Source organism: Lampris incognitus, chromosome 8 (assembly GCF_029633865.1).
Source record: "Lampris incognitus isolate fLamInc1 chromosome 8, fLamInc1.hap2, whole genome shotgun sequence".
Classification (NCBI taxonomy): Eukaryota; Metazoa; Chordata; class Actinopteri; order Lampriformes; family Lampridae; genus Lampris; species Lampris incognitus.
In genome coordinates, this window is record NC_079218.1 from 44,176,593 (window position 1) to 44,248,681 (window position 72,089).

The 72,089-nt window shown below is 46.3% G+C and overlaps 1 protein-coding gene across 2 annotated transcripts; it reads right to left on the bottom strand.

Annotated features, from left to right (window-relative positions):
- Positions 1–1,729: 1,729 nt before the first annotated feature.
- On the bottom strand, positions 1,730–41,386 carry smg6 (SMG6 nonsense mediated mRNA decay factor). 2 transcript variants are annotated; one of them, XM_056284476.1, is made up of 19 exons: positions 41,291–41,386; positions 36,801–39,255; positions 36,281–36,473; positions 34,298–34,408; positions 29,769–29,875; positions 26,424–26,502; positions 26,012–26,122; positions 21,255–21,470; positions 19,038–19,099; positions 18,719–18,864; positions 18,411–18,524; positions 17,317–17,491; positions 16,810–17,029; positions 15,438–15,617; positions 15,063–15,233; positions 5,154–5,298; positions 3,813–4,078; positions 3,617–3,698; positions 1,730–3,459 (listed from the first exon to the last, which is right to left on the bottom strand). In XM_056284476.1, exons 1-19 carry the CDS (start codon positions 41,379–41,381, stop codon positions 3,329–3,331), a joined length of 5,055 nt encoding a protein of 1,684 aa, XP_056140451.1. In that variant the 5' UTR covers positions 41,382–41,386; the 3' UTR covers positions 1,730–3,328. The 2 variants fall into 2 exon arrangements, with proteins under 2 accessions (XP_056140451.1, XP_056140450.1); XM_056284475.1 differs by having other exon boundaries at positions 41,240–41,381.
- Positions 41,387–72,089: the final 30,703 nt, after the last annotated feature.

The following is a 72,089-nucleotide window of genomic DNA, read 5'->3' on the forward strand; positions in this document are numbered from 1 at the left end:
CATAGTATCTTGAAATTTCCTGCACTGATGCTCACTGCGCTCCACCCTCCCACCATTTGAAAACTTGCTAGAGCTTTGTGCTTGGCTCCATCAGCCACCCCTCATGTCCTTCTGGTTGGTCAGTATATCACCACAGGATGGCGCTGTAAGTATCAGTTTTAGTCTTGGAGTGTCTGTGTTCCCATGGATTTTAAAGGTTTTAATCCCAAAATAGTTGGGATTTATAGGTCTGAGTGGATATTTATGTGGCTACAATATAAACATTTTTAAGATATGGGTACAAGCTATTGGTTCGTAAAGGGATCTCAAAACCTGCTGCCTTTTAGAACCAAGTAATGTCCTTTAACCAATTAGTGTTTTATCTTTTTCAAGCTTCCCTGTTTGTTCCTTCTCAATAAATTGGATCCATTCATCCATATATCATGAATAATCTAATTTTTGATATTCACTTCTGTGAAAGGCTAATTGACGCCAAGCATCTCAAAGAAACTTGATATAAATTAATTTTGCTGGATATTACGTATATATAGTCCAGAGTACGTTCAATTTTGTGACCGAATAGCATGATTATATCTGTAGGAAATGCAAAAGATATTTCGGTATATGAAGAACCGTAGGCATGCAATGAGCTCTGCAGACATTTGGACAATAATAAAGAATGTCATCATTTCGAGTCAAATGCTAAGTGTATTTATGTATGTACACATCTATCAATAACTGGGCTATACATTAATTTTCAGGCAAGATTAACTCACATTTCCCATTTAGGAAACGTGAAGTGTGATCATCTGCACCCTTCGTTTTTATAACACAAGCATACAGCATCATTTTCAGACTTTGTCTCTTGATTAGTTAATTAGGATTGGGAGATGTCATTCATATGCTGAAAAAAAGACAACGTTTTCAAACAATTGCTTTTAATTATCTTTTTAGAGAGACATTTAAAACTCAAAAAATGATAAGTTGTTTGAGGCTGTTGTACTCATATGAATGTCTTATACCACACTAAAGATGCCTTCCACATCGTTAGAGCAGTTACCACCAAATAAAGTTACCCACACTAATCAGGAAAGTAACATAAGAACTGGGAGGCTTAAAATAAGTACAATGGGTGGGCATGTTAAAAAAAAAATCCAGACCTTAATGGTTCACATAAAAAGATTTACTTAAAAAGATTTACTTAACAGTTTTGTAAAACAACCTTGAAATAAACTAGGAAACCACAGTAGGAGCATGCAAATCACTTGGGGAAAAGCATTAAGTACAAGCAGGACAGCCAGTTTGAGATTTACTTTGATAAAAGCATGCAGTCTAATTATATTGTGTTGTGTTGTAGCATGGAAGATGATGGTAGTCCATGCCACAGGTGGCATGTATAAAAGCACCCAGAAGCGCATAGACACACACACCTAACATGCAGTCCCTGGCAAGCAGCGTCAAAACACATATGGACGCATTCTAGCACCTGTTCTGTGCATACACACAGACTCACTCGCAGCATCAAACAACAAGAACATACCCTCGTGTCTTGATGCATGCTCAATAATCCAGGTGAGACAATCAAAGAAGGTTGAATCAGTTCATCTGCACACAGCGTTTGCTGACAGATACGTTTCATCACTCATCTAAGTGACCTCTCCAGTCAGACTGAAGAGGTCACTTAGATGAGTGATGAAACGCTTCTCTCAATAAACGCTGTGTCCAGATGAACTGATTCAACCTTCTTTGATTTTCTTACCTGGATTATTGAGCATCATGCATAAAGCCACTCCTTTTAGTTAAATTAGTTCAACTAAATTAGCTAGTGAAAAAAAATATCCAAAAAATAATGACAATAAAATATATTTGAACACCTAAGATGTTGCCTCTAGCAGAGCTAACTGGTGCTAAAAATACAAACAGAATGGAAAATCCCTTTGGGTTAGCCATTTGAAAAGATAAAGGATGTAGATGCCAGAAGAAAAATTGCACTCAAGTTATTATCAAATGTTGCGTGAACCTATCTTCAAAGTCACAAGGTGCAACCAAACTTACTCCCAACAATAATGCAATTAAAATTAGTCCTGGGTCAAACGGTGGTTGATAATTTGCAAAATCATGTTTTGGTTTATCCCTATAATTGGACGGGTGGGGTTTTCCACATAGGAGATGACCAAAACTCTGACAATCACTGGTAATTAGATAATGTTAGGTCATTGGCATGCTTTTATATCATATCTTACTTGACACCATCAGTTGTCCTGTTGAATCAAGCCCCACCCATGTGCTACGATGCACACCTTAAAATAACACAAGGCTTTACATGAATATACTTTGTGGCCCATATCAGCTTCAAATTTTACAAGCTTTGTGAGATAATGAGTTGCTTCTCACACAAAGTTAGCCAGGACGCCCTTGCAGATGCTCAGAATTATATCAGTCTATAAAATAGAAATTGAGAAATGAGCTCTTCCTCAGGAAAGAAAGAATATTGTACATCTTTGAACTCAAATGTGACAAACCAACAGAAATAAACCAAAAAATAAATCCTGATGTTTTTTTTTCTTCTTGTAATTATTGGTTACAATACTCAGAACGGGAAATTATTCTAAAGTCAACGTCAAACTGGAGGGACAACTCGCATTAGCGACTAGGTGTCAAGCTCTTCCTGGCTCAACAGGACGTGACATCACTTTAGGGGATACTTGAGGGGAAAACATGGCATCTGGGATTTTGCTTCTCCCCTCACTACACATAGCCCCTCTTTCCTGTTTCTCTCCACCTTCCTTTTTCTCTGCTGTGCTCCAGAGGCCAGAGCAGTCTTAAAAGTGTGACACATGGGAAGCCAACTAAGGCCTTCCATCTTATTTGTGTCATTCAACACCTTATACACTGCCCCCCCCCCATCTCTAGATGAGTCTATCTTAGCCGTAAATTGTAAACTTGTTCTCGTTACAAACACACTAAGTGGCTGCAGAGGTGATTGGCTGGATCAGACAACTTGCAAATAAAAACACTTCTTGTCTTATCACCTCTCTCACCTGGTCCAGCCCTCCCTAGACATATCAAGTCTCCCTTCTCCTTCAAGAGGTGGCTTCCTGATCTGAACACATACACACAAACACACTCAGAAAGCTCATCGCAAGAGGGCAAAAAAAGCTCACTGCAACCACTCTGTTCTCAGTTCTGCTTGTGTTTTGACCTGAAGTGTTTATCCCATCTTTCTATTTCCCTCCATCTCCTCTCACCCCTACTTCCTCCTCTGCTTTAGTATGTCTTCTCTACTCCTGGGTTGAGCAGCGAGCAGATTACAGCTGTTGGGTGCACTAGGGTTCAAGCCTAGCCCAGTTCAGCCCACTTTGGCCCAGCTGAGGAAGGCAGGGATGTCCCGGACTGGGACGTTGCGCGTCAGAGCTTTAACCCGCAGGTTTCGATCGTCAGTGAGCAGGACCACCTCTCTCCGCAGCCGCACTGGCCCATCTGTGGGGGGGGGGGGGGGGGTGATCCAGGAGGAATTGAGAGATGACTCATTCTTTAATTTCACCAAAACTGTTTCAAAAGTAAGCCTAACGATGATTTTTTTCATCTTATCATGCTCTATGTGCATATGTGCATGGTGAGGAATAATGAAACATACTTCTCTGATCAGGCATGAAGTCCTTTGCTTTATCATTGCAGTAGTGAAGACAACAGGACAGAATCACATCATCATTGTTGCCCTTGATGAAGAGAAGGAAAGAGGAAGGTTGAACATCTTATTCCAGATATAGGTCTCTGCATAAAGTTCTCTCTGCTGTGCTCATACAATTTCTGTTTGCCTCAGTTTGTCTCACCTGCTGCCCAGAGGTGTCTTCGCTGCGGAAGGCAATGGACTCTAGCTGGTTGCCTCTGCTGGTCAGGGCTCTAAGGCGCGGCTCTCTGGCTTCGAACCCTCTCTCCAGAAATGCCACCGCCAGCCGGGCCTTCTCCTGCACGGCTCGAGCGTGAGCCCCACTGGTGCTGCTGTTGCTGCGGCTGCCACGCCCACCCGTTCCCATCCCACCACCCCCTCCGCCAAAGCTGTCCTGGCCCTTGGCCAAGCCGTCCAACTCTGTGATCACTGGCAAAGAACAAAACATGTCTCTTACAGTGTTTCTGGAATGCTATTTTTCTACAACTTTTTTCACATTAAAATTTAAAAGCCGGATAGAAATGCTAAAATATTGCAAAGAAAGTCTTTATACTTGCTTGAGGTGGAAAAAGCTGAGACATAGTGTGACAGAAATCGAACAGGTATTTTTGTCAACCTTCCTGTTTTTTATTTCGAATTTTTTTGATGATTCACTCATGTCATGTCCTGGACACTGAGTTTGTTTTTTTTTTTTGGTGAATAAACAAACAACATTCACTTAAAATGTGTTAAGCAAATTTTGGATGGAAAGTGCTTTAAATATGTTAAGACCTCCTGTTTTCCCTCGGGGCAAGACATGCTTGTACTTATCCTTCTGCTCATAATCTTTGAGCTGCGGGCTGACAAGACCAAACGTTTGCCGATTTAAATTTCCAAGCTGGCTGGGCAAAAGATGGCAAACTCAACTACTGTTGAGGTGCCCAACACTAACAATCAACGTATCTGGTCAAGTTGTGCCATGGCCTACAGTGGAGCACCAGTAAGCTCCTGGTGTGGATGAGTATACCAGTGCGTACATACTCTTGCTTAGATAAGATCCATAGGTTTTTCTAATGAAAAATTCTTCCTACTCCCTATATGACCTTTGACCAATACATCCCCTTAACCAGTGGTCGATTTGCAAACAAAACAAAACAAAATAGAAAGGGAATGGTGGGGTTTGGTGAGTGGTGGCTTCAAAAAAAAAAATCCACATTCCCCTCAAACCGTAGCCATAAGCCTACATGTTCTCAAGCATGTTTTTTTCTTACACCTATTGTATTTGAAAACTATTTGAGAGCCATTGTACAAGTCTTTAATATGAATAGAATTAAACATAGATTTCTTTATACATAGTAAGGTTCATTGGCATATCACTATAAACTCAAACAAGAAGGAAAGGAGGTAGTTCTACAAAGGGTTGTTTTTTTTTGTCAATTTGTTTAATGGGGGGATGGCAATCCTTTTGCATTCCCCCTTCAAATTGACCCCTGCTCTTAACATCCCAGCTGTCACTTGGTCTTACCTATAAGTGGCACCACCAGTATGTATGATCCAGTCTGGAGGAGTTTCTTCAGCCCGTCCAGGTGATCGATGAATCCGTTGGTGTCTGGCACCAAGAAAAGAGGACGGACCTCCAGCTCCAACTGACTGCCAGTCTGCAATACTGCCTAGAATGTGCACGTGCACACACAGGGACATTAGTGGTCAATCAGACAGAGAAAGAGATTTTACAAAACCCTTTATTAAGTACTACAATTGGTAGACAGACAAATGGACATCAACTAAAATAGTGCAAATGAAAAAGAAAAAACAATCCAACAATACAGCAAGGACTTTCCCTCGTTACACCAATTAGAAAGAGAAGACCAGGTCTGCATCATCTCCCACTGAACGCAATACTTCCCCATTGCCCATTTAAGGCTAAAAGCCCCTATTGTCTACCATTTTGTAGTAGGCATGCTCCACCCTGAACCGAGCCTCCAGCAGTCCTGTAAGAATCTGCACAGGTTCCACACAGGCCACCGCCCGGGCTCAGTTCTTACAGCTCAGCCAGATGGCTAATTTGGCAGTAGCTGATATTACGTTTATAAGTGTGTATGCACCCTTCTCCTTGGCTGGGTATTTGGGACCATAGACAAACAACTGAAAAGAAAAAGCCTCTCCCAAGCCCAAAAACCAACCCCTTAACAAATTCAACACACCCACCAACCTAGGACAGTGGATAAAAAAGACATGCCTCTATGTAATCAGGATCCAGGTGCGCTCTGTATATGTTCATGGCTATTGCTACATGCACAATCCACCACTGGAGGTTAGCTGACCGTTTTTCTACCAGTAGCTTCTACAGGGACCGCCAGCAGCCTTTTGGGGGAAGAGCCTGGGCCAAAAAACTCAGTCCATCTCGAAGCTTTCATGTTCTGCAGAGACTGAAAGTAGCTCACCTTCACACAGAAGATGTGAGTTGCCTTCTTTCCCCAGGTCCTCAGTTATCCAGCCGCGGGGTTGTGAAAGTAAGGAGTTGGCCCCTCCCCTTGATGCTACTCCCCCACATTAGGAAAGACAGTCAACTGTGGAAAGCTATATTCCATATCCCCCTCCCACTGGCCAGCTAGCTCATGGTTCTCCATCATAAGATGCATCTGCGGCATCATCAAGATGGTGCCGCAGATAGTAGCCTCGGTTCTGCACTCTCTTATACTTTTTCTGTTTTATTTGTTTAGTTTCCGGCGCCCACTCACTGATCACATACAGCAGGGAAGAACTTTTAAGCCTCCAAGTGTCCACTGAACAGACTTTTCTATTGACTTTAATTAAACATTTTAATGAAAAGGCTTGCCAAGGTCTTGATTGGTACAGCCCCGTGCGGACTACAGCGAAGATGCCGAAGGGGTAAGCGAGCCAGAGCGCTCGTTAAACTGTTACTTCAGGGATTTAGAACCATGCTCCCATTAATCCACTTGGCAAATGTTCACCCTCTGGCCAACAAGATGGATGAACTCCTACTCATAAACGGAAAAAACTCTGACTTTTCCAGACCTGCTGCCTTGTGTCTCACTGAAACCTGGCTTAGTGAGCATATAACGGACAGTACACTTCATCTGCCACAGTTCCAACTCCTCCGGGTGGATCGCGAAACAGGGCTATCGGGGGGGAAAAAACAGGGTGGCGCATATGTTTCTACATAAACAAAGGTTGGTGTACAGATGTCGGAGTATTGAAGAAATCAAGCAGCCCTCACTTAGAGACCTTTTTCATTGACTGTAAACCATTCTATTCACTGCGGGAGTTTTCATAATTTATTCTGGTCAGTGTCTATATCCCACCCCAGGCCTGTGTTAAAGAGGCATTAAAACACCTGGCTGATCAAATTACAAACATGGAGCGCAAATATCCAGACTCCCTACTCGTACTTGGCAATTTTAACAGAGCGAACTTCAGCCATGGACTGCCAAAATACAGACAGCATGTTAAATGTCCCACCAGGGACAAAAACACTCTGGATCATTGCTACACAATATTAAAGGATGCCTGTCCTCTGCCTCTGTCCCCCCGTGCAGCCCTGGGCCTCTCTGAGCACTGTCTGATAGCTCTTTCAAATCTTAAAAGTTTTACAAATGTTTGATATTTGTTTTCTTTTATTTATATGATTTTTATTTTTTCTATAACTCATTTGATTTTACTCTTATTTTTGCCTCGCCTGGTTTTATTTCTTTGTAAAGAACTTTGTAACGTTGATGAAAGTGCTATATAAATAAAGTTATTATTATTATTATCATCTTATCCCAACCTACAGGCAGAAACTAAACTCGGCAAAGCCTGTGGTTAAAACTGTGAAGAAATGGACCAATGAGTCAGAAATAGAGCTCCAGGCCTGCCTCAACTGCACTGATTGGAGTGTTTTTGAGGCTGCATCTACAGACCTGGACAAACTTACCGACACTGTGACATCTTACATCAGCTTTTGTGAGGACATCAGTGTGCCCACCAAAACTTTCTGTACCTTCAACAACAATAAGCCCTGGTTCACAGCAAAATTCAGGCAGCTTCGTCAGGCCAAAGAGGAAGCCCACAGGAGTGGAGATACAATTCGGTACAACAAAGCCAGAAACACATTCATAAACGAGATCAGAGTGGCAAAAAGGTGCTATTCTGAAAAGTTGAAAAAGAGGTCTTCTGTCAACAACCCAGCATCAGTCTGGAGTGGTTTGAAAGACATTACCAACTGCAGGAGACCCCCCCCAAACACACACACACACACACACACACACACTGCAGGGAACCATCAACTGGCTGACGATCTACATGGGTTTTACTGCAGGTTTGAAAAGCAAACGTTGACAACCTTCACTCTCTCCAACCACAACACACAACTAACTGCACTCCCTGCCAGCCACTCTCCCCTCCCCACTGAACCCCCACCTGCACTCAGTACCTGTGTTGAGGACATGCGCCAGCTCTTCAAGAGACAGAAGACCAGAAAGGCACCAGGTACGGATGGTTTGTCACCCTCCTGTCTGAAAGTCTGGGCTGACCAGCTGGCTCTCTTTTTCACACTGATCTTCAACAGATCACTGGAGCTGTGTGAGGTTCCCTCCTGCTTCAAGAGCTTCACTATCATCCCGCTCCCCAAGAAATCACGTATCACAGGATTAAATGACTACAAGCCCATTGCCCTAACGTCTGTGGTCATGAAATCCTTCGAGAGACTGGTGTTGGTCCACCTGAAGGAAATCACAAGCCCCTTGCTTGACCCCTTGCAGTTTGCCTACTGAGCAAACAGTTCAGTGGAGGATGCAGTCAACATGGGATTGCACTACATCTTCCAACACCTCGACTCCCCGTGGACATACGCAAAAGGCCCTGTTTGTGGACTTCAGCTCAGCGTTCCAACACCATTATCCCAGATATCCTCCACTCCAAACTCACCTGGCTCACTGTACCAACTCCCATCTGCCAGTGGATTAAAAATTTCCTGACAGACACAAGGCAGCTGGTGAGGCTGGGGAAAATCATATCCAGCACCTGGACAATCAGCAGTGGTGCCCCCCAGGGATGTGTGCTCTCCCCTCTACTCTTCTCCCTCTACACAAACGACTGCACCTCAGGTGACCTGTCTGTTAAACTCCTGAAGTTTGAGGAAAACACAACCATCATTGGCCTTATCTGGGATGGTGATGAGTCTGCATATAGACAGGAGGTTGATCAGCTGGCCCTCTGGTGCGGCCATAACAATCTGGAGTGGAACATGCTCAAAACAGTGGATATGACAGCGAACTTCAGGAGGAGCCCCCACAGCACGGTGTCTACGGTAAAACCTACAAATTTCTGGGTTCCATGATCTCCCAGGACCTAAGGTAGGCATCCAACAGAGACACAATCATCAAAAAGGCCCAGCAGAGGATGTACTTTCTCTGCCAGCTCAAGAAATTCAACCTGCGGACATCTGGGTAGCGCAGCAGTCTATTCTGTTGCCTACCAACACCGGGATCGCCGGTTCGAATCCCAGTGTTATTTTCAGCTTGGTCAGGCGTCCCAACAGACACAATTGGCCGTGTCTGCATGTGGGAAGCTGGAGGTGGGTTATGTGTCCTGGTTGCTGCACTAGCGCCTCCTCTGGTCAATTGGAGCGCCTGTTCAGGGGGGAAGGGGAACTGGGAATAGCGTGAACCTCCCACATGCTACATCCTCCTGGCAAAACTCCTCACTGTCAGGTGAAAAGAAATGGCCGGTGACTCCAATGTATCGGAGGAGGCATGTGGTAGTCTGCAGCCCTCCCAAGATCGGCAGAGGTGGTGGAGCAGCAACTGGGACAGCTCAGAAGAGTGGGGTAATTGGACGGGTACAATTGGAGAGAAAAGGGGGGGGGGATCCAAAGAGAAATTCAACCTGACTCAGGAACTGTTGATTCAGTTCTATACTGCAATAATCCAATCTGTCCTCTGCACACCCATCACTGTCTAGTTTGGTTCGGCCACCAAACAGGACAGAGACAGACTACAACAGACAGTTAGGTCTGCAGAGAAAACCATTGGTGCCAACCTGCCATCTATTCAGGACGTATACACCTCCAGACTCAGGAAACGAGCATACAACAACACTGCAGACCCATCACACCCTGGTCACAACCTGTTCCAACTCTTAAATAAAATAAATGAAAATAAATATATCTAAAGATTGTTGTGTTGTGTTGTAGTGTTTTTATTCTATGTTAAGTACTCAGACAGCCATGAAACCGGAGTCAAATTCCATGTATGTGCAAACCTACATGACCAATAAACATGATTCTGATAAATGTCCTCAGGTACTCTGGAAGTGACGCACACACCTCCTCAATAACATGATTTAGTAACTTTGGTTTGATGTTGGTGCGCTGTTGCAGGGTCCCAGCGGGCATCAGCAGATATCTCAGCTTCACACATCCGGCCTCTTTCAGAGAAGATCTTATGCTGGCTGAGGACCGGGTCCGGGCCTGAATGAAGCTGTTGCAAAACAGTGGCTCCTCATACAGCCATAGACCAGCCATAGCAGCAGGCTCCCTGGAGGCCTTCAGGATCTTCCATGCATCCAGGACAGAGGCGTAGAAAGGCAACAGGCCTGTCAGATCTGCCTCATCCAGCCTCAGCAGAAACAGTTGCTTACTGTATCCCAGATGACCAGCTGTCTGCTGGATGAGCTTGGCTATTTCTAGCCACCGCACACCACAGTGGTAAAGCAGTCTCTGTGCGATCTTCAGCCTAAAGGCAATCACCCAAGAGGTAATGTCCACAAGACCCTGTCCTCCTTCCACTGGAAAATATAAGGCAGGGGCTTGGATCCAGTGCTGCCCTGACCAGAAAAAGTCCACTATAGCCCACGGAACATCTTCAATCAGGCCTCTTGGTGGAGGTAGAACAATCAGTCTGTGCCATAGCGTTGAGGCAACCAAGTTATTGGCAACCAAAACTCGACCCCTATACGACAGCTGGGGTAGCAACTATTTCCATTTAGACAACTTGGCACACACTTTCTCCATCACACCCTCCCAATTCTGCCTCTGATAATCCTCGGTGCCTAAAAATACCCCCAACATCTTCATCCCCCTTATTCCCCACTGCAGACAGAGTGGGTGCTGTCCTCTCTTCCACTGTCCTACCTGTAAGGCCTCACTCTTTTCCCAGTTTACTTTTGCTGATGATGCCTTCTGATACAGGCCCAGACTGTCCTGTAGTGCCTCCACGTCCCCCTGATCCCTGACAAACACATTTAAATCATCCGTGTAGGCAGAAACTATCAAAGGTAGGCTGTGTTGTGTGCCCGACAGTGAAAGCCAGCTGAAACAGCTTTTCAGCCTGCACAGCAGAGGTTCAATAACCAGTCTGTAAAGCTGCCTTGAGATGGGACAACCCTTCCTTATCCCCCTCTGCACAGGGATTAGCTGGCTCAACCCTCCCTCAACCTTCACCAAACGCTCAGAACCACTATACAATAACCCTCCCATGATAAATGATAAATGATGAAATGGTCACCAAAACCAAAAGCCCTAAGTACTGAAAACAAATAGCCATGGGTCCCCCCTGTCAAATTCTTTTTTCTTGATCTAAGGAGAGAATACCAATGTCAAGATCATCAAGTTTACATAGGTCAATCACATCTCAAAAAAAGAAAAAGACTGTCATTAATTTTTCTGCCCTGCACACAGTATGTTTGGTCAGTATGAAAAAGTATATCCAGATAGTCTCTTAGTCTGTTTGACAGTGCTCTGGAAAGCACTTTATAGTCAGAGCATAAAAGGGCTACTGGCCTCCTGTTTTTCAGCAAAGAAAGCTACATCTCCCTTTTTAGGGAGCAGGGTGAGAACTGCCCTCTTACAAGAGACAGGCATCATCCCTGCATGGAAGCACTCCATCAGTTGTCACCCTGCCACCAGGGAGCTTTAGGGATGTCATCAGCTTGCTCCTGGCAAGAGTCTTCTCCAAACTGAAGAAGAAAGAGCTCGGAGCATCCGTGTCTTTGATGTTGAGGAAACGAGACCCAACAAGGGCTCCTTTCACTCTCTCCTGCATGAAAGTCCTGAACTTTAGTCTTTTTCTTGCTGCAGGCCATCAGTAGCAAGTCTGGATTACTGTTCATAGCACACTCAATGTTCTTAATACTGTCCTCCAGCTCCTGAACTGCTGCTTTAATCCTAGCAGTGGAGTGAGATGTATACTGCTGAAAGAGGACGCGAATCTGTGCCTTGCCCACTTTCCACCACTGCCTCAGCAAATCAAAATTAGCTTTTTTTACTTTGCCAGCAGACCAAAACCTGTGCAAAGCATTGACAGAAAACAGTACCCTGCAGCATCTTGTTGTTGAAATGCCAATATGACCTAACTTTTTGCCCAGGCGAAATTATCAAATCTAAAGTGATGAGATGGTGATCAGTGAAACCAACTGGAATAAAAGTGCTACCAACTAGATTGGAAGCAAGCGACTTTGAAATGTAGAACCTATCTAGTCTGGCTGCACTCACCCTGTTCTTGCTCACCATGACCCACATGCACTGCCTAGCAGTGGGATGTTTCAACCTCCATGCAACTAGCAAATCCAATGGAGTAACTATTCTGCCTAAGCTACCAGATGACTGAATGTCTGGTTCCTCACTTGTCCTGTCCATGGTGAAATCAATGGTGCAGTTCCAATCCCCACCTATGATCAGCTGCTCCTGACGATACTTCTGCAGCTCATCCCTCAAAGCATTGAGAAAGGCTAATCTGTCATCCCCCTGAATCGGGGCATATACATTGACCAAACAGAAAAGGCACCCTTCAATTTCTACAATCAGACACCTCCCCTTAACCAATTCCACACATGATAAAATCCTTGGATTGGTTCTTTTAGTTAGCATCACTGCTACCCCCCCACTGAAGTTGTTGCCATGGCTGAGTGTATATGACCCGTCTCACCACCACCTCCAGCCTATCTCATTAATTTGGTCACCATGAGTTTCCTGCAGAAAAAACACATCTACCTTCTTCTGCTTCACAACCTCAGCCACTAAAGCCCTCTTACATCTGTACCTCCCACCATTAATGTTAAGAGATCCAACCCTGAGCCCAGGGTCCGAAATTAACTTTTTGGCTTACCGGCCAAGGGGACTGGTAGATGAAAGAATAGAGTAGGCTAGTACCGAGTTTGACGGGTGCTGCTGTTGTTGTTCTTCTCGAGTGTGTGTGTGTAATGTTACCCGCCAGTAGCGTCTAGCAACATTCTGATGCACTTTGATTGGTTAATTTCTGTTATTGTTGTTGCTATGTTATTGCTGTTGCTAAGGAGAGAGACAGAGAGCGAGAGAGATGGGGGGATTAAGTGGTTGAATTTCACTTTTTTTGTTACTCGCCATGTGGCGGGTAGGCTTCTCAGATTGACTCACCAATCAGAAAATCTACTCGCATTTGGCGGGTGGCAAGTGTTAATTTCGGACCCTGCCTGAGCCCCTGCATAAGATGGGTAGAACAGAGAAAAAGATAAGAGACAGAAACAGACTGGCATGAACTAGAAAAAATAAAGCACCCTGTGATGCATGTTCATATTTTATTTCACAACTTTTGTCCTTCTTACAGTTTTCCCCTTTGCTGCCTTTCTCAAGGCTATGATGTGTTTAAGGCGAATTTTTTTTATTGTCTCCCTGCCTGATCCGCGACCCTGACAGCAGGATAAGCGGTTTGGATAATGGATGCATAAATGGACGTTTATTCTCATCAAGCAGTTCAAACCCAACCGGCTTCTGCAGATGAGCAACTGACCTGATGAATTTCTCTGTATTATTGAAATAATCTTACTTTTACTGACTTCCCAAAAGTTTCATCTGAAAAACCATTTATGTCCTCCAGAGAACACAGATCTGTGCTGCGGTATGATGTCTCACCAACTGACACACTATCAGACTCCGAACTGTAATCCATATCCTCGGCCCCACCTGTTACCTGGCTACTGGGAATCTCTTCTACACTCTTAGTATTCCCTTCAGTAGGCCTACCTCCACCCTTCGCACTCTGTCTCTCACCACTGAACACATCCTCAGTCCCTGCCGAGCTGCTGGATGCAGTCACCTGTTCAACTGCGAGTGTTTCTGCAAGCTCTGCCCCCGGCTCCAAGGCCAAAGGCTGAGAGCCTATTTCCTTATCTACAACCGGTGGAACAGGCTGTTCCTCCAACTGGCTCTGTTCTCTTCTCCCCGCCTTGAAGACATTATCAGGGGTCAGACTGTTAGCATCTGCGGTGTTTGCCTCCACTTGCTTTCTATGTGGACATGCGAACCCGCTTATGCCCGACATCGCCATTCAAAACATTTTAACTGCCCTGAACTAGCATACACCATGTACGAGCCTTTACCATGTTTTAACTTTGAGGAAACTTCCAAACTATGTGTTGGAAAGTCCAAAAAATAAACACCCGTCTACTGAGTGACTGAACATGTTTCAGCTTCAGATCTTTACATCCAAGACTGACAGTTTTGAAGGGACTGGCGAATTTACCAAACCTCTGCAGCTCATTTTCCAACAGCTCGTTGGAAATAAACGGTGGTACACCCGACATTGTGATTCTGGTAGAGGGAACCAACAACAGGGAAACAGCACTATAGCTATCCCTGATAACTACACCAATCTCTATTGTCTCATGAACATGACACTCCTTCAAAAATACCACCATAGCCTTGTTCATCCTGGAAGCAAACAGCAGACAGCCACATCCAACTTGCTCTCCTATGGCCAACAAAACTTCCTCCACTGTCACACTGGGCTCTGGCGGGATTATCCGCATCCCATGATGGATGGACAGAGGATGCCTTTCCTCCTGAAAACCACCTGACAAAACCTCTGAACACTCGGTAAAAAGTATTAAGAAAGCTTACCTGATCATGCACATACAGGACAGATTAAGAATACAGGGGAAAATCCGAAAAAAAGACAACAATTCAAACTCTGCGCCAATTTCACATCTACCACCCTTACTCACACACCCAAACCTCCCAGCATGCAGTGCTCACACACAGAGCGACAGAGAGAGCGAGAGAGAGAGAGAGAGAGAGAGAGAGAGAGAGAGAGAGAGAGAGAGAGAGAGAGAGAGAATAAAATTGTTTGGGCAAGGAATCTTAATACTGCAAGAACAAAATGCAGTGAATTTTTAGACCCATCACATATCTAATCATGTTTGAACCTTTGTGTGAAATAGGTATTAGGTACACACATTTGAGAAGTACACTCTTTCCCCCACTCGTAGACTGGAAATACAGTTTTGTCGAAAATAAACGTTCACCATTTTTTTACAAGCCTGCTTTCGTGATAGCTATATTAAAACTGACAGGTTTTGATGTCCACACTGTACAACACAGATTTAACAGCAGTAAAACCAACAGGAATAAAGTCAGATCGACAAATTGGGTACTTGGTAGCGAACATGCGTCTGTTACCTGTATCTTATCCCTGCGCCGCTGCTGCTGGGCCAGTTTGTTGGTTAAAGCGTGGCGTCGAGCTCTTAATTCTTTAATGTCATTCTCACTGTCCCCTTCATCCTCGACATCCACGTCCCCCTCAGACACGGACAGAGAATCTGACTCTGCTTCTACTATAACATCGTCACCCTTCCAAACAGGAAACCATATGGGGACAGACAGACACGACTGTAAATTTCCCTTTATTATGTTACCCACAGCTATCATCAATATTTGACTTGATCTGCATAAAGGACTTCATCTGCATAAAGGACTTCATATTTTCGTTTGCATTTAGTGTTGATAAAGGCTAAGAGAAGTACGGTTTAAGTTGGAGGGAGAAAGAGTTCTCACCTCTTTTTCTGTGTGAGAGTCCTTCCTGTTCCTTCCATCTGGCAAGTGGTTAGGTAGAGGAGACGTTGCCATAGAGACATATTTACCTCCTTTGAACGCCAGCAAAGGCTCTTCCTGTCCACACAAAGCTTCCAGGAAGTACTTCAACACTGTCACTCTCTTACAGTCTGCTGCTATAGCCTGAAGAGGAGAACAGGAAGGGGCATGAGAGAGAGAAAGCGTATGTAAGACAGAAAGGTATGTGTGTGGACTCTTGTTTGTGTACGGCAGGTGGTTGATGGATGAACATATGTAAAAACAGTTGACAGTTGTAGGGATGTAGGTCCTTTTCACCTTCTTATCTTACAATTGCATTGCCCAGTGATTCCTTAAGCAGCTTGCTCATACAGATTTCCAACTATTCATTTTCACTGAAACGCGTTAACTTGAAATCTGAAGCCGGCACGTTACAAATTAGGTTCCTACCCTATAACATACTTTACTGTTCACAGGTGTAAGACAAGACCATTTATCATAGCTCAGCAGAGAAGGTGATCGGCTGCTGCCTCCCATCTCTCCAAGACCTGCATGCCTCCGGGACCTTGAGGTGGGCAGGGAGGACCGTGGCCGACCCCCCACCTGGGCACCACCTTTTTGAGAATCTGCCCTCTGGCAAGAGGCTGAGGTCCATCAGAACCACAACCTCACGCCTGTTGCAGTTGGATTAATCAACAGGCCCCCTGCCCCCCATTGACAGCCACTCTCCCACACACACACACACAAATATTGCGACCTGTATATAAAATTGTACTTTTACTTCACTTTTCGCTGTTAATATTTTTTTTAGATTCATTTATATATATATGGCATGGCAATAAAATATTTTCTGATTTCTGATAAGCTCTGAACCATACAACCCTGCACAATAAATTTGGATTTTGTCTTTTTTTACATGAAGGAAATTCGTGTACATGTCATTGACTCAAGTAACCCCAGACTTGAAGTTGCACTCTCTGGATCTTTTCCACTTTGACTCTTCTTACTGACTGCCTGAGCGGCAGCACCATAATATTTCTGTCTTCCTACAGCAGCTCCTCTTTAGAACCAGAACAACTAATGCAGAGGTTTTCATTGCGGTCCCTGGGTACTCACAGTACTGTTGGTTTTTCTATTCTACCATCTAATTAATTTCATTCACCTCCTTTGTCAGGTCTAAAAAAAATCCCTGATTAGATTGCTAAAATACCGGACACAAGTAAACAAAATTATGTACCGGGTAGAATAAAAAAACCAGCAGCACAGGTAGTCCCAGAGGACTGAGTTGAAAACCACGCAAAACGGCCCCTGAATTTCAATAAACCGATCTCCACCTTCACTCTCGCCACCCCCTCACCATGTCAGTGTGCTTGTCTATGTAGCAGGGCTCCTGTGGGGCAGCCAGCAGGGGTACAAAGCCGGCTAGGAGCCTGTCCTCTTCTAAGAGCAGGAGACTCAGCTCCTCATCCCCGTCTCCCTCCTCTGTGTCGGCTTTGTACAGCGGCACCTCCGCATGGTCCACACGTGCCAGCACATTGCATAAGTCAGCCAGGCACTGCCAGACATCAGGGCTGCAGCTGGACGCAGGTAACAGCAGTGAGTGACAGTGTGTGTGTGTGTGTGTGTGTGTGTGTGTGTGTGTGTATGAAAGAGTAGGTGTATGCAGCGTGTACATGTCTGTTATCTGGGTTGTCACCAGCAAAATTGTTAAAAGTGGTGAAAGATAATCAATCAGGTAATTTACCAAATGTTAATACCAAATAGGAATACCAAAAGTAAGGTGTTCTGTACTGCGTTTAAAGATATCTAAATGTCTGCTTTAGTATCCTATGTTGTAAGAGTATGTATAGGTAGCTGCTCTCACTCAATACTGCAAGGCGGGGGATTCCACTCATCAGGGTGTCCCAACATCCAATCGGACCACACCTTGATGCTGGGGAGAAGCTCTCTGAGGTCCAACAAGAAGGCAGAGACTCTTACCATGCCCTCTAACTCCTCCCCTTTGCCCACATCCTCTCCGTCCTCAATTGCAATGGGCTCTGAAGAGGGAATCAAAAATAGAGGATGACCAGAACAACAAGCCTACAGTGAATAGATTGCCCCATGCAAATGAGTCCAGGCTAGGGAAAATCATTAACAATTCAAGCTTACATCACTTACTAGAAACAAAAATAAAAACAATATGTTATAATTGTCTATCTAAAAAAAATCAGGCCAAACATTTGTTGGAGATTGTGTATGCGTGATCTGACCCAAAAACACAAACTGAGAGGACACTCAGTGTTTTTTGCCTGTCATATATTTGCATTTACATTGATTTTCAGCAAAACTCCACTTTTACCTTCTTGGTAAGGATCGGTATCAACACCCGGTATTAAACAGGCGCCGCTGCTAAATTATTAAAGATCGTAGTATTGATAAGCGCCGACATGAATGGTTCTGCTTTTGGTATAGGAGAAATTAAGAAAATAAATTAATAAATTTTAAAATATTATAATAATAATAAATACATTTATTTCAGTTACATAAATTTTGTCTAGCACGTTTTATCTCACCATCTCAGTTTCTAACTTGCAATAAGATTAAGAAATTCGTCTATGATGCATTTTTGCTATTCCCCATCCAGAAGAACATGGGTTAATGACTAAAACTCTGCCCAGACACGAGAAAATAAAGCAATGTTAATTCTGTTCATTTGTTTTTGTTTTTTCTTTTCTCTTAAAAAAATATCAAAAAGGAACCGATAAGAGTACCGTTTAAGTACTGGATCGGCAGTATCGGTTAGAGTAGTAGTGCCGTTAAAATCTTAATGATACCCAACCTTACTTCTTGGATAACCCCCCCCACCCCTTCAATTTGACTTGAAAATTGCAGTACCAGTGTTAGACACAAGTGCAGAAGTAAAATATCAAAATAATGCTGCTGTTTATCCAGGTCCAGAGTTTACCGTCTTCTCACCTGTGGGCATTTCCCTGAGCAGGTCTGTGCAGCGCTGTACCAACAATGCGAACACGGCCAAGCCCAGTGCTGTGGTCTGCTCCTGCAGAGCCGAGCGCACCTCCCCGTCTCCTTCTGACAAACAGAGGCAAGGACTGGGAAGGTTGATTTTTCAATACATGCAGAGGGGGATCGTGAAATTATGAATATGTACAAGCGTAACATTAAGATTTAAGCCTTACGGATTGTTGGGTTCATGTTTGTAATCTCTTCCTGTATTTGAAGTGTGTATGTGTGTCCAAACTATTTTTTTCCCCCATGAGGTTTACCTCTGCTGTGGGCATTGTGTATGGTGAACATGTTGATGGTGATGATTTGAAGCAGACGCGTACTGCCCAAAGGGCACGGGCTGTGCTGGAGCAGTGCCCTCAACTCCTGCAAGACACGGCGAGCTACTCCAGGAAAGGACTCCATGCTGTTTTAATCACACACACACACACACACACACACACACACACACACACACACACACACACACACACACACACACACACACACACTTTTTTGCTATCTGCTATAACAGTTGCTGCTCAAGTGTTATTCATTGCAAGAATTAAAAGCTGAGCACGCAGCAGACAAACCACTCACCCAACTTTAGTGTAGAGCTTCCCGTGGGAATGCAGGAAACTCAGAATAAACCTCTTATTGAGCTGGACAGGAACAAAAGAAGACCGGGCAGAAAAAGAAAAATGGGCATGACTTATCCTTTGGTTAATTTTTCAGCTACAGCTTCATGAGAAGTGCGCATACGTATGTATGTACACACACACACACACACACATATGGACACAACAACATAGGTTCATCACGCAGCAAAAGAAAAGGAGGGACTTGGGCCTGATGACTACATTTGGGGGGCACCTGGGAAATTTGTATGGCGGGACAGTAGTGATCGGAGGAAACAGAGGGCCTATTGAGGCTGGTAAAGAGAAAACACCTGCACACAATCACCAAACAGCCACTTACATCAGGATGCAATGAGAACTGATGAAGACAGCGAGAGAGAGAGAGAGAGAGAGAGAGAGAGAGAGAGAGAGAGAGAGAGAGAGAGAGAGAGAGCGAGAGAGAAAATGAATTGCAAAGAGAAAATAGGTAGATTGGTTACAAAAAAAAAAAGAAAGATAGATAAGTACCCCAAAATAACTATCTACATTTCAGTGAGAAAAACAACATGTGAAATGTTATCTATGATGTTAGTATATGTGCAAACAGCTTTAAGAGGTTAATGGGGTTGGACTGCGAATAATAGGTGAATGTGAACACAGTACTTGGAGAACACAGGGAAAGACTTATCTCCTACTAGAAGCACAAGAAAAAACTTATCTGCTAACCCAAACTACCTAAAACACTAAAGCAAAAAAAAAAAAAAAAAATCACACCCATAACAAACAACGGAGGTCAACACTAAGTGTTTTAGTGAACACAAAGTTATTTTTCTGAGCAACAGACAGCAAAGACTCGGCCAACACCCAAACTGCAACCTGAGTGAACACAGAGAAATCCATCCATCCATTATCCAATCCGCTTATCCTGCTCTCAGGGTGGCGGGGGATGCTGGAGCCTATCCCAGCAGTCATTGGGCGGCAGGCGGGGAGACATCCTGGACAGGCCACCAGGCCATCACAGGGCCGACACACACGCACACACACCTAGGGACAATTTAGTATGGCCAATTCCCCTGACCAACATGTCTTTGGACTGTGGGAGGAAACCGGAGCACCCGGAGGAAACCCACGCAGACCTGCAAACTCCACACAGAGGACAACCCGGGACGACCCCCAAGGATGGACTACCCCGGGGCTCGAACCCAGGACCTTCTTGCTATGAGGCGACCGCGCTAACCACTGTGCCACCATGCCGCCTACACAGAGAAATAGCCAACTAATAAACAGCAGGACAGTGACTCTCCCTCACACACTGTGCAGATTTAGAGGAGAGTGAATCCATGAAGAGATGGTGTGATGGCTAAACCGAGACCAAGTATGACCTACAATGTCCTGCTTGTTCTGGAGGGTCAGTCACCACACGGTCACTCTCAACAGAGGAGCGGGAGGTCACGTTCACAGAACATTTTAGTGTATCAAAGCAGTTTGATTAAAAGGGGGCAACAAAGTGCTGTTTCACCAACTCGGCAATAAACTCAGCTTCAAGCTTCTCTTGGGTTACATCAAGTCACTTACGGTTTACTTGACTAAGAGCTGTTGAATCTCTTGGGGTTTTTCACTTTTGTTCCGCTTTATATTATCCCCTAACAACGGAGGCTTACTTTTAGAGTCTGTACTGAAGAAAATTTCAAATAATCTCAAAGACTGGCCTAAACAGTGCATTTTGAGAAATATAAATCGTAAATCTTTAGAGGCCAAAAACAACAAAGTGGATCAGCAGCAGAAGATGAAAAAAGAGGAGGAAAAAAACAAAACCTTGAAAGAAAAAGCTGAAATGAAAGCAGCGGACATAATGAATGAGTGGGGGAGTAAAAAAAAAAACGCCTTTGAGCTGTGCATATAACTGTGTAGGAGAAGTCTGTGGGAGATGTCTGTGGTGCAAGGTCATGTGAGTGTGTCTGTATATGTTCTTGAAGAAAAAAATGTTTTTTGTGCCGCTATCAAGCACGCCTGCAGTGGCACGTGATGAAACATACGAGAAAAAACATGCGCATACAACCACGCATGTGCATACAACCACGCATGCAGACCAGAGTGGGCGAGCGCATACATTAATGACACTTAAAGATAAAATTTCAAAAGATGAAATTTAAAAACCACACTGTGTGTAATTGCGAGAGTGTGCGTGAGGTCATCTTACATCGCTGGCACTGAGACTGCACAGCTCTCCGTCCTGTTCAGAGTCCCTGCTGGACTCGCTGCCTCCTCTATGTGAAGATGGGTTTACCACATGTCCGCTGGGGCGAATCCAAATCTCCACACGTGCTCCCTCCTCCCCTCTTCCTCTTCCTCGCACCGCCGGGCCCCTGGAGCCTCCCTCGGTTTCCTGCCTCTTTCTTCTCTCCAGCTGGTCTGCCTGCGGGAATAGCATTTTATTTCTAATATTACAGGTCTAAGCAAGTATAACACAATGGACACACAGGCTTCTGGTTACTGACACCAATTATAATGTTAGTGATCAGCTGCTGATGGCACCGGTTGATGCTTCCTTCATTCAGATCACTGTGGCTTGTGTACCTGCTGAAGCCAACTGGCAAACTGACCCAAAGAACTTAAGTGTTCTGAATGGCTGGCTTTACATCTGTTGGACAGCGTATGTCTTTGTGTATCTTGACTTCTGATTTCATGACAATTAACTTCCTTACACATGACAAGCGTCAGTGCACCACTGAATTCTCCAAGTGATAGAACAGATGCATCATCGCGGAAGCACAAATGGAAGTAGACAGCGGAAACAAAAACAGAAAGTAAATTTGCTGGCCAGTATAGAACAACAGCTACGCTATGTACTTGTGTACTGAGGCAACTACACTTCGGGAAATAACTGTTTATTAGGGATTTATTGATGCACCGTGGCACGATATTCCACGATTCAAAAATATGACGATACGTATCGTGAAGCTGAAAAATTGATCGCAATATCAAGTCAATTAGATTGTCATCCCCCAGAGGATGTCGATTCATTCATTCATTCATCATCAGCCGCTTCTCCGGGGTCGGGTCGCAGTGGCAGCAAGCTAAGTAGGGCACTCCAGACATCCCTCTCCCCAGCAACGCCCTCCAGCTCCTCCTGGGGGATCCCAAGGCGTTCCCAGGCCAGATTGGACATGTAGTCCCTCCAGTGAGTTCTGGGTCTACCCTGGGGTCTCCTCCTAGTTGGCCGTGCCCAGTAAACCTCCAAAGGAAGGCGCCCAGGAGGCATCTTAATCAGATGGTGCAATATGCAAAATCTCAGTTTTGCTTGACCAACCTGTTGTTGCGCCTGATGTTCGCTTGCCATAGAGACTAAATGTTGGAAAGAAAATGGAGGAGGTGGAAATAGAGGATGCTCTGTCAAGCTTTTAGTCAGTCGTATGGCATAATTTTGGTTTTCCAGCATGGAGGCAAGAAAATAGTGACGAGATTTGGACCGAACAAAGACTATTTGCAAGCTCTGTCAATTCACTATGGCTTACACAACGGCTAACACCCACTAACATGCTCCACCATCTACAACGGCATCATAAGGACAAGCTAAAGTCGCTGCCTGATAAATCAGCAAAAGGCCAAACAACTCTTTAAGAAGTCATTTGCTTCAGCGCTTTTGGCATCAAGTCAGCGGGCAAGAGAAATAACAGAAAGCATCAGTACTTTTACTGCTAAAGACGCGAGACCATTTTCAGTAGTTGAGGATGAAGAATTTCAAAAACTTGTCAACACGCTGGAGCCCAAACATCCCATTCCGTCCCACGTAACATTTCAACAAATCTGTAGTTCCTGCCATGTATGAGGATGTGAAGGTAAAGGTTAAAGAAGCCCTCCAGAAGGCCGCGTCACGATAACCACAGACGGCTGGACCTTTCATGCCACCCAAAGCTACACAGCCCACATCATCAACTACTGGAAATGGTTGAGTTTTGTTCCCTAAATGCACGCGATGTTGTATCGAACTGTGAGCCCTGATTCGTCTGTTGAACTGAATCGTGAGTTGACTGTATCATTACGCCCCTACGACAAACCTATCTAAATACTGACATTTAGATCCCCATAAGATCCATGGCAAACTTCCCCCTTGGACTCACCACTACACTTTCACATTCTAACGGTCCAACTTCAGACTTGCACGAATAATCCAGCCATTAAATTTTACTTTCAGCTCCAAAACAACAACTCCCCTCCAACAGTTAGTTACCGCTCTACTTCCGAGACACAACACCAGACAGGAACGCATCACCAGATCAACCTCACATGCACTTATTCCAGTCTCAGCTTGCATAAACAACTATGGTCAGAGATCATTTTTTCACACATACACTGAAATCTGGAATGAGGTCCTGTATTACATTAGAGCAATAAGCTCCATTACGCACTTCAAACAGGCATACAGACATTACTCATGGAAGGACACACTTGCGACCACTGATTCAACTCATATACAATCTAACTCACTCCACTCAAGTCCTCTCCTTTGTAGTGTCTGTGTAGCGGTTTGTTTTGCCGTTGTTTTGTTTCTATAACTTTTTCTGTTTTTATTTTGTATTGTAATGTGACTCTGTCTTTTATGTGCTGCAGAACAGAAACGTGCCGCAAACCAGTTTTAACTGAGTCAGACCAGTTTAAATGTAACACATTTAACATCTGTAATGTTACTTTTAAATCTTTTCCTGTATAATAATAAAATGAAAATTAAGGGGCGTCTGGGTAGTGTAGCGGTCTAATCCACTGCCTACCAACACAGGAGATCTCAGTTCGAATCCCCGTGTTGCCTCTGGCTAGGTTGGGTGTCCCTACAGACACAACTGGCTGTGTCTGTGGGTGGGAAGCTGGATGCGGGTATGTGTCCTGGTTGCTGCACTAGCGCCTCCTCTGATCGGTCGGGGGGCCTGTCCAGGGGGCAGGGGGAACTGGGGGGAATAGCTCCCACACGCTACATCCCCCTGGTGAAACTCCTCACTGTCAGGTGAAAAGAAGTGGCTGGCGACTCCACATGTATTGGAGGAGGCAAGTGGCAGTCTGCAGCCCTCCCCAGATCAGCAGAGCCGGGGTGGAGCAGCTACCGGGAAGTTTCAGAAGAGGTGGGGTAATTGGCCAGATACGATTGGGGAGAAAAGGGGGGGATTTTTTTTTTTTTTAAACTGCACCAAGCATTATTTTTCATTATGAAGTCATGATAAGATCTTAATGCGGTGTTATCAGGGAACTCGAACAGGCAGAAAATGAGTTCTTCCATTTTGATCAAATCTCACACCACCTGTATCATGTTATGTCACGCTGTAAAATAATAGGTTGCACTTTGAAAGGTCAGCAGCAAACGGTCAAAGTTCAAATTAGTTTAACTTTGTGTGGAATGTTACTATGCATAATTTAAGTGCTGTGCATTGCTGGAGGGTGCAGTTGCAGTGAAACACCCTCGCCATGGGAAAACAATGTCTCTGCTAGTGCCAAGGGATTTTGCTGCTAATCACATGTAAGCACTTTTAGGCTTTCACCATATTCCCCAACATCTCTGTCCTGCTCAACACTGAACTGTATTTTTATTTGGGCCTGCTGTTGTCACATGCTGTCATCTGAAGCAATAGTGTAAGACTGAGCAGCCTTGAGAGAGTCGCCAGGATTCATATTCTTAACAGCATTTAAACACTTGTCGGTGAAGGTTTTCATTTGACCTGCACCGCATCCAGCCGTGATCAGCATCTTCACATTCATGGACACTGCACATGCTCCTTATTCCCCCACGACGACGTGTATGCACACTTCTGTCAAACTTCGACTTTCACGGTAATAACTCCAGATATATCGTCTGTGACAACGACGCGTCTCATATGGGTTCACTTTCAAGGACACCCAGGTGCTGAGGATGAACCAGACTCAGATAACCGTCTAACTCAGCTGTAGTTAAATTATAGTAGAGCAAGCTAGAGTTACAGATTGAGTTGGGTACAATATTCATGATAATTCAAACAAGTTTTTAGTTAGCTTTAGGTGTATAATCTTTGTGCGTACCTTGTCAAGTCAAAAATTTTTTTTAAATTTATTTCTGATTTTTCCCTTTTTTCTCCCAATTTAGTGGCCAATTGATCCCTATTTTAATTCAAACACCCACCCTCGTATTGCATGCGTTCGCCAACTGCATCTCTCCGGCCGGCAGTCTCGAAGGAAAGCGCCTCCCCACTTTCGTGACAAGGCGAATCCAAGCCGAACCACTGTTTTTCCGACACACACAGAGACGCATTCACATGACGAACACAAGCGGACTCCGCCCCCCTCCCGAAGACAGCGTTGCCAATGATTGCTGCTTCATCGAGTCCGGCCATAGTCGGATCTGACGAGACCGGGGCGCGAACCCCAGTCCCCAGTGGGCAACTGCATCGACACCAAGCCGATGCTTAGACCGCTACGCCACCGCGGACCCTTGTCAAGTCAATTTTACTTGTATAGCCCAATATCACAACTTTGCCTCAGGGGGCTTTACAGCAATACACCATCCTGTCCTTATACCCTGCCATCAGATAAGGAACAACGCCCTAAAAAAAAAAAACCTTTAACGGGGAGAAAAAAAATAGGAAGAAACCTCAAAAGAGGGATCCCTCCCCCAAGACAGACAGATGTGTAATGGAAATGTACGTCTGTCTTGTATGTGTGTATATGGGTGAGACTGGTTCATGCTTGTGCCAGAACAGGTCAAGTAGTTCGTAAGACACTATTTAGTGCCAGCTGTTATTTGCAGAAGTGCGCTGATGAGGTGCTCCTCATTTCAATCCCTGAACTGTGCCTGCGCCCACAAACTGAGGCCATATGAACCTAGAGAGGCTGATCTTGTCTACCATCATCTATCTACCTTTATCTTTACTGAGTTCCTCTCTAGATTTCTTTTGCCGATGTGGACAGCCGTAATGGACTCAAATAGTTGTGTCTCACCTTGCGCTTAGCTTCTTCGAACAGACTCATCAAACTCTCCTTAGCAGTGAGGATAGGGTTGGAAGCTGCCAAGCTGCGCATGTAATAATAAACAGCATCCAACTTCCGCTTCTGGGAAAAAAAGAGAATAAGAAAATGGAGTCACTGGAAGGGTATAACTACAAGAGGGTCCACTGATAGTAAATTACAAGAAAAAAGGACTTTGAAATGCATCTCGATTTTTTTTCTCACTGGTACATGGCTGGAAAAACATAATCGTAGAACATCTATGAGTAAGGACCACAAGACGTTTCATAACGCCCCCCCCTCCCCCAACTACTTAGTGCCTGGCTAGCTAAAACGCTAGCTAAAACTCCACTAGCTTTACATTTCATCTTGCCCTTTCATTTCTCGCTTCCCCCAAAACACTTACTGTGTAGACTGCCAGCAGGGCCAACTGGTTGTAAGGTCGTCCATTTTTAGGGGCAATCTGCTGGGCTTTCAGGTACCAACTTTAAAAAAAGAAAAAGAAAAAAAAGAGTATCAACCATTGGAACGTCTTTATGCATGCTCAATAATCCAGGTAAGAAAATCACAGAAAGTTGAATCGGTTCATCTGGACACAATGTTTATTGAGAGAGAAACGGTTCATCACTCATCTCAGTGACCTCTTCAGTCTCAACTGACTGCAGGTACCCCCACTTATAAACAATACAGTAGCATAACGACTGAAAACAACGATCAGTTTTATATGCAAATTGCTGTGACTTTTCAATGGCAATGTGTACTAGTCACAGTGGAATCTAAAAAGAAATCCTCTGAAAGCCATCCTCTGAAAGGAACAGAGAAGTGGCATTCTCAGGTATGGTGCCACATTTTATGCTTCTACAGGGGTCACCAACCCTGCTCCTGGAGAGCTACCATCCTGCCGGTTTTCCCTCCAACCCTAATTTAACACACCTAACCAAGGTCTCGTTAAGCTCTCCAGCAGCAGGGTTGGTGACCACTGTACCATTTCACAGAAAACAGCGTAAACTGGGAAATCTCAGAAAGAAATATAGATGTAAGCTGCAAATCCTGGTTTCAAGCCTCTGAGCAGTATACAGCAGTGAAGTGGAGTTGTACAAAATTTAGGCCTGGGCGATAAAACGATAGCAATATGTACTGGCGACAGACACTTCATAGATAGCAATAAGAAAATTGTTCAATCGTTTCCTTTAAATGCATTAAATGCAAACTGCCATGAAAGCACATAATGAATACGCATCCTCCCTCCCTGGCTCTTAAACCGCCTATCATACCCCTTGATAATGGAGTTTGCTATGAGTGACACACAAACAGCCAATCATTTAACAGACAAATCCCCAAGTGTGCCCCCTGCCTGGCTCACAAACAGCCTATCATCCATCCAACCATTATCCAAACTGCTTATCCTGCTCTCAGGGTCGCAGGGATACTGGAGCCTATCCCAGCAGTCATTGGGCGGCAGGCGGGGAGACACGCTGGACAGGCCGCCAGGCCATCACAGGGCAACAGCCTATCATATCCCTTGATACTGGAGAGTGCTATGTGTGACACGCAAACAGCCAATAATTTAACAGGTGTGTTGTCGGTTGCACCATTAACATGAGACAAAACAACAGAAACAGCGTGGAGTGAGAAAATGAGTGCAGTTGGTGACCAAATTGTTGATGAAAAAGGACAGGTCAGCTCGCCAGTATGGCAGTTTTTGTTTTCTTTCTAAGTCTGACTAATATCAGAACATTTCTTCTTCTTTTTTTGGATTATTCCGTTTCTCAGGGGTCGCCACAGCGGATTTTATACTTCCCATTGGTACCCTGTGAGGGCACAGCACCAATGGCGGCTGTTATTGACCCGGGCCTCGACCCATCCCGTATGGAGCCTCAACCAATATGGTATGGTCTTGTCAATCAGCATACTGATTTGGCAAAATTTTACGTTGGATGCCCTTCCTGACACAACCACTAACCCTATGGACCAATATCACAACACTGAGGTGGTTAAATTCAAAATAAAGCGGTTAAATTCAACCTTTTTTCTCCTGGTCTTTATTGAAAATTGGTAATTAAAAATGATCAATACCGACTGAAATGAAACATTTTATTGGGATACATTTTTCAGCTATATCGCCCAAACCTAATGGAATTTTTTCAGTTAAGGTTTGGCACTCACCAAGTTTCACAGTGATGAAGACATCTGTCTTACAAGGTAAGATACACCGACCAGCCAAAACATTAATACCACCTGCCTAACACTGTGCAGGCCCCCCCCCCCCATGCTGCCAAAACAGCTCTGACCTGTTGAGGTATGGACTTCACAAGACCTCTGAAGGTGTCCTGTGGTATCTGGCACCAAAACATTAGCAGCAAACCTTTTGAGTCCTCTAAGTTGCGAGGTAGGGTCTCCATGGATCACACTTGTTTTTCCAGCACATCCAACAGATGCTCCATTGGACTGACATCTGGGGAATTTGGAGGCCAAGGCAACACCTTGAACTCTTTATCGTGTTCCTCAAACCACTCCTGAACATTTTTTGCTTATGGAAGGGCACATTATCCTACCAAAAGAGGCCACTGCCATCAGGGAATACGGATATCATTAAGGGGTGTACTTGGTCTACAACAATGTTTAGGTAGGTGGTACGTGTCAAAATAATATCCACATGAATGCTAGGGCCCAAAGCTTCCCAGCAGAACATCGCCCAGAGCATCACACTCCTCCAGCTTGCCTTCTTCCCATAGTGCATTCTTGTGCCATCTCTTCCCCCAGGTAAACAACGCACACGCACCTGGCTGTTCAATGATGTAAAAGAAAATGCATTTCATCTGACCAGTCCACCTTCTCCCATTGCTCCACGGTCCAGTTCTGACACTCACGTGGCAATTGTAAGCACTTTCTGCAGTGGACAGGGGTCATCATGGGCACTTGGACCGGTCTGCAGTTACACAGCCCTGTACGCAGCAAGCTGTGATGCACTGTGTGTTCTGACACCTGTCTAACATAGCCAGCATTAGCCTTTTCAGCAATTTGAGCTACGGTAGCTCTTCTGTGGGATCGGACCAGATGGGCCAGCCTTCACCCTCATGTGCATCAATGAGCTTTAGGTGCCCATGATCCTGTTGCCAGTTCACCGGTTGTCCTTCCTTGGACCACTTTTGGTAGGTACTGACGACTGCATGCTAGGAACACCCCACAAGACCTGCCATTTTGGAGATGCTCTGACCCAGTCGTCTAGTCATCACAATTTGGCCCTTGTCAAAGTCGCTCAGATCCTTATGCTTGCCCATTTTTCCTGCTTCCAACACATCAAGTTTAACAACTGACTGTTCACTTCCTGCTTAATATATCCCACCCCTTGACAGGTGCCACTGTGACGAGATAATCAATGTTATTCACTTACCTGTCAGTGGTTTTAATGTTCTGGCTGATCAGTGTAAAAGCAATCATTACTACATTCATGCCAGCTTTTGAACTCACGGTGAGTTTAGAAGTGTGGGACCAACTATGTCCATATAAACCAATCACAACCAAATTTCTTGACACTCCATCCTAGATGTGCATATGTATGAGATTTACTGATATTTGGTCAACAACATTCACATTCATTGCATTTTCTATCCTTCTGAATTAGTCCAGTTCAAAAAGACAACTAACACATTATTATGCTGCACCTTTGCAGATGTGTGCAACAAGTTTCACATAAACTGAAATTTACCATCTACAGCTGGCATCAGAAAATATTTTGTTTATTGCTTACCTGCGGGCCTTGCCATAGTTGGCAGAATTGCTGGCCTGTTCCCGGTAGCGGGCTATGTCTCCCTGACAAATCATACAGCGCTGCGCACTGATGAGAGCATACTTCACCTGGGAAACACATTGACAAAAACCAAAATAATTTAAACTGATACTGATATTAAAATTATTACATGTACAATTCTAAAAACAACTTTAGATATCACGCCTCAATTTGTCTATGACAATGTTTCTAACAACATACTAATCACATCATTTCGTGGCTCAACCACCAAGTTGTAGTACTTGATTGTTCTTAACCTCTTTGATTCCATAAGAGTTCAATGGTTTTGCGAAATATTTTATTTCCCTGTTGGTTTAATATATGTATGTTTTATTTTGAATGTTTTTTTCTATAGAATATAACATTAAGGCCCAATCCCAATCTCTCCCCCGACCCTAACCCTTCCTTTTGGGCATGGCCACGTAGGGTAGGGTGTCATGTTTCTTTTGGGGATCAAGGGGTAGTGGTCATCTAGCCCACCGAATGGAGCGTTTTCAGATGCAAACTCCAAATGGAGAGGTAGAAGAAAATTCCCAGAATGCTTTGCGAACTGAGGCAGTGGAACATGGAACACGGCTACCGGTGTGGGTTAAGAAGCCCATAAATGTGTTATTTATGGGCTTCTTAACCCACATATCTTCACAAATAATCATGCAAACATTTTAAAAATGCATTGGAATATCTTAGTTTAATGTAGATGCAAAGGAATATGTAATTGGAGAACAAGCATTTCAGAAAAACTGCTATTCATGATGTCAATAGAACTTTGTGTAAACGACAATTTGTGAGTAACAGAAGTTATTTCCTTGTCTCGTGTATGAAGCTTGAAAATGATCCAACAGCAAATTTTCTGCACTTCCCCGCTCATGTGATACCAGCGCTGGGCAGAAATTTCTATGGGCAGAACTACACTGAAATAGCCGATGTGTAGACATGCTTACTGGCTATTGTCAATAGATTAATCGGTCTTGTTCTGTCCTGCACATGTGGACAGATTTGTCACTACAATAGTTGATAATGGTAGTAAGCAACAGGCTTTAATTATAAAATGTACTATAGCACTTTAATGTGATAACCATGGTTCTAGGGACTCCTGAGCAAACCAGGCAACTAATAACATTCCAAGCAGCAGACGCATTGATGATGGTGATGAAACAACAAGTGGTGTCCCATTTCCTATAGGTAAAGGTTTCAAACCCTACCCCTTGTAACTCCATTCTGAATGGCCACCTCCAAGTAGAAGGCAGTCCAAAACAAGGGGTAGGGCAGGGCCTAAATGATATCCAAGTTTAATGTTGCCCAACCTGGTATCTGGAATTAGTAATCACCATAAACCAGAGTTGTGACCAAGTCACTGTTATGCAAGTCATAAGTAAGTCTCAAGTCTTAACCTTCGAGTCTCAAGTCAAGTCCCAAGTCGTGAAGGGCAAGTCTCAAGTCAAGTCCCAAGTCACCGAGCTCAGGTCAAGTCAAGTCACAAGTCCCTAATTTCAGGTGTCAAGTCATCAAGTCTCAAATGCAGGGTGTTATAAACCAATTTAACACATTTTTTTAAATTCAGGTAATATTAAATTGTTTCATTACAATAGTACATAAATAAACCACAGATAATGTTAGAAATAATTGTTATTTTATTGTATTCAAATTTGGACCACAGTTGGATTTTGTTTTACATTTAAGAAATAATAAAAGGCACACTCTAAATCACAAATGAGCGCACAACTCTTAATAACAATACAAAACATATTGATCATTCCAATACACAATAAACAAACACTCTCTCTGCTTGTCTAGTTCGACCTACAATTTATTGCACTTGCAAAATATCAAGTTGGCTAGGACTTTATCGCCTCCCTCCAAAGCCACTCCTCCAAAACACGCAAACACGCACTGCCTGACTAGCCTACTGCTGGAGGTAGATAGGTTGACAGGCAGGTAGGCCATCCAATCATTTTAACCGGACACCTTAAAATGATTGGATGGGTTTATAACGGTCCTGCGACTTCCACAGATTACTCTTTTTATTTTTTTAATTTAGTGTCAGAGCATTTTATTTATTGATTGCTGTCGGGATGTAAAGAGAATTGCAAAAAATATAACAAAAAGTGCTTCTGAAAAAAAATCGCCTTCCCTACCTTTAATTATTTGACTCCCTAGACTGGTGGAATCAGGGGTGCTGTTGGTGTAATTCAATAAATACATGGGCTGTGTGTGATGAAAGGCGCACCCTACTTATGTACGCTTATTAAGTACCGACATACGTGACGATGTGTACTTAATACGCATACATTAAAATATATAGGGGTGCATTTTTGGTCACAGCCGTAGAGGTATGAGAACCACTGGACTAGACACAAGGGAGTATTTCACAAAGCTGGCTAACTGAGTATGCCTGACATCTGCGCAAAGTAAACCCTGGACACCTTTCAGATCTGGAACATGGATTGAAGTAAAAAGAGCTGTTCCGGGGTTCACTCTGCACAGAAGTGAGGCTTACTTAGTTAGCCAGCTCTGTGAAATAACCTACTACCCCATGGCTCTAATCTAAGCCAATGCTTAGTAGGCTATGTTTCATATTGGGTGCGGTGCACTGTGTCATGCTCTGGGCATTAAGTCAATTGCCATCTTGCCATACAAAAAGTGCTATAATATAGGATATTATAGGTATTAATTTTGGTTTCATGAAACAAGTAAATGTATTTATAAATGTTTATAATTCAATGGAGAAAAATCTTTCCAAAGACATTATATAACTAGATTAATTTGAATCATGGAGATACTTTAATATTTTTTATTTATTTGTTTATTTGACAAGGACAATGCACAATAAATATATTGCACCAGAATTAGCTATAAGCCAATTTGCATCTGTAGTCCCTTGGCAGGAGTCGTCGGTAGCACATACTTCGGAGCATCGAGTCTAAATGCTCAATTTAAAACAGTGTAAACATAATCACGATTGAATACCACTAGTTCAGTGCCCGTTCGGAATGGGCTGATTTTCTCGAGAACCGAATTATATTACGCATATTTAAAACTATATCATATTATATTATAGTATGATACGTGAAACCATACACTGAAACAGTGTTTGATAGGCTAATTATCAGGGGGCAACAGGGGGTATGATAATTCATTCCGGTGACTGCTACATCGCCCAGACATGGTTTGTCCACTGGGCCAACATAATTGAATATTCGCTGTTAGGTGTTCTGAAACAGAACAGTACGTTCAATTGTATTGTTGAGATGAAATTGGGACGATGTTGGGGCGATATAGCCTGGCGTATTCCGAACGGGCAGATTGGGTCTGTGTGTGTGTCTGACCACTCACATGCTACTGTACCTGTAGGCTAGCAAACAAACTTACTTCTCTTTGTGGCTTTTCAGATGACGCAGAAAGTTTGACGTTGTTGAAATCCCATCTGATAATTTCGCTGCACGTGTTTTACAAACGGCAGTCCTTTTCTTCCCAACAACTTCGAAGTTCTTATAGCTGTAAATCATTATTTTTGGAATCGTTCCAGCAGCAGCCGCACTTGCCATGATTGCAAACTCTCCGCGCTCATGTTGAGTAGAGCTGACGTTAGTTTTTGAGTAGCATGATGGTACCTCCAATTAGATTTGAGTATTTTGTTTTCCCGCCCATCTAAACGTTTGATTGGCCCTACGCGATGCCTGTGCGTAGGTAATTGTGTGCGCGCTGGAAATGAAGAATGATTACAAAATAAAATACGAGAGAGGTGCCTCCCGCATAAACATTGAGAAAACACTCAAACAATTCTCTCGAGTCATCCAGCTCAAGTCCAAGTCCAAGTCATAGATGTCAAGTCTCAAGTCAAGTTTCAAGTAATTTTCATTTTGGCAAGTCAAGTCCCAAGTCATCAAATTTGTGACTCGAGTCGCACTCGAGTCCAAGTCATGTGACTCAAGTCCACAACTCTGCCATAAACATTGCTTCGTGACAGCAGACCTTGCAAAATGAGCTCCGTTCATTAAGTTCTCAGAAATCATGACAAATAGGGATGCACCCATACTGACACTGATAAGGATATTGGGCTGATACTTGGCTAAAATGTATTATCGGTATCAGAAAGTTTTCACAAGACAATGACCCGATACCAAAATCCATAAATAAAAGCAAAATATCTTGATTTACAGCATTTTTTGGCAGATGGAAGCCTGTATTTTGTTTTTTTTTAAATGGTAGGGAAAAAAAGGCGGACTCTATTTCAATGAATTTGCCCACTGTCCCCAAACTAATGGTCTAAGTTTGCACTATTCTGCAAACGTAATGGATCGAACCGATATCCCGTATCAGCCAATACTTAACGATTCGCACTTGGAATTGGTATCAGCAGGGAAAAGTGGTATCGGCGCATCCCTAATCAAAACATTTGAAATATTCAACTGCTTAAAATGTTTCATCGTGTTTCTAGTATGTACACATTCACAAACGTGTGCTACAAAAAAAAAAGTGTTTTGTTCTACCGTTTTGCGCAACGGCCGAACTCTGATAGCCATGCCATCCATGTAGTCCTCCAGCTTAAACTGGAACACTGTCTGCAGCTTCTGAAGCAGCTTCTCAAAGAATACTGCTCCCTGCAAAAAAGACAGAATAAATAATGAAAATCAATAAAAGATAAGTCAAATTGTTTAAAATAAAATCAGGGTCTTATTTTTGTAGTTTCTGCCATTGTGCATATCAGGTATGATATAATTTTACACACCGGCTTCACATTTTGGAGATTTTGAATGTGGAACTGCCGCTGGACACAGCATTACAATGATGTCTTATGGGGTAATGGAACATGAGTGTCAGACATGTTCCAAGAAGTCAAATTCAACCCAATTATGTAAACCATATTTGGAAGTGAAAACGGAAGTGCAAGTTAAAAGTTATTCCCTGAAATATCCAACATCATCAATGGTCAATCGCATTGCTGAGCTACTTCCTGGTTCAATTAGCAGGAATGAGTAGCCTATACTTACTGTAGGTAGTATTAACTATTGATAAATTACCCGGCCAGTGTAATGGCGAAGTCATAAATAATGGGAAATCATGTACACAGTCTAACTGAGGCACTAAGTTTTTTTTTCTTCTTTTTTTTTCTTATTATTGTTGAAAGGACAGATTTAAGGCTTGTGTTCAGTTGCCCTATAAGACACTGTAGTAAGGCTGTGTGAGTTAAATAATATTAATTAAATGCACAATGCCAAAAGTATAAAAAAAAGATCCACGTTGTAAGAAATATGAATCATCTTTTATGAGTAGCCCAGGATCAATTAATTCACAGACTGTTGTACAGAACACCATGAGAGCAGACGTCATCTTTGTGTGTGTGTGTGTGTGTGTGTGTGTGTGTGTGTGTGTGTGTGTGTGTGTGTGTGTAAAGTTATACCAGTATTACAGCATAACATAACTGGGAGTCCATACACACATCATTTAAATTTTGCCCTCATGTTTTGCATATATTGGCTTCGATGTCTATACCAACATTATGGAAAAAGTTTGGAGCACTGATGAAACTAGGATATGCAGGTATTTGGATCAATGTGAATATAAACAACCATTTCACACTATTCTGTTTCAGTGGTTGAGCGATTTCCTGGGAATGACTTTCCTTTTTACTCCAGATGTAGTCGATTATTGTCACTCAATCCATATTTTCTTTTTGGGCTCACCTTAATCTCTAGTGAGGTCGAGAGCAAATAAACAAATTTCCAGGACCATAATGCCCCAACATTACATAGGTGTTTCATGGCTTTCACATCTGTGATGAATTTGATAGTAGCCAAGTTATTTGTCAAATTTGCAAAATAAAATTCAAAGTGCCAAGATGCCCCTTTCTTGACAGTTGCATCAATCAAGACTTGTGCATTTTTGGTATGCACAATGGCACTGAAAATAACACTGGTACTACATTCTCCAAATTCAGCAAAACAGCACAAGGTTTGAGTGCAACTATCTGGGAATGACACTGTATCTGTATATAACATTCAATCACTGTGGCAGAGCAGTCCAATATCGATGAATGACGCTCAAAAAGTGACTTATGTGAATGTGGAAACTTTTTGTAATCTTCTGGCACCAAAAAGGAAAGTTGTTCCCTCATTTGGTGGCCAAAGTAGTTACTGAAAATGGTCAGTAAACCATACATGACTCCATTTGTGGAATTTGGCCTTTTTAATGACTGGGCTGTGCTAATATGTACAGACACACACTTCTTGCCCACTTCAAGTGACAAGTGCCTGTGCCCCTGACTAAAGGTAATGAATGGAAAGAAGAACTGGAGCCGCTGCAGCCAGTGCTGCAGCTGCCCACTGCTCCTATACAATGGGATGAGTTAAATGCAGAGGAAAAATGTCATTGTAACCAAAACTGCACAATGACAAAAATAAAGTGGCTTTCTTTCTTTCCCTGTTTTTCTTTTGAAATTCGGCCACCCCTATAGTCTACCGGGTCTGCTTTACCTCATCCAGCAGTGTGAGCAGCATGTTCCTGATGCGAGGGGTGTTTTCCATGCCTGGGTCTTTCAGCAGCTGGCGGAACCGCTCTATCACCTGATAGAAGACGTTCTTCCACAGCGCCTGGTCCAAGTTCTGGGAATCGGAGAACTCGATGTCGGTTAAGATAACCTGCTCGTAAAGTGTCAATAGGTCTGCCCTGGAACAAACAAAAGGTATTAAAGAACAGTGGATTTCATTAAAACAGTAACTGCTGTTGAGTAAGATGGGAAAAAACAAAAAACAAAACAGAAGTTGAAATGCTCTTTAAACTAGCTTTAGTCACAAACTATTCATCTCTTCGTTTCCATCTTTACTGTTTGATAGTTTATGTATTTCTGAAAGTTTGAATAAAAAGCTGATATTTTGCTTTAGTACATAATTTTCCTAGTATTTTGCCTTCTTAGGAATACTTTGCCTTTCTCCACACTCTCTCTCCTCATCTTCCCACTCACCCTCTCCTGTCTCTTCCCCTCTTGTTCCTCACCTGAGCTGGGCCATGCGATCAAGTCCATCAGCACTCAGTTTGTCTCTGGACAGCAGGTTACTGAGCTGGAGCTCCTGTGTGTCAGCTGCCCTAAGCAGCCTCCCCAGCTCCCCCCTGGCCTGTTGCTCCATCTCTTCAGGGGTCATACCACCCCCTGCTCCTGGCTGTGGGTAACCAGATCCCCTGTAACCCGCACAGAACTGCTGGCCCATGCCAGAGCTTGGGTACATGCTGTTAGTTGGGGCCATTTGGTAGGGCCCCACATGGTAAGGGTATGGATAGCGCTGGTTGGTGTTGGCATTGGAATTATGGGGATTGCTGGTGGCCATGGGGTAGCTGTAAGGGTTGTCAGAGTTTTGGAACTTGTAGTAGGCTATAGCAGCAGCATGCTGCTGCGTCGAAAAATACTCCCCTTGGTGGACAGGAGGACTGCCCACCACTTCATCATCTGTATCCAGAAAGTGAAGCTGTCCGGACCCACCCCCGACCTGCAAGTACATTGGCTGTTGGAGAGATGAATGCTGGGAGGGCTGGCTCCGAGTAAGAGCAGGTTTCTGGTCAGGGTTGTTTGGATCCCAGAGTCGCCTCACCCCTCCTCCTCTACCTCCTCTTCCTCTGCCAGCTCCCCCACCTCTATTTCCACCAAACAGGAGCCTTGGTCCAGACTCTGGTGAGTTTGAGAGGTCAGTGTGGGCAGGAAGCACTAAAATACCCCTCCCTCTGCCACGAGGATCTGAACTGTGCTTGTGATGCTTGGCATACTCGTCAAGTGCTGAGGTGGAGTGAGATGTGCAAGGCTGTTTGTCCAGAGACACCCGTAGGATTCCCCGGGCTCCTCCTTTATGTCCCTTCTGTCTGTTCTTTTCCTCAGTTTGTGTCTCCACAGCTAGGTCCTCCTCGTCATCTCTCCTTCTCCTTCTGTCCTCCAACGTGTCACTCATCTCACTCCCTTCCAGAGATTCTGTGGACGACTCTCCATTTGTGGTCCAGCTCTGGAGCCCCCCCACTACTCCTCCAGAGGTCCTCCCCCTCGCCATGTCCCTGCACCCAGGACTCTGCCACTGGTCTTTATCCAGCCGTGGCATGGGATTGTCTAAGCTGGTCGCACTACTGGCAGAGCTGCTGCTGTAGGTGCGGTTCCGGTTCCGTGAGCGTCGAATATCAGATTTGGAATAGCGTTTTGACGACAGGGTCTGGATATCTGGTTGGTTGCTCTCACAGCCCTCTGCAGCCCAAACTCCATTTCTGTTTGGCTCCATGCTTCTGCCTCCATTTTGGGGCCGGTGGTTGTTGTTGCCATTGCGTCTTTGGCTCTCTCTCTCTCGCTCCTTCTCTTTGCTCTTGCCTTCCCTCCTTTCTCCAGTCTTGTCTGGATCCTTCTGTCTGTTTGACTCTGACACACTCTTGTTCTTTGGAGTGACCCTGTGCTCACTCCTCCCTTCTGCCACTCCATCTCTGTCTGCCTCTGCTCTTCCCTTCCTGGAATCCTGATTCCCTTCCCTTTCCCGTTCCGTTCCCTTTTTTCTGCGTTTTCCCCTTTCCCTCTTCTCTCCCACCTCATTTGCCCCCACACCTCCTGCTTGGCCTCGTTTTCCCTCACCAGTGGCCCTTCGTCTCCTGCCACCAACCTCTTCTCCCGCTTGGTCTCCATCTCCCACTGGTACTTCCTCTTTCACACTCAGTTTTCCTATTTTGCTGGTGAGGTTTTCTGCTCCGGCATCTGAGGACAACACTTTCTTTTCCGCATCTCTTCTCCCCGACTTCCGGTTTGTCTCGCCAGTTCTCTCCCCTTTTACTTTCTCCTTCCTGTTTTTCACACCCTCCTTCAGAGCGGTTACGTTTTTATTTCCCTCCTGTGTCGGTGCCCCATTCTGGGATTCCAGCTCCATCTTTGGTTCGTTCATCTTAGGGGTTGTTCTACCTTGTTCTCTGCCAGTTCTGGACTCCTTCCCCTGAACGTTCCTCCTGCCCCCAGGTTGGTAAAACTCTCGATCTGGCTTACGGGCCCTTCGAGTCTGCTTAGGAGCCCCAGCAGGCTCCTGGTGGTCTCTGTCATTTTCCTCACAATCCCTTCCATACCCTCCTTCCACTTTGTCTTGCGAATTGTTGCGGGCATTCACAGAGCCTTTTCGGCAGTTTAAGCCATTATCGCCATCACCGCTGAATCTGTCTTCTTCCCCTCTGTCTGTGCCTATCCCCCCATCTGTGCTGCCATGTCTCTCTGACACTCTGTCAGAGACTGCCTTATTCTCAAACTGCACCAATTGAACACATTCATGTGAATCAGGGGTCAGAGCAGCAGGATCCTCACAGTGAGTAAGTGGTGGGCTCTGTCCCTCCTCACTCTCATGATGACAATGCCCGTGTCCAGCCATCGGTTGGTAACGCTGTAAATCAGGACGCTTCACCTCATGCCTCCTCTGTTGCCATTGTTCACGATGCTGCTGTTGCTCCTCTGCAAAAGGGGAAACGTACAGGGACATGAGAAAAAATTGTCTGCAGAGAAGGCAGTGACATGGACCAAGAAAACAAAGTACTGAATACATCACCATTACCCACAAACTGCAGTATACACCGATCAGCCAAAACCTTAAAACAACCTGAAGCCACTGCCATCAGGGAATACTGTTATCATTAAGGGGTGTACTTGGTCTGCAACAATGTTGACGTAGGTGGTACATGTCAAAGTAATATCCACATGAATGCCAGGACCCAAGGTTTCCCAGCAGAATATTGCCCAGAGTATCACAGTGCCTCCGCCGACTTGCCTTCTTCCCATAGTGTACCCTGGTGCCACCTCTTCCCCCCGGTAAATGACGCACACGCGCCTGGCTGTTAAATGATGTAAAAGAAAACATGTTCATCAGACCAGGCCACCTTCTTCCATTGCTCCACGGTCCAGTTCTGACACTCACATGCCCATTGTAGCTGCTTTCGGTGGTGGACATGGGTCATCATGGTCACTCTGACCGGTCTGCGGCTGCGCAGCCCTATACACAGCAAGCTGTGATGCACTGAGTGTTCTGACACCTGTCTATCATAGCAAGTATTAGCTTTTTCAGCAATTTGAGCTACAGTAGCTCTTCTGTGGAATCGGACCAGATGGGCTATCCTTTATTCCTAATGCGAATCAATAAGCCTTGGGCGCCCATAACCCTGTCGCCGGTTCACCAGTTGTCCTTCCCTGGACCTTTTTTGGTAGGTACTGGCACTGCATACCTGGAACACCCCACAAGACCTGCCGTTTTGGAGATGGTCTGACCCAGTCATCTAGTCATCACAATTTGCCCTTGTCAAAGTCACTCAGATCCTTACGCGTCCCCATTTTCCTGCTTCCAACACATCAACTTCAAGAACTCACTGTTCACTTGCTGCCTAATATATCCCACCCCTTGACAGGTGCTATCGTAATTAGATAATCAATGTTATTCACTTGCCTGTCAGTGGTTTTAATGTTTTAGCTGATCGGTGTATAATCACATGCACAGTTCTATATTTACATGTCCTACCAGAGCCTATGGACATGCACTGCATAAGCATTTATACGCATATACACATGAACACACACATTCAAAGAGTCATGCACATGATTGTCCACACACACACACACATACAAACACATTTTTCCTACATGCATTATTTTGTCTTCTTTCAGATAGCAGACCGATTTATCATTCTGTTTAGAGGACAAAAACGGTCTAGCATGGCCCACCATTCTCCTCGTAACCTTCGTTCAATAATTCCCAGTCTTGAGCTCCTGACTGCACAACTTTGACTGATGTTGTTTATGAAATGTCTATTATTGCCACACGAACGACCAATCCAAACACAAAGGTAGGAACAAATCAGCAAAATAAAAAAGGTTTGCGAGCGCAAAACCGGGTTTGTGGAGAATGACAGGGGTCCTCCGCAGCTGCAAGCACCACAATGCGTAAGATACACAAAGGCGCAATTACGAGTGTCGTATCCCCCAAGCGACTGCACCCCGTCACCTGGAAAGGATGACTTGCAAGTTCGGTTCTTAACTGTCTTCAACTTGTGCGTCTCCAACGTAGTGCAACAGCTTAAATAATGACAGTACTCTTTTCACGTATAGATTAAGGCAGCTGATCTCGTCAAAGGTGGAGCGATACTAACCCGAACTCACTTGTGCTAGTAAGCCAGCAGTCAACAGCGTGAAAATAAATAGGTTTTAAAAAAAAAAAAAAAACACAGTAAAGTGTCCGTCCCCGCCAGAGATCAACCCTGTTAAGCGGGCGAAAGGAGTCGGTGTTGTTCTAGTTCCGGGGGGTGGGGGGTTTAAAACCGAACGGCGCGACAACGCACCAAACAGCCCGTTAGTCCGTTACCAAGCTAGCTGGCTAACATTAGCCGGCTACGAACTTAGCAACGCCGAAGGAGTTTCTGTAACTCTTAATTACTTGTTTGACTTTACGTACGCAGGTTTCCGGTGAATTCAGTCCTCTTCCCCCGAAGCCGCGCAACCTCACCTTCACGCTGGTCGCCGGTATCGATTAAGTTCGACGCCTCTGCTCGAAGTTCCGCGGCTGAGACTCGCACTCTGTCCAGTTCCTCCGCCATCTTGGGCTTCAACATAACAAACACAGCAAAAGTACGGGAGCCGAGTGGGCTCAGAAATGTGCGACACGCATGGCTGTCAAAGGCGAACGCCTGCGGGACGATCCCATAGAGGAAAGCTTTTACATATGATGATACATATGATCAAAAGCATAAATACATAAAATATAAATAGATTTACTATAACTGACTTTTTCTTATCCTTCGGGTTTTTTTTAATTCATTTGTTTAACTTGTCATTAACCTGGATTAGTACCCCCAGGGGCCCATGGGCGCACACCACGCCCACCTCACGCAGCCATTAAAGCCCATCTTAACTGGTTTGAGCTTCCAAGTCAAGCTGGCATGTCAAGTCCACCAGACCATAATCACACCAGTCCATGACCCATGCGCCATTCGATCATTTCATATCCGATTTAGAATCCAAAATCAGGAAACCAGCAGTGACCTGTGATTTCATTGCTCGTTTAAAAATCCGAAAAATATAATTTATTTGCTTTGATTTTTGTTGTGAAGTTAAAATGAGAAAATGGGAAACTTGTTAAGGTATGCACACAGTTCAATAGATCGGGTACTGCCATTTCACTCAAATCACAAGAGAAGGAAACGATGGATTAAATCACGGACGGGCAACATGATCCGGAAAGGGCCGGTGCGGGTGCAGGTCTTTGTTCCGACCAAGCAGTTACACACCTGATTCTATTAGTCAGCCAATAGTCTTTGCTAAGGACCTTGATTTGTAGACTCGGGTGTGTAACTCGTGGTTGGAACAAAGACCTGCACCCACAGCGGTCCTTTCTGGATCACGTTGCCCATCCCTGCATGGCAAGCAGACAGCACACCGGTTACTGCTGATACATAATAATGTGACTCACTAGGAATAGGCTTAAAACAACGCCATTAAAGGGGCCAATAAAAATGCCAATAAAGTGTATTCTAATTCCGACGCCATCCCAAGGTAATCACACAGCACAGCTGAATGCAGGTTTTAAAATAAGTGTAAACTACTAATAAGGCACGTTAGCCCCTGGCCAACGGATCTGACCCTTTAGCCGAGCGGTTAGTGATGTCGCCTTGTGGTGCAGTACACGCCGTATCGAATCCCCCACCGGGCAGAAAATAACTGGTTACATTGGTGGCAGCGGTGGGATCCGGAAGTGTGCAGATCCTCAGAAGTCTCTTCGGAGCGCGGAATGACAATAACCGGTTACACTAATGCAACCAGTTATTTTCTTGCCCGGTGCGGGATTCGATACGGGGTGTACTGCACCACAAGGCGACATCACTAACCGCTCGGCTAAAAGGTCAGACCCGTTAGCTAGGGGCTAACGTGTCTTATTAGTAGTTTACATAAGGCTCACTAAGTGAGCTTGGCAACGTCACACAGAGTGCAAAAACCAACATAATGAACTTGACAAAGCGACTCCAACACAACATGGCAGCATCACACCACAGTGATGCAATACACTTGTTATGCAAACAGCACCTCATATAAACTCATCCACAAAATAACATGCCCATCGCGTAGCTTACCTCCTGTTAGACACACTAGGTTAGGAGCCGTTGCCACCTTCTGTCTTTAGGTTTGGTGCTTTTCAGCACCGTCAAGGGTGGGTTAATTTTGTTAGTAGTTTATTGTTTTGGCAACCGTTCGGTTCCCTTGTCCTGTCATGGTGTCAGTAAATATGTATATTATATTTAACCGTTTATGTCTCACTGTGTCGCACCCTCACCTCACTGTTACTCAGTACACTAATTGTTGGGCCCTCTCCGGACCGAGGGTCGTAACATACAGCACCAAGCAATAACGACAGATAATGCTGCTCAATGCACAGACAGCATAATCAAATGGTTCTTACCTTTAGAAGTTCTTCTTTCTTGGCTTTTTCTTTGCAAACTCTGTGATCAAGTCCTCAAAATCCAGCTGTGCACGCTTCCAGGCTATCGTTGCTGCTAGCTAGCTTGACATCCTCTTCTTCATTTTGTTTAGCTTTTTTTTTTTTTGGAAAAATCTACTTACTGATGGGACTGTTATGTCTGCACACATCGACAGTGCTGCATTTGATTTGGTGCTGTTCTATTGTGCTGGGATCGATTGGTGATGCCTGCGGGCTCTGGGTTGTTTGATCGGGTCTGCCTTTGATGCTGTGTCAGTCTAAATAAAGAATGCCACGGAGAGGTTGTGTCACAGCGCTGTGTCCTGACGTGATTTCTAAATACAATAGGGACATCTCATTCCCATTTCCTCCTAAGATAAAAGAGGTTAATTTCAACATTTTAAATGAGATTTACCCCACGAATGATTTCCTAAGAATGAGGTTTAACTTAGATGTGAATAATTGTGTGTTTTGTGAAAGGGAAACTGAAAATTTGGAACATCTTACCCCCCCCCCCCCATTGTGAATCAGTGCAGTCTTTCTGGAGTGGTATGCAGGGCTGGCTACAGCCCAAGGAGATAGAGCTGTCAAACCCTGACAGTCAAGTCTGGTGTTTCTTTTTTGTTGAAAACAGCCACCTTGACTTTGTTCTCACCATTCTGTTGTTACTGGGAAGGTGTTTTATACATAAATGTAGATACTTCAAAGCGAAACCTAGTTTAAAGCATTGGAAGGATGAATTGAAACTCCTGAGTAAGTCACTAAAACTTGTCACTGACAAGAAAGCCTTGAACTCTTTTCTTTGTTAGAGAGGTTTAAGTTTATTTGCGGTGGCCCTGCTTTCGTGTACTTTATTTTATTCTCTCGTTCCTTGTTACTCTATTCTATTACTCTGTTACTCTGTTCTGTTTCTCGCACTTGTACCTGTGTTTTTCCTCTTCCTTTTCTTTGCTTTTGCTCCACCTGAGGAAGAAGGATTCTGCTGAATAAGACATGAAGATGCGCCTTGTTTGTTTTCGATTTAAAAGTGGGACAATTTCTATCGTGGCCGCTTCTTTCACTTCCGTTTCCTTTCCTTTCTTTCTTCTGGCAGCCCCGCTGGGCTTTTGGGTAACGCCGTCCATTTTCTGCTGCTTGGCAAGTTTTCCCCGCACTTCTCACTGATACAACCTAACTGATAGTGGGTCAGGTAAAAACTGATTCCACTGTTTTTAACCTTGACTTGGCTCAAGAAAAACTGATCTTGAATCTGTGCAGTGTAAGCCACCTGCTCTCTATCCCCGCCCACCTTGACCATTAGCCAATCTATACAGTGCGTTACCGCGCGCTCGCCAGTCACCACTTGCCCCGCCATCTCACCAATCAATCAATTAATCATGAGACTTAGAGACTTAATTTTCTTGGAAAAATCTTTTATTTCAGTCTGACTGGATGATTATCAAGATCGAGATAAGTGGTGGATAAGTGGTGTGTCGTATTTCTGTGGAGCCCAACATAAAAAAAAAAAAACAAGAATTTTTTTTCTCCCATCGCGGAGGGCCCTTTTTCGCTGGGCACATGCACATATTGCCCATATATGGTAGATCCGGCGGAAGTCGGCAGGCTTGGCGTACAACACAGGGAATTTGTATGCCAGTGTTTCCTAGGCAGAGCTAATCTGCAAGTGGAATTTCTCCACCTGCAAAGATAATTATTAATGATCAAGAACCGCTTATAATAACTCGGTCCTTTGGATGATCTGCACAGGGGTTTTGTTATACAGTTATAGCCCCAACCAGCCCCCCTCTTCAGCATGTTTGACCAGCTAAACAACCAATCAGCATCGCATCTCCGAGAGCGGGGACAGTCAACACAAGCAAAACAAGGAAACTTAGAAACGAAAAATGTCAACATGTAACTGATACCACACAGACACAGAAACAGATGCTGACGTGTTTGACAAAACATAATTAAATCGATGTTATCGGCATCAGTTTGGGATAGCAGTTATAGTGATAAAGGAGAAGACGGATTTGGGGGGGGTGTTGTTGATTACTGTTAAACTTTTCTCGGGTCTGAAACAAAACCTTGATATTCAAAAGTAGTAATATCTGTTGTTTATTGTATAAAGGCTGTTACGATAGAGTGGCCAAACTTAACAATATTGTAGCGAATTCGGGGGGGCAGTCCGGGAACCGCCACAGCCGGGACGCGAACCCGTATCTCCTGCACCGCAAGCGACAACGTTAACCAGCGGTCGAGCGGTCAGCGATGATTCCCGCGGCGCGGAAGATACGGGTTCGCGTCCCAGCTGCGGCAGTTCCTGTGGTTGCCCCCCGACTTCGCTACATTGGTGTCAGAAGTGGGATGGTGAGACCGCGAGGTCATCGGAAGCGCGTGCGCCCAGAGGCGTGAGGGAGCTGAAGCGCGGGGACGCGCTTCCTGAAGGAGGGGGGTAGTGTAACATGGATGGATAAGTAGACACCTTGGTTAAAGGGTCGGACTCTTCAGTCGACTGGTTAACGTTGTCGCTTGTGGAGTGGGAGATACGGGTTCGCGTCCCTGTTAACCTGGTCATGACGAGTATGTTTGACAACGTGATTTTACATGACTTCTGAGGATCTGCACACTTCCGGATCCCCCCGCTGCCACCAATGTAACCGGTTATTTTCTTGCCCGGTGTGGGATTCGATACGGGATGTACTGCACCACAAGACGACATCACTAACCGCTCGGCTAAAGGGTCAGACCCGTTAGCTAGGGGCTAACGTGTCTTATTAGTAGTTTACAGATAGATAGATAGATAGATAGATAGATAGATAGATAGATAGATAGATAGATAGATAGATAGATAGATAGATAGAGTCGAATGTCTTGCCGTGGTTGCTTAGCGACAGAGTTCACGAGGGATAAACTTCCGCCAACACGGAACAGGAAGTGGGGGTTATTAGCCGTGGTGTGTTAAGTGTAGCGCGAAGCTAACAAAGAGGGCGGCAAGAAAGCTCAGCAAAAGTGCGTCTTGGATTGATTACACATCTACATGGTGTGAGAATGGCGCAAGGACTCTGCCGTATCGACCTGCTGGTTTCTGGCAAGAACGTTGCAGACAACTGGCTTAAGTTTAAGAGGTAATGGCGAGTGTACTGCGTGAGCAGACACTCTGGCTAGCTCAGAAAAAGTTAAGGCGAGCACTTTCTTCAACTTGGCCGGTTCCCGAAACCTTGAATAAATACGAAACTTTCACGGTGGGTGATGATGAGGACAAAGAGACTCCAAAGGTACTGATAAGAATGTTCGATGCCATATGTGTGCCACTAAAAAAAACACAATAATGAACCAACACACGTTCAACACCATGACCCAAAAAGTGGGGGGAAATATACAGTCATATGACTGCTGGGATAGACTCCAGCATCCCCGCGACCCGGATAAGCGGTTTGGATGATGGATGGATGTGTCTACATGAACTCTGCTGGCTAGAAGCTGTAACTTCGACAGTCTGACTGACAAACTGATCAGGGATCCGTTGGTGTGTGGTATCCATAGCGATGTCCGAACAGGAAGAACACTGGATTCTGCCATGGAACTTTGCGTGTTACATGAACAGTCAGAACGGGGGCAACAAGGAGCTAAAGAAGGAGGGGGAGGTGTACATAGTACAGGGAGGCCCTTGTTCAATTTGTGGTGAAAAATACATCTGACGGAATCAAGTTGCCTGCTTTCAATAAGCACTGCAAAACCTGTGGGAAATGGGACCACTTCCTCCAAGTGTTATTATAGATTTAAACAATTTTCTGCTAGCAAATCTTCAAACACTTAGAGACAAGGACACACCCACACAGACACAAGCTGGAATCACAGGCACCATCAAACTCACAAGACGTCTTCTACTGTGAGAGTTTAGAGGCTCCACCACAGAAGGATGAACTCCTCACAACACTCTTCTCCACCTCCACCTAGGAAGAACTGAGAGTCAAAATAGATACAGGATCAAAATATAACAATGTAAAGGCTACATTGAACCGTGTGAATTCCAATATACTCATCAACCCCTCATTCACTGTCAACCTGATTGCCTGTGAAGGTCAGGTGATTTGGACCATGGGTTTCACCACCTTGGATCTGAGCTGTGGCAGGCCCGAGTTTCAGGTAGTGGACGTCAAGGTGAAGTCACTCCTGGGCCTGTCAGACAGCATCAAACTGGGTCTGGTAAGCATTGGTTTCGAGGTCCACACCATCCAGGAGGGGGCTCTAGAGCTTAGCAAATACTAAGACCTATTTGACTTTGACAATATACACAAGCTTCTGGTGCTCTATCACATGTGGACTGATGAATCTGTGCCCCCCACTATCTATGCTCCCAGGCAGGTGCTGCTTGCTATGAAGGCCAAAATTATAGTAAAACTTGATAGAAAGACTAAACTAGGAGTCATCATACCTGTTATGGAAGCCACTGAGTGGGTCTCAAACATGGTGACAACCAGCAAGAAAGATGGAAAAAGTCAGGCTCTGCATAGACCCAGTACACATTAACAAAGCACTCCTTAGGCTCCACCATCCAATGAAAACTGTGGACCAGGTCATTGCAGATATGTCTGAAGCCAAGGTGTTCAGTGTTCTGCATGCAAAATTTGCATTTTGGCAGGTTCCCATCAATTAACGGACTCGCCATCTTCATAACTCCAGCCGGCCGATACTGCTTCCTCCGCATGCCTCATGGTGTTTCTACAGGGAATGAAGTGTTCCAGCAACACATGGAACAGCTTTTTGCAGGATTATTGTGCAAGATCATAGTGGATGACATCCTGCTCTGGGGCAAATCTGTGCAGGAGCATGATGTGCACCTCCACCAAGTCCTGGACAGGATACAGGCCATCAATATGAAGCTGAACCCTGACAAGTGTTGCTTCTTTGTGTCTGAGGTCCCATATGTGGGACACCTGTTGACAAGTCAGTGTGTCAAACCTGATCCTGAGAAAATGGAGGCTGTTCACCTGATAGCATCCCCATATGACGAACCTGGACTACAGCGATTCCTGGGGATGACTAACTATTTATCCAAAGTAATCCCAAGCAACGGTGAAATCACTGCACCCCTATGTGGACTTCTCCAACAAGACACAGATTTGTGCTGGCATGAGCACCATGCTGCTGCATTCTTTAAGACACCCTCCTAACAAGCCCACCAGTACTGCACTATTTCAGTGTTCGTCAGCCAGTTGTGATGTCAGCAGATGCCTCTCAGCATGGGCTTGGTGCAGTCTGCTTGCAAAATAACAACCCAGTAGCTTCCAGAGCCCTCAGTGACACTGAATCGTGTTATGTGCAAATCGAAAAAGAGCTTTGGGCCCTGGTCTTTGCTCACCAGAAATTCCATGACTTCATATATGGGCAAGCAGTGACAGTTGAAACTGACCACTAACCACTTATCACTATTCTCAGGAAATACTGCATACAGCCTCTGCCTGTTTCCAGAGGATGATGCTGAAACTCCAACAATACAACCTGTCCATGGTGTATAGGAGGGGCAAAGTGCTCTATGTTGTAGGTGCACTTTCGCGGTCGCACCTCCCCTCCATGGACCCTGCTGATGAAACCGAGGACTGTGGATGTACTCTCCTCCAGGAGGATTGAAGAACTCAGACAGGAGACACTCACTGACCACACATGCAGGAGCCTGTCCAACATCATCCCAAACGCTGGCCTGCCTTATTCAAAAGACTCCCACATGGTGTGAAACCCTACTATGCAATAAGAGATGAGCTCACAAGTGACAATGGACTGTTGTTACAGGGTCAGCGATTTATCACTCCTCACTCTCTCCAACAATACTATCTCCAACAACTCCACCGAGGCCACCCTGGCATTGAGGCCATAAAGCACAGAGCCAAGGAAGAGCTGTTTTGGCCCTCAATATACTGTAACATTGAAAGGGAGGTGTCCAGATGTGCACCGTACTACGCCCTAAAGCCACACCAACAAAAGGAACCTCTGCTCCTGGACAAGGTCCCTGACCTGCCATGGTCCATCACTGCGGCTGACATTTCTGAGTGGCGTGACAAAGAGTACATCGTCCTAGTAGACTTATACTCCTGGTGGTTTGAGGTCGACCAGCTCCACAGCTGTATCAGCACCACAATCATCACAAAACGAAAATTACACTTTGCAAGCTATGGTGTCCCACAGCAACTTATGTCTGACAGTGCCAGAACATTTACCAGCAGGGAATTTGAAGACTTTTGTTAAACATTTTTTATTTTGGCATACTCTATTTATCCCCGTAGGGATATTATGCCCTGCATTTAATCCATCCAAGCCGTGTCGCTAGGAGCAGTGGGCAGCCAACCTGCAGCACCCGGGGACCAACTCCAGCTCGTCTTGCCATGCCTCGGTCAGGGGCACAAACAGGAGTACTAACCCTAACATGCATGTCTTTTTTTCTTTTTTTTGTGATGGTGGGGGAAACTGGAGCACCCGAAGAAAGCCCACCGCAAACTCCACACAGAGGTCAACCTGGGATGCCCCCCCCCCAAGAGTAGTCCAACCTTGGGGGTCATCCCAGGTCATCAGCTTACACCCACATGGGACTTTTCAAACATCACTAGAACGCCCAACTATCCCCAATCGAATGGGCTGGCAGAGCGAGCTGCGTGCTCCGCCAAACATCTCCTGCAGAAATGCACTCGCAATGGGGCTGATTTCTATGCAGCTCTCCTCAACCTTCACATATTCCACAGGATGGTCTGCCCTCACAGGCCCAACGCCTTCTCTCGCACCACACGAAGTCTCTGATCCCTATGACTAAGTTCATGTTGCTACCCACAGTACAGTCTGATGTACAGTCTTAACTTAGCCAAGATCAGACGATGGGGAAAAGAACATTACGACAAGTCAGCACGGGAGCTGCAACCTCTAAATTCAGGACAGATGGTGAGGATGCAAACGGCATGGGGCTATGACAAAACGTTGAAAAAAATCTCCACAGCCCAAAAGCTACTATGTCAGAGCCAGGGAGGCAACATTTATACAGAACCGCCATCTCCTGCAAACAACTGAGGATTTCCCCGGCCGTCAAGGACCCAACAACCCACTCATCTTGATCGTGGCCACAAGGTAATGCAACAGGACACCGAGTCACCACAGCCAGCCACCCTATTCAAAGAAACCGGCACACCCCAGGTCCAGCACTGCATTAACAGCAGGACTGAACTAGCAAAGGAGGGGTCCACTTGCGCTACCACTAGGTATGGAAGAGTCACAAGGCCCAACCCTAGATAGTACGACTGCTCAATGTAGTTGCTCCCCTCCCATCCCATATGGCCTTTCTCTGTTTTGTCTTGTACTGTTGAAAATGCTCTCACGCAATGTATATGGACCACTCTTCTAACAGACAAAAAAAAAAAAACAAGAGAAAGAGAACATTTCTTTGTTCGGTATCTCTTATTTTCATCTAGTCCACTTCACGGGGATATACTTCCACTAACACGAAACAGGAAGTGGGTTTCTTTTAGCCAGGGTGTGTTAAGTGTAGTGTGACGCTAATGAAGAGAGCAGCAAGCAAGTTCAACAAAAGTGCCTCTTGGATTTATTACATCTCGACAGACAGACAGACAGACAGACAGGCCTGCAAAAAAAAATCTTTTACGTCTGTTTGAGGTTGTCTTAATATGCAGTTCCAAACATCCGCCACTAGATGTCACGTTCGGTTTCTCGCCCTCGTTACTGTCTCGCCAACCGCTGCATCTCAACCCTTTCCAACTCTTTGGCTCCGAAACTTTCTGCCGTCTTCTTCTCTGGCTTTGGGGGATTTGGGATTTTTTCCCCCCTCTGCCTCCCGCTCATGAAAAGCTCTCATGCTACATGTGCCAGGGGAGAGCATACATTGGGGGGGGGGGTCGGTTTGGACATGGAGGGCTTATGCAGACACGAACTGTGTGACTGATGCGAGAATAAACAGCTTCATTTCCCTAGCAACAACACGTTAAAGGGGCCGTGTCCTAAGTTGCTCATCCCTCCGCCGTCCCTCCCCCTCTTCCAGTTTTCTAAGCGAAACCTCCCAACTTCCAATTAACATTCCTTCCGCATGCCACTACATTATTGATCGGAGGCACGACTGGGCTCATGTCGCGGGCGTGTTAATTAGCGTTCTCTCATCACACACACGCGCGCGCAGTTACACAACGCAAGTCTGTGCGCGCGGCGTTTACCTGTGCGCGCGGACGTGTTCAAATTAACACGCTTCAGGGTTTCGTTGCTGTCACATTTTTTTTTTCTTCTTCTTCACTGAAGTTGTTATTTGAACAAGCTACTGTTGCCTGCAGGAAACGAGTCAAGCAGGAAAATGGCAAGATGTACAATTGGGTGCCAAAATCGGTTCAAATCAAACATCGCGACGTTACGCTAATGAGACTCGTGTCGACTCCATCCAAGGGAGAAATGAGCAGAGTGAAAGTGCAACACGACGCCCGTTGCTGATGTGGCCCAGCTGCCATGATGATGAGCCAGGGCCACAATAGCGCTGATGTCTGTGCTGCTGCTGTTCACGTGGCTCACGCTTGCACGGTAAAGACGTCGGCCGTGCTGCGGCGTGGACTTGTCCTTACATAATGCCGCTCGTCATAACTGTCAGTCATGCCACAACGGCTCCTGCCGCGGCTCGAGACGTAACGCGTCAGATTTGACGCGTCACTTGCGCGCTGGCATAGTGCTGTTCTGATGTAGAGCCACTCCCCCCCACCCCTCCCTCCCCCTCGGCGCAGCCCCCCCCCGGCACACCAGGAGTTGTAGAATGTTTCGTGTCTGCAGGCGAGAGAGAGGTGTGAAAGAGGGAGGAGGCGACCGGAAGTAGTGTGTGTGTGTGTGTGTGTGTGTGTGTGTGTGTGTGTGTGTGTGTGTGTGTGTGTGTGTGTGTGTGCGCGTGCACAGTTCTGATTGTCAGTGCTGCACTATGGTGCAGGTGAAGCAATGCAGGATGTTAGGAGATGGGGAAGGACAGAGGGAGGGGAGGGGAGGCACGACGAAGGAGCAAAGGAGGGAGCAGGGAGAGAAGAGACTCCGAATACAGATGAGGTGGAGGTGGGAGGGTTTTTTTTTTTTTTTTGCAGGTGAATTTTTGACACCAGGGGGTTTTCTCCAGCCCCCCTCATACCTCAATCTGCCTCACCCCTTCCAGCCCCCTCCTTTCTCTCTCTCTCTTTCTCCCCCCCCCCACCACCTCTCTCTCTTACTCCCCTCACACCTCCCTCAACCCTCCTCCTCCTCCTCCTCCTCCCTTGGGATTCTGCGAGGTGGTGGGAAGAGATGACTTTTAGCAATGACTGGAGTGGAGAAGGAGGCGGAGAGGTGGGATACAGCGAGCAGAGGAGGGGAGCGAAGAGGAGAGGAGTAGCATGACATGGTGGCGAAGGACGACGCAGAGCGGAGGGAGGGATCAAGAGTGGAGACGGCCCAAGTGAGAGAACGGGGGTTGCAGATTAAAGGAGAAGAAATGACACAAGAAATGGAGATGAAAGGAGAGAAAAGGAGGGGAATTGTAAGCACATCCAGCGTAGTGAGAGAGACAGGGGAGAGAAGGAGATTGTGTAGGGGGAGAGAGGGGGAGAGAGGGGGGGGGCAGATGCTTGTGTGACGCATGTCTGGTGATTGCCGTCATTATGTGTTTGGAGTATTTCCCACTCTGTATAATCCACTGGATTGGATTTTGGGGAAGTAAAAGGAGAATTTGTGAGGGAATTACAAAACAAGGGGGGGGGACATGGAGAAGGAGGGGTAATTTGGGAGGGGGGGAGGAACATAGTTCTCAATTTTTCAAGATTTTCATGATCTGACTGAATAAAATCTTAGTTTAGAAAGAAAGAGAGCCACTTTATTTTGTCCTTGTACAGGATACAATGAATTGCCTCTTCTGCATTTAACCCGTCCTACTGTATAGGAGCAGCGGGCAGCTGCAGCGCCCGGGGGACCAACTCCGGTTCTCCTTTCCACTGCCTTGCTCAGGGGCACAGACAGGAGTATTAACCCTAACATGCATGTCTTTTTGATGGTGGGAGGAAACCGGAGCACCCGGAGGAAACCCAAACACACAAACTCCCCACAAAGAGAGGACCTGGGACGGCCTGGGGTTCGAACCCAGGACCTTCTTGCTAACCGCTGGGCCACCTGTTTATGACATCTGTCAGTCCCTTCCTAAACTTCTCAGACTTCATTTCGTGAGTGTGTGGGGTATTCGAGGCAAAGCCAGTATGTCACGTCCACGCGTGGTTCAGAAACAGGTATTCTGGCACACACGTCAACGACTCGGTGGCTGCTAGCGGTGCATACAAAATGCCAACCCCCCACCCACCCACCCACCCCCGCCACTCATGCTTACCTACTCATGCAAACAGATGCACTTACTCATACAGATGTCCCCAACACACACACACACACACACACACACACACACACATGCACACACATGCTAATTGGTTAGCATACCGTGACTTTGGCACAATGTTGTGAAGTTTCATTGAGTCGCACTGGAGTCACAGTGACTGAAGCAAGACAGACACTGTGACTCTGCGCCGGGCGCAGCGGCCCATCTGGACGGGCCTCACCACAACCGCTCAGCAGACGTAATGGGATCATGGCTCACATAATCTTGTCATGTCATCCCAGGTAAGTCAATTTCTGCCGGAGTGAATTTCATTGGCTCCAACGGATGAAGATCGTTGGTATCGAGATGGTTCTGCCTTACCGAGAGGGTACGTACACATACGTCACAGCACTCATCAGTGTGTGTGTGTGTGTGTGTGTGTGTGTGTGTGTGAGTGTGCACCTCCTTGTCTCTCACACAAACTCCTTAACACTCATACCAGCAGTTACTCCGAGTTTCTATGGGTTCACTGCATTTGTCCCTGCTGTGGAGGGTGTGTGTGTGTGGGGGGGGGGGGGTGGACGTGTGGGTGGACGTGAGTTTGTTTCTGTGTGTGCGAGGGTGTGGGTTTGTGATCTTGCACATCCCCGCATGTGTGCTGTAGGTGTGAGGCTAGAAACAGAAGAAAGAGATGGGGAGAGACGAAGGGAGAGAGAGAGAGAGAGAGAGAGAGAGACGCGGGGGCGAGAGGGGTTTCACTAATCAACACCCACTCTCTCCAAACCTCCCTCACTTGCTCTGTCTCCCCCTGTGACACACTGCACCCCCCCCTCCCTGCTTCTCTTCCTCTGCTCGTCGTTGACAGAATTCTCATAACAGGCACGTTCAGCGGCAGAGGCTTCCTCCTCTCTCCCCCTCCATGCGTCTCCCCCCCCCCTCTGTGTTTTTCATTTGCCCGTTCTCTCTTGCCCTGCTCGTTGCATTCGAGCTACCTTGGCAATCAAAGAGAAAGAAAGAAATGAGAGCAGGGGTGGGCAGCGTGCATGTGTGTGTGTGTGTGATGCTCGCTGGGATTTCAGTATGAGTCAGACTGGGAGAAGGGGAGGTGGAAAGGCAAGGTAGGCGGTTGAGAGGGGAGTGAAAATTGTATGGGAGGGACGAGATCCCCCCCCCCCCATCTGACTGCATTCTCTGTTCGGAATACAGATGAGGATCCGGACAGAGAGAGAGAGAGAGAGAGAGGAGAGAGAGAGAGAGAGAGAGAGAGAGAGAGAGAGAGAGAGAGAGAGAGAGGGAGAGAGAGAGAGAGAGAGAGAGAGAGAGGGAGGGAGAGAGCAGTGAAGCATGACAGACACAAGAGATTTGAATGGAAATAATCTGCATCAGGTTTACGATCACGCTTGGAGAGCTGAGCAGGTTGCATGTTTAGTGTTTATCCACAACTATGAGGGGGAGAACTGCCTGTTGGCTGATGGCCAGCTTCAAAAAACAAAAAGAAGACGCGAAATGTTAGTTTATGGAAAAAACATTATCCCAACTATCCAGAATCGTCACATTGAAATCAACATATGAAAAGGAAGCCATAGTGCGCGTGCGCGCGCGCTATGTGGGAGAGGGGGAAGCGTTAAAGAGCCTGAAGAGTAAAGAAAGGAAAGCAGAAGCAAAGAGCTGTTACAAATGCCATTTTAACGCGCGCGCGCACACACACACACACACACACACACACACACACGACTCTTCCACTCCCCAGTTGCGTAATCCCTCATTCACCCGTACAGCGATCAGGCGTCAGCAGACCTACAACGCTGTTGTTCACTTCGATCCATAAAGATGGCACAGTTTCTGGCCCGTGGGCTGACGTCACCATCCGCTCCTCCTCCTCGCGAGCTTCTACTTCTGAAACAAGTTTACTCTGAGGAGAGAAAGACACAACGGAGTGCTACTGTCACGGACGCCATATCGGCCAACAGCGAAAAGGCTCATTGCTGTAGTTTGCGTCTCTGAGCGTGTCTTAGTTCCGCGGTGTGGGACCCCGGATGTAGGAAGTGCGGTCTCGGAAGGAGGAGGCTGTCTAAATTATGGCTGACGGGGGCAGGCAAACAATATAGTGTGGAGATTGCAGGAAAGTAGAGACGGCACTTTTCTCTCATGTCTCTTTTATTCTCCCATCTACCAAACCAGCAGCCCGAACAACATGGCGCTGCCTCAGCCAATCACCGTCGTCGCTCACCCAGTCAACCCGGAAACACTTCCTTAAAGCGACCAGAAACGATGATGGTGATTTCCGTAGAGTCCGCTACATACGTCCCCCCCCCCAAAAAAAATTCACCATAAAAGAAATACAACGTGGGGCGGATGGCTCGGCCGTAACGACTTCGCCGCACAGGAGGTGCGGAGGCCGGGGCGCCCACAGAAGGGGCCTTAGGGCGTCGGGATAGGATGGGAGGTGGCGGAACCTTAGGGGCCTTGTTGGGTTGTGGGGGCAGGGCAAGTCCAGCAGGTCGGCCCAAGCGCAGGTGAGCCGGTTTAAGGCGAGCCAAAGAAAATGCGCTCCGGCTTGTTGCCGACTTCCACCACCATCAGAAGGTTGCGAGCTCACGTCACGTCGGGGTCACCAGTGTGGAAGTTGCAGGAAAGTGGAGACGGAACATTTCTCTCACTGACTACACGAACGCGCGTCTCTTTTATTCTCCTTCCACCAAACCAGCAGCCCGAACAACATGGCGCTGCCTCAACCAATCACCGTCGTCGCTCACTTTGTCAACCCGGAAACACTTTCTTAAAGCGACCAGAACCGATTATGGTGAACTATTTCCATGGAGTCCGCCACAATTGAGACTCAGTCGACTCTTTGCATAACTGTAGTCCACTGACTTCCGGTTTCTACTGCAGCGGTCATACCAGTTTCATGTTTGTTGGCGTATTTTCCGCGACGCCTGCAAGATTTACCGCGGATAAACGTCAACCATATGCACAGAATTGACCTGTCGCAAAGTACCGCCCCAGAACGGTGCTTGTCCAATCCTACCTTAGCAACGGTCCGTCAAGCTTTCAAACACACAGCAAAATGCTGAAACGGTGTGCCTATGGGATCTGCAAATCAGATACCAGATATCTGAAAAGTTTGGAGGGGCGTAATTTTCTTTCCCTTCCCGAAACCCAGAACGCAAGAAGCGCAATGTCGGCAATAGATTTGGCAGTATAGCAGACCCCACGGCCAGCTTAATCCATCCAAAATTAACAACAATACCTGTCTGCTCCAAGCTAAGCTAGCTACTAGCTATTATTGATAGCTAATACAGCTAACGTATTATTACTGTAACTTTTACCCACACAATGCGCTGATTTCCTCCTTCACATTTTGGTGTTTTCCGGCTACTTCCTGGATAGTTCTCAAATGCTTGACGGGCATAGCAACAGTAACTAAGGGGGGCGGGACTTTGCGAATGGTCAATTGTCGACAAACTTTCACCTGCACTACTAGCACACGGGTGAGAGGTTTCAAGTTCAAGTCACGTCCACACTTTCCGTCCGTCCGCTTGTCCTCATAATTGTGGACGTAACTTGATGTGTACAACTTGAAAGTTTGTCGACAACTCTGTGCATGTCGTTGACACTTACCCACGGCAAATCTTGGAGGCATTGCGAAAAAATGTGCCATTTGTCAACAGCACACGGCCACACGCCAACGAACAGGAAACTGGTGTGAGCGCTGCAGTAGAAACCGGAAGTCAGTGGACTACAGTGGTCTTGACACAACCATGTCAAAAATATTATTACAGATTCACTCCTGGATGCTGCATCATTTGCTTGGCACGTTTATTTCTGTTATATGTGGTGTCATTGGTTACTCCCTATTTCTTCAAAAGTAAGATACATTGGGAATAATAATTTAAAAAAAACAAACCTAGATTGATTGCCAGAACTTCATTTATTTTCACCATCTCCAGTACAGAATGGGGGAAAAAAATCCTATTATCTCAATGTTAGTAGGGCAGATGGCCAACAGTACCAGAGAGAAAACCCTCCCTGCAGATTTGATTTGATTTGCCAGGTTGAATCATGAACAGCTCACACCAAGCTGCAGGAATACCCCCCCCCCCAGTCAACTTTGCAGGGCACATCTGCAAAAGACAGTGACTTGCGTGAAGAAAACGGCTGCTGTGGTTTCGGGTCGGACCTCTTTGTCCCCCCCCGTGACGTCGTGATAGCATGCTTATGCCTGAAAAAAAATGGCTTAGCCGAGAGGAACACGATCTGTAGCCAATTCATATAGCTTAGCCTACTCACCTTCTCATTAACTGCACTCGTTTTTACACTGAACACTGCTGCGCGTCACCAAAACAAGCGCCTCCGGAGCCGCGCGTCCCTCACAAGTCATTCAACCCCTGACGGCGGACAGGGGGACCCGGTCCTCGGCATATGCCGGGTCTTTGCATCACGCATCACGTCTTCCCCCGGTTCAAGAGACCGCGGCAGAGCTGGAGCCTTTCGGTATACGGTGTCCACGCAGCTGCGCCTCTTCCGCACGCTCCCTCACGCGCGGAGCTTGCGCGTCTCCCGCAACACTCCTTAGCTGTTGGGTTCAGCATCTCCAGCAACACGGAGCATCATATCTGGGTTATTACCGAACTCACCCAGCCAACTTATTCCCATGCAGGCATGGCGGTGTTTTGGAATAGTGTTTCCTTCCTTAATGACGAGTGTTTTAACAACGTCAAGGTGACTGATTGTGACTATATATATATATATATATATATATATATATATATATATATATATATATAATCGATGTAATATGAATTCACTTATAGTACATAGTCGCGATAATGGTGGTGGGAAGGACTGAAATTCACGAGAAGGGGGGTTCCTCAACCCTTTATTCGGATGTTTTAATAGCACCTGTGAATGCCTCCATACCGATTAAAGCACCGACGAGAATTTGCCCTGCCCAAAGCAACACCCCCAAGCCCCCGGCACATGCAGACGCTCGTTATAGAGAGCAGTCTAGCTGCCCCCCCTCCCCCCAAAATAACCGTAATTTTTTTGGTGGCAAAAACGTTCATTATTTGACATCATCTCGGTGTGGACGAGAAAAGACCCACTGGTCTATTTCCATCTCCTCCAGAGCCACGCAGAGAGGTCCGAGGCAGCTCCTCTCCCTCCTCGCCGAGCCGGCTCTTTTATAAATAGCTGCACTCCGACCGACGCTCCGTCAGTGACGTCGGATCCGCACGTACATGTGTAGGTGATCCTTTTTAGTGAATGAGCCCCCCCTTCCCCCTCCCTCCTCCTCCTCCTCCCTCATCTGCCCTGTACTAGTACTACGGGATCCCTATAAAAAGCCTACGGTAGATGGGAGAGCCCGATCTTTAAGTGCAGCTTTTACAGAAGCGAGAAGACAACGTCTGCAGAAGACAGTCCAGACTCCATGGATGGATGGATAGATAGAGGGATAGATAGATAGATAGATAGATAGATAGATAGATAGATAGATAGATAGATAGATAGATAGATAGATAGATAGATAGATAGATAGATAGATAGATAGATAGATAGATAGATAGATAGATAGATAGATAGATAGATAGATAGATAGATAGATAGATAGATGGATAGATGGAGGGATAGATAGAGGGATAGATAGATGGATAGATAGAGGGATAGATAGATGGATAGATAGAGGGATAGATAGATGGATAGATAGATGGATAGATAGAGGGATAGATAGAGGGATAGATAGATAGACCACCGTCTCATGTTGATGAATATCAGCACTTTTAGAGAGGCTTGTAACGAACCCGCTGCTCAACAGTTATAAGGAGACGCGACCTTGGCCGGGGCAACTTTTAAGCAACTTTGAAAGGTGAGTTCATTTTTATTACTATAACCCCCCCCTTCCCCCTCCCCCCCCGTCGTGTCGCCGGTGGTGTGTATGAACTCGGCTCGCGTGGCCGAAATTCAGTATCGCCTTGTGATATATGTTAGACTACGGCTTAGGTAGGGTACAACTTGGGTAGCAGGTGTTTTGCGGAGACCGCCGCGCGCTGCGATGCGCCCCTCTGCGTGCTGGTCTTGTGCCTGCGAGTCTGCAGTCTGAGTCATTTCCCCTCCCCGCGTGGGCGGACGGAAGGTCTCGGAGCAGCGGAACAACCGGCCGATTCAAGCCGCCGCCGCCGCCGCCGCTGCTGCAACCGCTTCTGCAATGTCCCCCCCCCCTTCTTTTTTTGTTTATGTGTTTAAAGGACGAGCACGCCGCGTGGGTTTACACGTATAGACGAAAGCGGCGTGCGTGTATTTATCACGGTCCACTCGCCGGTTGGTCACTCGGGTCCTCTAAATGCTGGAAAGATGCCGCACTTTTTTGTTTTTTTGGTTGCTCGCCGTCGTACAGGCATCGGTACACACACGCGCACGCACACACGCACTTCCCTGCCCGCAGGTGTGTGAGTACGTAGGGGGGGTATAGGGAGAATGCTCCCATACCCCCCCCCCCGTCTTTTTTCCGTTCACGGGAGCGCGTGGCACTAGGAGGTTTCCGGGGGTGGTGACGACACGAGCCCGACTCATTCTTCCGGTGTGGCTGAACCCCCCCCTCCTCCCCATTCCCCAGTTCAGTGTCCCCCGCCCCCCCCTCTCTCTCTCTCGACACCTCCTCGCCTCTCGTGCGTTTCTGCCCAGCCTTTCGTTATTATTATTTATTTATTTATTTTTAGTTTCTATCCTGTGACGTGGTTCGACCAATGAAGTCAGCCATGCGTCATTCTTGCGCACTTTGCAGATGATACGCAGTCACCTACTCTAACCCCTCCGGGGGGGGGGGGGGTCGCACGGGCACGGGCGCGCACGCGCGCACTCTCACACGCACGCAGCCACCGCAGTGTGGGGGGCGGAGAGTCAATGAAACATGTGGTTCATTCACAACTCGCCGCTGTGCTCGGTGGCAAATGGGCTCGATCACGCAACATCTCAACGCCTCCTAGTTTCTGTTGAAAGCAACACAAAACCCCAAAACCCAAAACGGTTCCGTCAGAAAGACGTCCGTCAGCTGAACCCGTCCGGAACGTATAGAAGTGTATTTAGTAGAAACCGAGGACGAACCGGTTTCCACACTTTGGGACCAAAACTGTTCGGTTAAACATGACAGTGTACTACTGCTGGTTTGGGTTTCGGGCCCGGTCGTGTTGCCATCGGGTTCTGGGTGGGAGCGAACAGGGGGGTTTGAAACTCTCCTCCGCGTGCCATGGAAACCGAGGTGGACCGCAGCACAGCCCGGGCGCCTCTGATAAGCCAGGCAGAGGCTGGCCGCCAAGCGATAGGCTTGCGTGTGCTGTGACGTGGCAGCCCTCAGGCGGAGGTCCCTGCGCGTTGTGCTCCGTCCGTCTCTCCGCTGGTTCGTGTGTGTGTGTGTGTGTGTGTGTGTGTGTGTGTGTGCGCGTGTGCGTGTGTGTGTGTGCCGAGACCCACGATGATCGTTATGATCCCACGTCATCTATGTGCCAAAGAGAACCGTGCGCAAAACTGACGTCTTTGGGGCTAAAATACACAAGTACACAACTGTTTTGAGAGAGGGCCCGCAGTCCGCTGTGACCATGATCACATTTTAGAGGGCTGTGTTTACGTGAGAGAGAGAGAGGGATGGGGGGATGGGGGGGGGTGTTGTGTTACAGGGGTCTTTTTACTGTGATAAACTCCCTTCCCACACCACCCACTGTGAAAATGTGAGTAGGTTGCCGGGCGCAAACTCTGCCGTTTAGATGCTTTAGGACAAATGGCACCAGATTATCGCAGTCGTGGACCGACGACTTCCTAGGTGGTGAACTTTGAGCGCGCTCTCCCCCCCCCCCCCCCCAGCGTGATTATAAAGCGGGATCCCGTTGGCCCCACCGACATGGGAAGTTTCCGCCGTTCAGCACCCCGGACAGCGCCGAAACACCCGGCGTGTCGCTGTCCCCACGCCGCGGTGCTGAAACGGGCTCGGCGTGAAAGCAGAGCTCCGTTTATATTACAACAAAACGAGACTGCCTCGTCTCGGTTCATGTGATCCGTGTAGGACAAAACGGTCATGAACACCTACACGGTAACATGATGGCGAGGGAGCAACAAACTACTTATCACAGAGGGGGAGCTGATTCCGCTACGCCGCAGCTGCGGGGGGGGGGGGGGTCCTACTTTTCACAGCCGCGCGGTGTGACCGCGATGTTGGCTACCCGCGTCTGCAGACGCCGCTGACTGCCCGTCTTTAACTTCACCTCCAGACTTGGACAGTGAGTCACTGAGTCGCACAGAAGACAGATAAACCCCGACCCGGACTAACATAATCTGGTACATCCCGGTGGGGTTAACGCGTTTGAAAAATAAAGAGCAAGATAGATGGATAGATAGATGGATAGATAGATAGATAGATAGATAGATAGATAGATAGATAGATAGATAGATAGATAGATAGATAGATAGATAGATAGATAGATAGACAGACAGACAGACAGACAGACAGACAGGCAGACACACACACACGCACACGCACACACACAGAGATAGACAGACACACAGACAGAGAGACAGCAGACAGACAGAGAGGCAGATAGACAGAAACACAGGCAGGAAGACAGACAGGCAGTGGCAGAGAGGCAGACAGACAGACAGGACAGAGAGGCAGGTAGACAGACAGGGCAGAGAGAGGGAGAGAGAGAGGGGGGGGTGTTTTATGTTCAAACAAACTTCCTGTTGTACAACAGGGACTTGTTAGAGGATGCTGCCCGGGACAAAGCAACGTAGGGATGCGGTGACCACATCGTTAAGATGGGTACTCAGACCTCAGTTAAGACATTCGATTTTGTGTACTCCATTGAGGGGCTTTCCTCCACATAGCTGCTCGTACATTACCAGTCATTTTTGGAAGAGTGTGTGGAGGTTTCGTTGCACCTCCACAACATGACGTGGTCTAATAGATCTCACCCTGCCTCCCCTAGACACGCCATGACTTACCTGTATTAATCAACATGAAACATGGGGAGATTAATGACGTGTAGAAACCGATCAAAACGAGTGGTCCTGCCTCTTTTCCTCTCTTCCTGCCCCTTTGTGTGTCTCTGTCTCTCTCTCTGTCTCTTTACATCTCTTCATCACCTTTCCGTCGCTTGCACTCCCCCCTCTCATGCCCACACCTACACACAATCACTCTGCAACGAGGAGAGAGAAAGAGACAAAGAGAGTGGGCCGATGACTCATTCTGTCAGTCTGACATCCAGCGAAGGCTGCATCCCTCTTCTCCTACCATTAAGGCTGCACTATTCTGACTGACTGAATGAGTAACTGGTTGACGGACCGACTGATTGACCGGCACCGGTCGCTCCTTCACCCCGTGTCCAAACAGAGAAGAGGGGAAGGGTTTTCAGCGACGACAAGTCAGCTGTAAAAATCAATAATCAATCAAAATTCAAAGTAGAGCGTCTCAGGAAACCGTTTTATAACTATTTAAAGGTACAAGCAGTATTTGTTCTCTAGTGACCACTACTGGTGAGACGTTGGAATTACAACAATATCTGCAAACGCACTCTTGTTTTACACGGTGACATGTCCCTCCTTCGCGTGACAATGGTCCACAAATGACACAACTACTGCTAACAATGTCTCACAATACAGCGGTCCTGCAGACATGCCAAATGAAGAGGTAATAATTTAATACTGTGCCACCTTATAACTCATCATACGTGCCTATATATTTAACGACAGTGGTGATTGCCTGTGTTTTTAAAGTCTTTTATAGTCACACAGTTATGTCATTTTTCGTTCTTGTTGTTTTTTTGTTTTGTTTTTGCGCTATGCAGCGAACAACAGGCCGGGAGGATGCCCTACCCCACCCTCTTGATCGGGACATTCTGCTTTTGGAGTGGCGTTGGCCATGTAGTTTTTTTCCCTGCGCGATGATGAGACCCTTTTTTGATTCTTTAGGGTTGCGTCGCAAAGCTGTGTCCTCCATATTGGAAAGCTGAAAGGCGTCGTGAGACGACTGTGTGAGGACATGTGGTTTTGTAGGAGGACATAGGATTTCTAACTGGCAGGGTGCCTGTAGGTAGACGACGATCCGTACACCCCGGAAGTGTTATTCCCGGAAGTGTTAATATCAGTTCCTTGTTGTATTTGGGTACCAGCGTCATTGCCTGATTTTAAAACGATTGTAGTTTTTTTTTTTTTAATTCTGTTCAATTATAATAGTAAATCGGCTAAATTCACAACTGACTCATTTGTCGATTTTTTTACAGTGTCAAGTAAGACGTTAATTTTAACACGTAAACACCCCGCTACTGATGCTAGTTAGCATATCTAACTAGCGTCGGTATACCGGCTTGTTTATCAGAGTAGAGTTTCCGGGTCACAACACAGGTTTTGGAAGCCGTAAATCTCAGCATCCGGCAAAGCTACGGTTTGGTATAGACCGACACCCCCTCCCCCCTCCCCCCAATACGCGATGGTCCTGTTTCGCTATGACCAAGATCAAGATCAAGATTACATAGACATGTTTTCAGACACCGGAGGCATTTCTGTGTGATTAATTCATACGTAAGTGTGATTGTGTGACAGGTGGTTCAGTGGTTAGCACTGGTGCCTTACCGTGCTAAGGTCCTGAGTTCAAAACGGACTGGTCCTCTCGGTGTGGCCCTCTCGGTGTGGCCCTCTCCGTGTGGCCCTCTCCGTGTGGCCCTCTCCGTGTGGAACTGTGCATGTTCTCCTCTCGTTCATGTGAGCGTGCTCCACCTTCCCCCACGCCAACAGACGTGCACGCCAGGTTTATACTGCCCTTGAGCAAGGCCCCGGGGTTGAACTGGAGCTGGTGTTTAGCCGCTGCATGGTGGCTGCCCACTGCTCCTAAGTAGCTGGACTGGGTCAAATGCACCGAGCTAATCTCGCCACTGGGGTCAATGAAAAGTTTTAAAACTAGAACGACCAAGGTGGTCATTTTGACGGTTTTCGGATGTTCAAAGTTTAACAACTTTGTGGGGGAAAAAAAGAAAAGAGACCCAGACCTGCCGCTCCCTGAACGCTCATAAAGTCGCATATATTTGCATTAAAATGAGTTTTAGATCAATTGCACAAAAAAGTTACGGTAAGATCTACCTAAAACGACAATGAGCGGTCATTATGACCGCGCGTAATTTGCACGTCTTCGTGCGCGTCACGTCACTATTTATGACGTGTGTTGGTCGCGTCATTTCCTGCGTGACGTCCATTGCGCTGTCCTGGAAACACACTAGCGCCCTCCAGTGCAGGGTAATACTCCAAACTTGATTTTTGGTTATTGCTAACACGTCTGGGTACAGCCGCCGTTTCAGACGCACCATGGCTACCACTGCAGTATTTACAGGCGTTGGACAGCGGCCATTTTAAATTGTTTGAAAAATAGTATTAAAGTTGTTAAAATGTTAATTTTGGCGTCAGTCACTTCTTAAGAGACATACATAACAGGCATATGCAATGCATTGATATCTCAATTGGGTATCTATCTTGACAGAATATAGAGTTTTAAAAACCGGCAGTCATTTTGACCGCCCACGGTCGTTTTAGGTAGGGGTGAAATCCTGGTCGTTTTAACTATGTTTGTTAGAGGGGTGTCTCCCTCTTTGGAGTTCGACTCCAGTGATGAGATGACTGCTGCTGTGGCTGAGAGTAAAGATGCAGGAGCACACCCAGAGTCAAGCTGCAGGCTTACTGCAAGTGTGGCAGTGCTATGCTATGGCCCAAAGGGGTGGAAGTCACATAGCGCATGCGCCATCATTCAGATATATAATTGTAGGAGGCTGTGGGAGGAGAAGGGGCACCGGGTCATCATCTATGGATGATGTCGAATCCATTGCTCTTTTTCTGAAGATATAAGATGGCGTGAATCTTTTTTCCGAAATATAACAAATTTGCATCGTGGCTGGTGTTCCGCAGTTTCAATGGGTCGAATCTGCCTCCATTTTCTCTGCATTTTAGTGTTGTTTGTTCATCGTACCTCTAGCGTGTTAAGACTTTTAAGATTGTGATTAAGATTAACGTTGTTGTATGTCAAATTACACCCGATCCTGAGGTTTATCCAGGACCAGGTGTATTTTGAAACTGGTTCAAAAAGTTATTTTTGGGGGGATTTTGCAAAACAGATGTAAAATAGTGTGATCACTCCTGCAGAGAAACTTGTCTTGGAGCTGTATTGATTCTTTTTTTAATTTTGATATACTTTATTGCTCCCCGTGGGGAAATTCCTCTTTGCATTTACCCCATCCTAGCTGTGTAGCTAGGAGCAGTGGGCAGCCACCGTGCAGCGTCCGGGGACCAACTCCAGTTCGTTTTTCCATTGCCTTGCTCAAGGGCACAGACAGGAGTACTAACCCTGACATGCATGTCTTTTTGATGGTGGGGGAAACCGGAGAAAATCCACCGCAGACACAGGGAAAACATGCAAACTCCACACAGAGGACGACCTGGGATGACCCCCAAGGTTGGACAACCCTGGGGTTCGAACCCAGGACCTGCTCTTTGGAAGTGGGGAATGATAGTGTGTTTATTTTCGGATTTTAGGTGCAACGGCTTTGTGGGAACCTCTTGAGATGAGTGAGCCATTATAAACACAACCCAGGGGCGTTAAAATGCATGAAAACAAGGCCAAGTATGTGCTTTTGCAATCTAATATGGACATGTACTTATCTGAATACAATTCTCTCTTCTATGTAGAAATGACGTGTTACTGCTGGCAAAAGAAACCCAACTTTCATGTTTCTCAAGTACATGTAGGCGTGCCACTTATATCTCGCAATCTGCCGTCGAGTTTGGATCATCTGAAATTTGAGTCTGCTGAAAGCCTGCAAAGCTTTGAGCAGACCGTAGATAGACACTGTAATAGTGTCATTATTATGTGAGCTGTGACTGCATTCTTGTCATAATTTAACCTTTAACCTTTTCTCTCTCACTTTTTTTTTGCTCAGGGTTCCGCGAGACGAGTTGTTGTCCCGTGGCTTCACCTCCTCCCCCGTTCATCCAACCCAGCCAGAGCATCAGCACCTTGGCTTTAGACTGCTTACTGCTTATACAGTATCACAGTACAGTAACAGTCTACAGTCATGGCTACTGAAGCCTGGCAATACCCCAACCCCAAACACGCACACACGTGCACACACACACACACACACACACACGAGCACTTCCACCCCACCCCTCCTCCCTGCAGACATCATGGGCCTGCAGTAACATCTCTGTAGTGATTTCAGCATGAAGGAAGACACCTTCCTGGAAGCACTCCTGACAGCTACATTCTGGACAGGAAACAGTTAACTCGATAGCTGAAGTTAAGGCCTGTTCCTTGGATCTCCCACACAGCCTTCTTCTCCCTCCCTCCCTGTCTGTCTGTCTGTCTGTCTCTCTTTCTCTCTCTCTCAGAAAGGAAATCTGTGTAGGCTTGCATTGGGGGAGTCCTGCACCGCGTAAGTGCGTAATATCCAAGCTGGAGCCAATGAGACCGTGCAGTTTCCAGTTACCATGCCTGCTCCCGCTCCACCTCCTCCCTGCTGTCTCCATGACAACCGTGGCTTTAGATTGTTACTCTAGCAATAGCACCATGGTAACAGTCTACAGCCATGGTCGTTAGGGGCAGGTGTCACAAAGCAGCAGAAGCTCACAGACGGAAGTGCTAACTAGTTGTGATCAAAACAACAGATGTTTGAAGAGGGGAAAAAATGGTGGTCTAATCAGTAAACTCGGCTCTTTGACAGCCCTCTGACACGTGTGTGTTTGACTTTTTGTGTGTGTGTGTGTGTTGTGTTTGCGGCTCTCATTGAGAAAGTAGGTCAGAGGTAGCCGCATCTCCATCCCCAGAGGTCTGGCGCTGCTCAGGGCCCCACTTATCAGCTCACTTCCGCAGCTCGCTTTGCTCACACGCAACAAGGCTCTACATTTCCTTGCGGAAAGATTTTTTTTTGTTTTGCCTCGCCGTCGACGTCACACTGTAACCGCGGAGGCTCTCCAGGGTGCGACGCCGTCCCTCGGATAAACCAGACAAACGAGTCATGAGTGAAAACGCGCCACACAGAATTTCCGATTCTCCTGTTTTATTGGGTAACGTCAGCGGTGACGGCTGCTCCGGCCTCGGTTTATCAAGACACCCGCGGCCACATCCACCCCGAGGCAGCGCAGGCGGGCAAAGCCCGGCGGGCAGAGCCGCAAGGCTGCTGCGGTCAAACCCGGCTCACGCGCCGCGTCTCGCGCAGCCGGGCACATGCACGCGCAACCCGTGACGTCTCAAATGTGCACGTACACACGGAAATACACACACGCACGCACGCGTATAAATGTGCACACTTGTTTGGGCACTGATAGGGATAATAGCAATACTGGCACGCACGCGTTTGCCGAACCAACCAATCAGCGCATCCCTTGGTCCTCGGCCGCAGCTCGCGACGCGACGCTTCCGTATGTCGCTTCCTTCAGCCGCTCGCCGGAATTCTCGGAAAACAAAGCTCGCTAGCGTCGCTGTCCTGGCCGCTCCCGCCCCCTGCTGGCCGGAGCGCGTCTGTGACGGCGGCACTCAGCAAGAGGTCCTGCCTCGTTTCCCAGATGGGAGCGTGGCAGGCGTTCAGGTGGAGAGTCTCGAGCCCTCTGGCTCGCGCGCTGTGACTGATATAATCCAATAAAAACAACCTTTAAACGGGGACGAGTGGCTGTTTTATCATTGTAGCTGTTTTTCCTTTTTGTTCAGCGTGCCCCGGTTGCTGTGTTCAACCGACAAAGGATTTGTTTTGGTTTTGTTTGACACAATGGAAAACAGATCAGATAACTGTTGGACTTTTTGGAGAGATCTCTGAAAGAGAGAGGGGAGGGGGGGGGATAAGTGCACACAGGATTTCAAACACTGACCAGTGAAACCGAAAGATGACAAACGCTGATACAGAATATGAGCGCTGATGGAGCATTCAGCGTAGGCCAGAGAGTGTGTATGGCGGGCCGGGTCACAGCAGAAGGGATCTTTTCATACTGAACAGAAGATAGCTGCAACCTGACCCGGTGGCTCAGCTGACTAACACGCAGGCTGCCAAAAACCGTTGCAGGCCTGCCTGCCTGGCTCCGGCCCTCACCAATGTGATGATGTCGTATTTAAAAAAGGTTGTTTTTAGAAATAAAGCTCCGGGAGACGGTTGTGAACCGTGCACACCAGCACTGGGTAGTGTGTGGTTATATAGCGGAGCTGATCTTGTACCTCTGACCGTTAACATACACTGCATCCGGTAAGTATTCACACCCCTTCACTTTCCCCACATTTTGTTATGTTACAGCCTTATTCCAAAATGGATTAAATTCCTTTTTTTCCCCTCATCAATCTACACACAATACCCCATAATGACAAAGCGAACAAGGTTTTGTAGAAATTTTTTGCAAATTTATTAAAAATAAAAAACTGAAATATTGCATGTACACCCTTTACTCAGTACTTGGTTGAGGCACCCTTGGCAGCGATTACAGCCTCGAGTCTTCTTGGGTATGAAGCTACGAGCTTGGCACACCTACTATATTTGGGGTATTTCTCCCATTCTTCTCTGCAGCCTCTCGAGCTCTGTAAGGTTAGATGGGGAGCGTCGCTGCACATCTATTTTCAGGTCTTTCCTGAGATGTTCAATGGGGTTCAATTCTGGGCTCTGGCTGGGCCACTCAATAACATTGACAGACTTGTCCCGAAGCCACTCCTTCATTGTCTTGGCTGTGTGCTTAGGGTCATTGTCATGTTGAAAGGTAAACCTTCGCCCCAGTCTGAGGTCCTGAGCGCTCTGGAGCAGGTTTTCATCAAGGATCTCTCTGTACTTTGCTCCATTCATCTTTCCCTCAATCCTGACTAGTCTCCCAGTTCCTGCCGCTGAAGAACATCCCCACAGCATGATGCTGCCACCACCATGCTTCACTGTAGGGATGGTATTAGCAAGGTGATGAGAGGTGCCTGGTTTCCTCCAGACGTGAAGTTTGGCATTCAGGCCAAAGAGTTCAATCTTGGTTTCATCAGACCAGAGAATCATGTTTCTCATGGTCTGAGAGTCCTTTAGGTGCTTTCTGGCAAACTCCAAGCGGGCTGTCATGTGCCTTTTACTGAGCAGAGGCTTCCATCTGGCCACTCTACCATAAAGGCCTGATTGGTGGAGTGCTGCAGAGATGGTTGTCCTTCTGGAAGGTTCTCCCATCTCCACAGAGGAACGCTGGAGCTCTGTCAGAGTGACCATTGGGTTCTTGGTTACCTCCCTGACCAAGGCCCTTCTCCCCTGGTTGCTCAGTTTGGCTGGGCGGCCAGCTCTAGGAAGAGTCCTGGTGGATCTAAACTTCTTCCATTTACGAATGATGGAGACCACTGTGCTCTTTGGGACCTTCAAAGCTGTAGAAATTATTTTGTACCCTTCCCCAGATCTGTGCCTCGATACAATCCTGTCTCGGATGTCCACAGACAATTCCTTTGACTTCATGGCTTGGTTTCTGCTCTGACATGCACTGTCAACAGTGGGACCTTATATAGACAGGTGTGTGCCTTTCCAAATCATGTCAAATCAATTGAAATTAATACAGGTGGACTCCAATCAAGATGTAGAAACATCTCAAGGACGATCAGTGGAAACAGGATGAACCTGAGCTCAATGTTGAGTGTCATAGCAAAGGGTGTGAATACTTGTGTACATGCAATATTTCAGTTGTTTATTTTTAATAAATTTGCAAAAATTTCTACAAAACCTTTTTCGCTTGGTCATTACGGGGTATTGTGTGTAGATAGATGAGGAAAAAGAAGGAATTTAATCCATGTTGGAATAAGGCTGTAGGTGAAGGAGTGTGAATACTTTCCGGATGCACTGTGTATATACTGTCAAGATCGACCCAAGCTGTTATATAAATAAGCTCAGAATGTATCTCACAAAGAGGAAAGCTGTGTATGCTGAGTTTGGTTTACTTTACGCCCCCCCCCCCCCGGCTGGCACATTTCACCTCCTCTTCAGTCGTTGTTGTTTTTTCCCCCCTTTTCGGTGGTTTCTTAATAGTGGACAACCCGTCTGCATCGTGTTGACGGCCAGCTCTGGGCCACTACAGGTCAAAGGTCGCTCAGCTGGACGGGTCGCATGTCCTCGGTCCCCCTGCACTGTAAGAGGCCATGTGCTGACTGATAAGCCACAGCACATAAACTCTTACTGTTCAGGGCTGACAGGGAGATAGAGGGAGAGAGCTGGCACGGGGCAGGCGCAAACAAACACATGTACTGACGCACACACACATGCACACACACACACACACACGCATTTTCCAAGTGCACATGATTACACATAAAATTGCTTACACACAAATATAAACAACACGCACATGCACGCACACGCGTGCGAACACACAAACACACACGCTCATGTATGCACACACACACACACACAAACATACTCAACACACTCATGCATGCAGGAACACACTCACGCAAACATAATCAACACAAACACATGCTTATACGTACGCACGCACACAAACAATCAACACACACGCATCTACGTACACACGCACACACACAATCAACACACACATGCATATACGCACGCACACACACAAACAATCAACACACATGCATGCACGCAGACACACTCACATAAACATAATCAACACAAACACATGCTTATACGTACGCACGCACACAAACAATCAACACACACGCATCTACGTACACACGCACACACACAATCAACACACACATGCATATACGCACGCACACACACAAACAATCAACACACACTCATGCATGCACGCAGACACACTCACACAAACATAATCAACCCAAACACATGCTTACACGTACGCACGCACACACACAATCAACACACACGCGCACACACACACGCACAGAGCCGAGTTTAGATGAAAGTCCTTCTAAAGGTGACGTTAGGTGTGTTAGTACTGCTGAATCCTCCGCATGCAGGTCTTCGTCCTGGTCTTCGGCCTCTCGCTAGACTTGGTCGGAAAGCTGTTCACCATTCCAACCCCACCGTGTGCCTTTATTCATACGATCTCATCGCGCCTCGATCAGCTCGACCGGTGTTTCATCACATCTCGGTGACCTCTCACCAAATTTGTTTTAATCTCCTAAAAAAAACCAAAACCGTCCCCCGGTAAAGCTTCACGTCACCGGGCAGTGCAACTCTGCGGTACACGTGTGGGGAAACATAACCATTTCTGTCGCCGGACATAACCGGAGCGCACACTTGGCTCGCAGCCTGCGCCCTTCCTAGTCACCCTGCGTTGTCTCGATGACTAATATTTACCCTAACGGTGTCCGTCAGGCACCTGCGAGGACAGCCAAACCACAGCGCTCCGGTTGCCAGGACCCGAGCCGGCCACGGCCTCTTAAACGGCCCAGTAAAACGAGCAGGCGGACAAACGCCTGCGGATGACGTCACACATCAAACGGCCACTGCCCTCACTTCAGACGGCCTCAGCTGTGTCCTCGCTTCACCTCCCGGCCTCCCCGGT

Bases quoted from the DNA above. Each gene is read 5' to 3' on its own strand.
- smg6 (XM_056284475.1), bottom strand. From the start codon at position 41,381: ATGGCGGAGGAACTGGACAGAGTGCGAGTCTCAGCCGCGGAACTTCGA. The intron at 34,409-36,280 runs GTAAAGCAGACC...TCTTTTTTGCAG, and splicing joins TGCTCACACTGCTGGATGAG to GGAGCAGTATTCTTTGAGAA. The intron at 29,876-34,297 runs GTAGAACAAAAC...TGTGTTTCCCAG, and splicing joins TTCGGCCGTTGCGCAAAACG to GTGAAGTATGCTCTCATCAG.